General features: G+C 53.1%; 4 protein-coding genes across 5 annotated transcripts; 1 reads left to right on the forward strand and 3 right to left on the reverse strand.

The window, feature by feature from the left end:
* Window positions 1-6,014: 6,014 nt before the first annotated feature.
* Window positions 6,015-10,422, reverse strand: DAPK3 (death associated protein kinase 3; the record flags this gene model as incomplete). The annotated part of the gene is made up of 8 exons (XM_082010992.1): window positions 6,015-6,557; window positions 6,783-6,828; window positions 7,461-7,613; window positions 7,714-7,740; window positions 7,856-7,904; window positions 8,073-8,202; window positions 8,411-8,771; window positions 10,361-10,422. The coding sequence occupies 8 exons, from the start codon at window positions 10,420-10,422 to the stop codon at window positions 6,015-6,017; spliced, it is 1,371 nt and encodes a 456-aa protein (XP_081867118.1).
* A 1,472-nt stretch (window positions 10,423-11,894) lies between these two features.
* Window positions 11,895-21,728, reverse strand: EEF2 (eukaryotic translation elongation factor 2; the record flags this gene model as incomplete). The annotated part of the gene is made up of 15 exons (XM_082010897.1): window positions 11,895-12,107; window positions 12,981-13,113; window positions 13,200-13,382; window positions 14,279-14,632; window positions 14,740-14,847; window positions 15,170-15,428; window positions 15,628-15,823; window positions 16,233-16,371; window positions 16,594-16,707; window positions 17,019-17,124; window positions 17,511-17,689; window positions 18,474-18,685; window positions 18,772-18,953; window positions 19,638-19,852; window positions 21,561-21,728. 15 exons carry the CDS (start codon window positions 21,726-21,728, stop codon window positions 11,914-11,916), a joined length of 2,742 nt encoding a protein of 913 aa, XP_081867023.1. The 3' UTR covers window positions 11,895-11,913.
* A 2,122-nt stretch (window positions 21,729-23,850) lies between these two features.
* PIAS4 (protein inhibitor of activated STAT 4) lies at window positions 23,851-46,247 on the forward strand. 2 transcript variants are annotated; one of them, XM_082010816.1, is made up of 11 exons: window positions 23,851-23,883; window positions 27,108-27,543; window positions 34,479-34,563; window positions 36,345-36,386; window positions 36,804-36,894; window positions 37,246-37,374; window positions 37,458-37,563; window positions 40,942-41,015; window positions 41,177-41,337; window positions 44,845-44,979; window positions 45,845-46,247. In XM_082010816.1, the coding sequence occupies exons 1-11, from the start codon at window positions 23,857-23,859 to the stop codon at window positions 46,074-46,076; spliced, it is 1,518 nt and encodes a 505-aa protein (XP_081866942.1). In that variant the 5' UTR covers window positions 23,851-23,856; the 3' UTR covers window positions 46,077-46,247. The 2 variants fall into 2 exon arrangements, with proteins under 2 accessions (XP_081866942.1, XP_081866943.1); XM_082010817.1 differs by having other exon boundaries at window positions 44,845-44,975; window positions 45,871-46,247.
* Window positions 46,248-53,761: 7,514 nt separating this feature from the next.
* Window positions 53,762-62,290, reverse strand: ZBTB7A (zinc finger and BTB domain containing 7A). Its single transcript, XM_082010993.1, has 2 exons — window positions 61,089-62,290; window positions 53,762-56,579 (listed from the first exon to the last, which is right to left on the reverse strand). Exons 1-2 carry the CDS (start codon window positions 62,279-62,281, stop codon window positions 56,126-56,128), a joined length of 1,647 nt encoding a protein of 548 aa, XP_081867119.1. The 5' UTR covers window positions 62,282-62,290; the 3' UTR covers window positions 53,762-56,125.
* Between the last annotated feature and the right edge of the window lie 6,821 nt (window positions 62,291-69,111).

Here is a 69,111-nt window from a genome sequence, read left to right on the forward strand (position 1 = left end):
ACAACTCTGTGATGGACAGGATTTTTTTTTTATTATTTTATATTCCACTGGCTTAAATGGAACTTGAAAATGCATTTTTATAATGGAACAAGTAGAACTGTGTTGGGAAAACAACTGAGTCTTCTGCTTAGGTGCTTCTGCAGATATTAAGTCTTGTTTGTAATGTCATCTCTTAAATTCAGTAAAAATCAATTTAAAATATCTTTTGAGGTCCTGTTTTAATAAATCAGTCACCTTTTACTGTAGTAGAAATAGGTGCAAACCTCCCCCAAAGCACACCACCAGCCCCTGCTTTTTCATACAGCGTTTGGATTTCCACGCCTTGAACCTTCTTCTGTGTGTTGCTGCTGTGGTTTAAGGGATGACACGGACCTCAAAACCCAGCTCGGGCATCCCAACAAGAGATTGTCATGGGAGGTGAACAGCACTTCAGATATTTTTCAAGTGCTGCTATGAAACCAGTTTTATGTCACACTCAGCTTCTCGGCAAACACATTTGCACATAAAGATCCTATGGCCTGTTTCACACAGCAGTGGAGCACTCCTCAGGTCAGAAGGTTGGACAGAAGCCTCTATTTCTGCCTTTTGAAAGCCAAACAAGAACATTATCTGGTCCTAACTCCTCCAGGAGCTGGGAATGGCTATATTTCCAAATTTAAAATCCAGCAGGCCAGTCAGTGGGATTTCTCAGGGAAGGAGAGTAGCAGCCTTGGTTTAAAAAAAGAGAGCAATCCTTTATACCCCTGTGTAATCTGCCTTTGAATCATGGCTTGCAGAGGCAGGTTATGTATATACTTTTGGCAAAACCCTCCACTAAAGTGCCAGATAACATGTTACAACTCTAAAATTAGGCATGAGAGGTTCTGCTTTTTCAAATGCTTCTGGTAAGTTTGTAGAAAGTTCACAGATATCTTATTTGTCCATGTCATCCCTTTCTAGCAAAACTAAGTAAAATATCAGTGGCAATAGTTTTACTGGGTTTATCAGTTGATAGGCTTCTTTTTTTACAGTGTTTCAGTGCGATTGAAAAAAGCCTCCCATGCCAAGCAAGGCTGCACAAAAGTAATTTGGCAAATACAATTGGAATACTGAGATAAATCATAACAGGGAGCACAACAGCAGAAAGGAATGGGGATATTGTTCCTGAAGCAAAACTGAGTGGTAGACCTTTACGTTCTTGCTTATCACATACTTTCTTTGAGAACAACATTCTGCCTGAGTTTCCTCCTTTATGAATAGCACGACTCCTATTCTTCACCAGGCTTTCAGGCAGAACCTCTGCCCGTCAGCGAAAGGGTGACCTTCACCCGGGCAGCATAGCGGCGAGTGCTACGAAAAACGTCATCTCCTCTTTGCCCTGTGCGCTGGGCTGGGTCTGTCCTGCCACCAGCCACGCCTGGGGCAATGGCCACACGCACGCCGGGGACAGCAGCAGCGTGCCGGGGCTGTAGAACAGACTAGACTAGAACAGTTCAGTTGGAAGGGACCTACAACGATCAGCTAGTGCAACGGTCTGACCGCTTTAGGGCTGACCAGAAGTTACAGCTTGTTATTAAGGGTGTTGTCCGAGCACCTCTTATCATGGAATCACAGAAGGGTTTGGGTCGGAAGGGACCTTTCAAGGCCATCTAGTCCAACCCCCTGCCATGAGCAGGGACATCTTCAACCAGAGCAGGTTGCTCAGAGCCTCATCCAACCTGACCTGGGATGTGTCCAGGGATGGGGCATCTACCCCCTCTCTGGGCAACCTGGGCCAGGGTTTCACCACCCTGATTGTGAAAAATTTCTTCCTTCTATCTAGTTTAAATCTGCCCTCTTTTAGTTTAAAACTATTACCCCTTGTGCTATTGCAACAGGCCCTGCTAAAAATCTGTCCCCACCTTTCTTATCAGCCCCTCTCAGCCCTGGCAGCTGCAGGAAGGTCTCCCCGGAGCCTTCTCTGCTCCAGGCTGAGCTCTCCCAGCAGAGCTGTTCCAGCCCTCGGAGCATTGCTGGGGCCTCCTCTGGCCCTGCTCCAGCAGGTCCGTGTCTCTCCTGTGCCGAGGGCTCCAGAGCTCTTAAACACTGACAGGCGTGGGCATTGCCCACCTCTCGAGGAAGCCCGTCCCAGGCTTTGACCACCCTCTCGGTAAAGAAACGCTTCCTCGTGTCCAGTCTGATCTTCCCCTGGTGCAGCTTCGAGCCATTCCCCCCCGTCCCGTCCCTGGATCCCGGGGAGAAGAGCTCAGCACCTCCCTCCCCACGTCCCCTCCTCAGGAAGCTGCAGAGAGCCGGGAGGTCGCCCCTCAGCCTCCTTCTCTCCAAACGAGACGAACCCGGAGCGAAGACCTGGCTGCAGCGCGGTCCTTGGCCCATGGCTAGCTCCGAGCTAATAATAAACTCTCCGCACCGCTCTGTGCCTGGGAACTGATTGAGCTTAACTACTGTGGTGAGATGGGTGAGCGTGTCGAGATCTGTCAACCCGCTATCGAAATACAGCGGCTAAAGATAGGAAGTGCCATTAAACTGATGTACCAAAGCACATGCAGCGCGCCACGCAGAAAAGGTTCACCACGCTAAAGTACAAAACCTCTCACGTGGGATGAGCGTGGTGATCTTTTGGGCACTAAAATAACTTGGCCGTGGTGTCAGCACAGCTCACTTCAGAAGATTTTGGGGCATGCCTTAATTAGAAACGTTGCTTCAGAAAAGCAGCTGCCACAGATTAGCGAGAAGTCACCCAAAAACCCACCGAGCCTGTTTCAAGGGGTGTTTTAAACAGCCTGGAAGCAGCCAGCAGCGAGACCGGCAGCAGGTGGGATCCACCACCTCGTCCTCGTGTTACACCGATATTTTCCGATTGTTTGGCCGGAACGGGGACGCCGCAGCCAGAAACGAGACACGAATACTGACGGTATCACCCACGCTTCCACAAGCTATAAAAAGGCATATTTCCTTGTGTGTGACCCCCGTGCACGCCTGGAGAGGCCCACGAAACTATAATTACACCGTTACACGGCCGGGCGCTCGTCGATGGCAGAGCTGAGGAATGCCTGGGCCAGGGACAGTGTGCTGCGACTTGCCGCCGATACCTTGTGAGTCCGATTGACATCGGTACACGGAGCGTTTCCCGCAGATTAGCTGCAGCTCTGCTCGCCGGCAGAATAAAAAGCAGCCTCAGCTCCCCAGCGGGACCCGGCGTATAATTCCCATCGGGGCTTGCCCCGTGTTACCAGCTAAGTCTAACCCTCGCTTGATAAGCCGTGCAAAACCATTTTGCTTTCGCGAAGACATATAAGGGAAAAGACGTCGCTCTCGCTTCAAGCCGGCCTCTGGCAAGCAAAAATCGAAGCCTAAAAAAGGCACTTTGCTATTCTCTGCCCGCAGGGAATACAGAACGCCCCGGGGAGGCGTTGGCTGCGGTTGCAAAGAGGGGAACTGAGGCAGAACATCCCAGGACGTCACATCGCTGAAATCTCCTGGGGACCAGCACACCCCCTCGTTTCGGAGCACCACCCGAGCTCCTATGGAGTTTAGTGTCAGCTGAGTCCCTGCAGTCCTTACCCCCGGGACACTTTCCCCCCAGTAAATCCTCCGCCGCGGTGAGCGGTAGGTATTTTCCCCCCTCTTCGCAGCTGTACGTGGTACATCGTGCAGCCTGCTGAACTCCTGCCAGCGCTCTGCAATTTAAAACCCTCTAAAGCAGGTCACCCTGAGCGCAGCAGCAACAAAAAACATCCTAAATTCTGCTTTTTAAAAGACATTTCGGTCTTATCTTGTGCGTCTACCAGGATGAGAATCTCCCGCTACCACCCCCTCCGGAGCAGCGTACCTGCCGGGCGGCTGGGGAGGAGACGGCCGCGCCGGCCAGGCTGAATCACCAGCAACTTCCAAAAGCCTTTCAGGAGTGTGAAACAGAAACCCACGGCACGACGAGCATCCGGGAAGCCTTAGCACTATGTGAACTTTGCACGGCTCGGGAACAACTGCTGCTATAGGATTTCCATACATCCTTTCACACGCTGGCTCTGGTGACGAAGCAGCTCTGCGAGAGGGGATCAAATGCCCGGGACTCCAGCTGAACGTGCACCCCAAAGCCTCCCCCCGCACCCCAGCCCCGAGGACACAGCGCCCGGGGGGGGACGACAGCCCCAAGCCAGGCTCCGGCATCCCCCACTGTGGTCTGAGCCCCCTGAGCAGCCCGGGGCTGCGGCACGGATCCCGCACTGCCCTGCGACGCTGCCGCCAGCCGGGCAGTCACGCCGTCACCCCTGGATGCCAAGTCCCCTGGCCTGGAAAAATGGGGCAGAGTAAAATTATCCCTGGGCCCGCGTACTCCCCCCGGGTTGGGATGAAACCTACACCCCGTGGGACGTCAGCGGGCAGCGGCCGGCACGCGGGGCTGCCCGACGGCCAGCATGGACGGGGGCACGGGGCACCGCCACCCCAGACCCCCGGGAAGCTGGGAGGGGGCACAGGAGTGACAAATAAAGCCTAAATTGAGCAAATCCCCTCAGCCAGAGGAAAACCCGCTCCTGTCCCGCCCCGTGGGTGCTGGCGAGCCGGAGGGACGCCTGCCATCCACCGAGATTTGGCCGGCGATTCTCCCAGATCAAATTCAGCTGGATCTTGGCTCCATCGCCACGCGGCCGTGGGCAGCCGGAAAGCCCTCGGTGCTCCCGGCGGAAACCCAGCCCCGGGCTCTCGCACGTGCTCTGCGGAAAGCGGCGATTCGGGACCTCGTTCTCCCCCATCCCCAGGAGGCCAGGGGCGAGGGGACAGGGTCCAGCCCATGCTGGCCCCCTGGCCCTGGCCACCACCTGCTCTCCTGCGCTAGCCAGTGCATCTCCCAGTGATGCCAGAGCCCTTCCTGGCCCTGAAAATATTTGGGCTAATTCCTTATCCACTCTCTTCCCATGCAAAACGGCATCTGGCTGGTCCCCTGCAAAAGGGGGATCCCTGAGGAAAAGGGTAGGGACCCCACAGAAACCCTGGGACCCTCCCCGTACCCAAGGGCCTTCCCCAACCCCCAAGGACTTTCCCAAACCCCACAGACCTTCTCCAATTCCCAGGCCCAGCCCCCAGCCTTCCCTGAGTCCCCCAGACCTCGCCCGGGGTCGGAGGCAAGAGGGGCTGAGGTCTCCCCCAGCCCAGGAGCACCCTGCAACCCATCCCCATCCCCAGAGCCCCCTCCCAAGCCCACAGGGAGCTCACCCGCCAGTGTTGGGGCTGATAAGGCCAAAAACCAAGGCTTTCCCCTCCCAAATTAAGGCAATCCCTCTGGGATGAGAGCTCAAACAGTATTTGGGGGCACAGAAGAAGAGCTGTCACCCCACGGCGTGTCCTTGCCCCCTTCCCACCACCCGTCCTCCCACAGCAGGAGCCAAGGCGGCCGCCCCGGTGCACGGAAACCTTTATTTTGTTAAAAGGGGGGGCACCCGCTGGGAGCCAGGGCTGGGGTGGGTGCGGCGGGGTGCAATGCCCTGGGGGGAGCAGGGGACGGCCGGGGTCGCCCACGGGGCTGTGGCGCCTTGGGCCGCGCAGGAATTGGTCCTCGGTCACAGCTCGCGCGTGGCAGACGCTGAGCTGCTGCCGGGGTTTAGAGGAGGGGTCTCCCCACCAACACCCCCCAGGCAGGGCGCTGCGGCAGCTCCGAGGCCCAGGCCCCGGGTGGGACGGGGAGGGGAGAACTGGTCCCCGAGCCCTGCGAGGAGCGGCCGGGGGGAGCACGGGGAGCACGCGGACAGCAAGCCAAGCAAGAGCCGCATGCAGGCAGCCAAAACCCAGGTGAGCACAGCTCAAGCCCCCCAAGGCGGGGGTCTCCGGGGAGGCGCAAGCCCCCAGCACGCCACCGCGAGCCCAGCAGAGGCCGGGGACGTTTCCCGAAGGCTGTCGGTGGACCGGCTCCTGGGGCGAGCAAGGGGCAGAGCCACCGAGGTCCCTTCGGTGCTGCCTGCCGCAGCGGATCAGCGGGGGATCCGAGAAGGACGGATCCAGCCTCAGCCCGAGGACAGTCGACCCCGGCACTGGCCGAGCTAGCGGATGCTGCCATCTCCCTCACCGCTCTGCAGCTTCTCCCGCTCAATGGACCACACCAGCTCCTGGACAAACTTCATCTCCGAAGCCACCTGCTTGGCCAACGCCTCGTAGTGGTTCTCCAGCTTTCGGTAACGCCTCTTGAGGCCGTTGGCCACCTGCACCATGCTCTTGGTCTCCTCCTGCGCCTGCTTCTTCAGGGCCTCCGTCTTCTGCAGCTCCTGCCGGATCTGGCGGAGGTCCTGGCTGATGCTCTCATTCTCCTCCTTGTACCACGACTCCTTCTCCTCATAGATGGACAGTAGGGCCTCGATGTCCTCCTGGAAGGACTTCTTGTTCCTCTCCAACTCTCGGAGGCTCTCCTCAGCTGCAGCCACCTCCTCCATGACCTTGGAGAAGCGCTCGAAGTTGATGTACGTGTTGTTTGGCGGCATGCTGGAATGGGACTTGATGGTGTACTCCTTCAGGCGCGTGGTCTTCAGCCGGCGGCGCTCGGGCTTCTTGCAGTTGTCTTCATTGCGGACGTTCCGCCTCTTGATCACCTGCAGAGAGGGACAGCCGCAGGCGTGGGGCACAGCCGGGACAGTGGGAGCCAGACGGCCTCGGCACCCACCCATGGTCCCCCAGCAGCGCAGCCACCAGCAGGCACCACACCAGCCCCAACTGGGGGCTGGAAGAGCAGTGGAGAGCTGCGGGTGCATCAACGTCTACCCCCGACCTCTTGGGAGGTTTGACACACAGAAAGTACCAATTCTTTAACTTCTCACCTTAATCCAAGGGTGTTCCAGGCTTTGAGCGATGGTCATCCGCTTCCTGCAACGACAGCAAGGCTGCGACCGAAGGGCAGAGGCTTTGCTGCCTCTGTCCCAGTTAAACTCCTGGAGGAGCAGCCCGGATCCCATCGCCTTTGGGGCGCGGATGAGCCCAGACAAACTCACTGTACTTAGGGGCCACCCCAGACCGGGGCCACATCCAGCTCCCGTGCCCTCAGCCAGCCTCCCAAGAGCAAATAGACGCAGAAGAGCCCGCAGGAACCTCCCAACCGATGTCTGATCATGCAGCACCGCTGCTCCTGCCCTTGCCCAAGGTCCTGGGTGCTCAGGTCAGCCCTTGATCCCTTCCAAACCCTATTCCCTCCTTTTCAGCTGAGCTGCTGCACCCTCAGGGTGATCCCAGGATTCACCGTATGCCTGACACAGGGAAGAGACTTTGGCTTCCAGATGTTTCTCAACACTAAATCCTACAAGGAGCAGCAGGGGAATATGCCGATAAATAGGACTTATAAACAACCAGCACAACAGCGATGGGCAAAGGACAGGCTGGCAGCAGGCTCAGAGTTAAATCCTAGCACGGGCAGGAGAGGTGGGAGCTGCCTGTACGCAGAGGATCGGGCAGGACCATCCCCTCTCCCAGGGCAATCCCCAGCTCTGCTCCCTGTCTCTCACTTAGGGTCCTTGACGAGGAGGCGGCGGATGAAGTCCTTGGCCAGCTCGCTGGTGTTGCTGAAATACTCCTCGTCAAAGTCGTAGTTGACGGCGGATATGTTGGTCAGGGTCTCCTGCTTTGTCTCCCCCAGAAAGGGGGAGGCTCCGCTCAGCCTACAGTGAGAGCAGGTTGTGACACCCCAAAAAGGCAACGGCTCGAGGAGGGGGACTCACCCTGCAGGGTCCGCCTCCCCCCAGCTCCCCTTATACTCACAGGATGTAAGTGATGACCCCGATGCTCCTGGAAGAGAGAGGAAGACAAGGCTGAAGAGCACCGTCGGTCCCCTCTCCCTGCACTTGCAGCAGCAGGGGGGATACGCCGGCAGGAGCCCAGTCTTGGCAGGGGAATCACTCACCACATGTCGGCCTCCAGCCCCAGGGGTTCATAGTTCACAATTTCCGGGGCTTTAGAAGGAAAAAAGGGAGAAAACAGGCTTATTTGGGGGGAAAGAAGCCTGTCCCCATGGACACATCCTGGCAGCTGCCCAGTCTGATGCACCAGGGCTTTGGACATCTCCCCGGGATTAAGCCAAAGCTTCCAGAGCCCAGAGGAGTCCCACCAGCGGGTCTCACCTACAAACTCCGGGGTCCCAAATATATTCTTGAATTCACTCCCAGCTTCAATCTTGTGGGCAATCCCAAAGTCGATGAGTTTGATGCGAGGGTTTGGCACGTTCTTGTCCAGCAGCATGATGTTCTCTGGCTGTGGGGGGAGAGGAGCTGGCGTTTACCCCCACAAGTTCTCCCATGGGAGCCTTGTGCTGCCCTGGGCTCCTATCCCCGGAGGAGAGGACACACACCTCAAGTAGGTAGAGATCCCAGAGTCAGCCCCACTGCTCCGCAGGAGCCTGGATGCTTGTCCCTGCTCCCCAGCTGCTGAGCACGGGGCATTTGCACCTCCCAGACCTCACCTTCAGGTCGAAGTGGGCGATGCGCTTGGAGTGAAGGTAGTGCACACCGTCCAGGATCTGCTTGAGGAACTGGGTGGCCTCCTCCTCTGTCAGGGACTCCTTCTCAGCCAGGAAATCAAAGAGCTCGCCGCCCGAGACCAGCTCCAGGATCAGCACCACGTCTGTCTTGTTCTCGAAGATGTCGTGCAGCGTGATGATGTTGGGGTGCTGGATCTCCCGCAGGATGTCCACCTCCCTCTCGATCTCCTCCCGGCTCACGCCCCGACGGCTGGACGACAGCCGACGCTTCTTGATGAATTTGGCTGCATATTCCAGACCCGTTTTCCTCTCCCGGCATTTTCGTACAATGGCAAACTGGCCGCTGCGGGATGCAGGGAGGAGGTGAGGAGAGGATCTCCTGCATCACACGCGCCAGCGTGTGCTTGGCAGCAGGGTCAGAGCCAGCACGAGGATGGGAGACTCTGCACTGAGCAGGAGGAGGCACGGTTTCCTTGGGGGTCTGTCAGGAATCGGGGTCATCCCAGCACATTCCTGGGTTTACGCACCCTGGCAGCACTGGAGCAGATGTGCAAACCCCAGCGCTGCCTGGGAGGGAGGACGGGAATTCCTCCCAGGGACGCGGCAGCTGCCGATCCTCCCTGGGCTGTTCGGGTGCCACTGTGACCACCTGGGGTGGGAGATGTCCATCGGCCCCCAATTCCAGCCAGGAGCCTGCAGGCTGCTCCCGGAAGCAAACCCTGGAGCCTGGCGGTCCCAGGGGACCATGAAGCTTTGAGGGGAGTGGGGGGGCAGCAGTGAAAATGCCTGAAATAAGAGTAACCAACACTTCAAAGCATGCTTGGGTCAGGGGCTGGGGGAGGCTCTGGGCATCAAGAGGCGCTTCAAGGAGCCAGGTCCTGCTGACACCGGCACCACTGCTCCGGCAGGATCCCGACCAGTGTCCCTCCAAGCCCCCGCCAAGCCCGCCGCGGCCCCTCTGCCAGGATGCACAAGGGCCCCTCAACACCTTCCCCCGAGGAGGGGATCCATCCCACGTTCCCAGGCTGCTCCCTCCCCGCTGCCCCGGCCATTGGCCATCCCCGCCGGCATGCGGTGACGCACCGTCCCCATCACCAGCCTCCATCACTGGTCCCCACGTGCGCCTGGACCTGACACTCCTTTCTATGTCCCCGGATCATGGCCGGGGCCACTCACAGCCCCCCCAGGGCAGGGACCAGCCTGGCCCAGGTGGGATCCGGCCCCCCACCATCACATCTGTCCCCATGGCTGACACCAGACTGCAGCTACAATGCAGCCCCAAAGGGACCCGGAGCAAGTCCCTGGAAGCTCCCTCCCTTTAAAAAAAAACACTAAAGCCACCCAAAATATTTCTGCTGCACAATATTTCCCAGTGCCCAAGGAGCACCCCAAGGGAGACCAGGCAGCCATGGCTGCGGCAGATCCCAAGGCCCAGCGGTGCCGGCACAGGGCTGGCGTGGCCAAGGCAGCGCTGAAGGATCCAAACACAGCCCAGGCCCTCCCCCCTCCACCGCTGCCTTTGCATCCCAGATGATTAAATCCCATTTGCATGCAGTGATTCACCCCCAGATCTGTCCTGCAGGCGCGGAGCCGGGCGGCAGCGACAGCGAAGGGCCAGAAGCTGCCAGGACCAAGCCCGGCAGCCCTGGCCAAACCTGGACAGGACAGGAGCTCTGCAGGGAGCTGCTCGGCCTGCCCAGATAGAGGAGCGAGTTTAACGTTAATTAAGGACTTTTTTTTTTGTTAAATGTATAGCTGCCAGAGGTGCCGGGCTCTCAGCACAGCTCCCGGCCACCCGCTGCCCGCAGGTAGCGCAGCGGTGGCACAGGGGATGCCGCCGGCACAGGGACACCAGGAGGGTTGCAGCAGCCAGTGTTCAGGCAGGGGGGGCAGCCACAGAAGCCCCCCCGAGAGTGGCGGGATGTCACTCACCTGCCCAGCTCTTCCCCCATCTCGTAGAAGTCCTCCACACTCTCCTGCCGGAAGGTGGACATGGCTGCGGGGCCCTCGCGGAGCTGAAGCCGCCCCGACCCTGCGAGCGGAGGAGGACGCCGGGGAGCGGCCGGGGATCAGCACCTGCGGCACCAGAAAAGGGGGTTTATGCCCTGGGAGCCGCACGCCGACACCAGCAACAGACCCACCGCGGCAGCTCAGGGCCAGGACCTGGCACAGGGACACCCCCGTCCCCCCAGCGGGACAGGGAGCCCCGAAGCAGCGCAGCCCCACACCGTGGGGCGGCCGGGCCCCGGTCTCAGCACGCCTCAAGGCCCGGGGGAAGCCCCTGCCCGCCCCGGAGGGAGAGAGGAGGGAACAGGGGCGGTGGCTGCCTGGGGCCCACGGCCGCCCTGGCCCCATCCTCCACCCCAAAGGCCTCGTCACCGCAGCCAGCGACACCCGACTGTGCTGAGGGACCCCCACCCCGGCCAGCAGCACCCCACCGCCCTGCCCACAGCCCCCACTGCCGCCTCTGCCCCGCACCCACTGCCCCTCCCCGCCCCACAGCCCCCAAACCTACAGTCCCTCGCACCCCGATCCCCCACAGCTCCCTTCGTGCCCCACAGGCCTCAAACCTCGATCCTCCAAACCCAGAGCCCCCCCATCCCCCACAGCTCTCTTCCTGCCCCATAACCCCCAAACTCACAGCCTCCCCCCCCGATACCCCACACCCCCTCCCTGCCCCACAGGCCTCAAACCCACAGCCTCCCCCCACTCCCCCACAGCCCCACCCACCCGTTACCTCCCCCCTCAAATTCACGCCGTCGTCCCTCCCCCACAGCTCCCAAACCCCCAACCCCACAACTCCTTCCCTGCCCCACAGACGCCACATCCCCCCCCCCCGCCCAACCTGGGCCGCCGCCGCCGCCCGCGTCGCCGCCGCCGCATTCCAGCACTGCTGCTGGCTCCGCCCACTCTCGGCCCCGCCCTTCCTTCAGCGCGACGCCCGCCCACGGTTGGCGAGGGAGGTGCCAAGGGTGGAACAGCGTCTTGCTCCGCCCCCCTTACCCGCCAGGTCCTCCCGCCCGCAGGGGGGCGCCCCACAGGAAAGCACCTTCCCCAAAGCACATCAGGGCTGACCATTATCCAATTTTATTAATTCCAGTGGCACTAATACAGGCGGTCACGAAGGACAGTCACACTGCAAACGGGCATATTCCCCCCCCCCCCCATCCCCTTTCCTCATTTTGCATGGATTTACCCCATTTTGGGAGGAATGAAGGAACCCAACCTTGCTTTTGAGTCAAATAAATACAGAATTGGGCAAATCTAGTGGAAATGTTTTAGTTACAATGGCAAAGATGAGTCATGTGCAACACAGAAACCTATAAGGCCTTTTTTCCCCCCTCTTCATTTAAAGTCTCAAATCGCTATGAAACCGATTAATTAACAATGCAAAGAGATGGTGATCACAGGCATCTACCCCTTCGCATGGGCGTTAACGCTTAATTAATTAAATTCCCCATCCCCCAAAAGTCCAAGGAGTTTAATTAGAGTTTGTCAAGGAAGTTGTCGAGGGCAGGGATGCCTTCCTTCAGCCCTTTGCGTTTGCGGGTCTCTGCCACCACCTGGCACGGACGGCTGGCGCTGTCGAAGGGATCCCCGGGCAGGATCTGCCAGTGGTCGAAGACGCACTGGGGGAAAGCCTGACCCCCTGTGTTGGACCTCAAATCCGCTGTGAAACCTGTGAGGGAGAAGGGAGTGAGGTGGATGAGAAACAGGCATAGTCTGAAGTCACTTTCAGCAGAAGCCATGCTCTGGGTCACCACCAACATGGCCCAAGGAAGCCAAAGCAGCACCCAGAAGCCTACAGAGATGCTGTGAGGGATGGCTGGGAGTCAGGGCCAGAGAAGCAAAGACTGCAGAAGACCTCATTGTGGCCTCTCAATGCTTCACAGGGGCTTAGAAGAAAGCTGGGGACAGCATTTTAGCAGGGCCTGTTGTGACAGGACAAGGGGCAATGGTTTTAAACTAAAAGACAGAAGATTTAGACTGGATCTAGGGAAGAATTTTTCATGAGGGTGGTGAAACCCTGGCCCAGGTTGCCCAGAGAAGTGGCAGATGCCCCGACCCTGGAAACATCCCAGGTCAGGTTGGACGGGGCTCTGAGCAACCTGATCCAGTTGAAGATGTCCCTGCTCATGGCAGGGGTTAGACTACATGGCCTTGAAAGGTCCCTTCCCACCCAAACCCTTCTGTGATGTCAGTCTCTTCCCAAGAAGTGGTGGGAGGAGATGAAACAGCCTCAAGTTGTGCCAGGGAAGGTTTACTCTGGGTCTTAGGAAGAATTTCTTCACTGAAAGGGTTGTCAAGCATTGGAGCAGGCTGCCCGGGAAGTGGTGGAGTCACTATCCCTGGAGGGATTTAAAAGGCAGGTAGACCACAGTTTAGTGGTGGACTTGGCAGCACTAAGTTAACAGTCAGACTTGAGCTTAAAGGGTTCTCTCCAACCTAAACAATTCTATGCTTCCACGATCACTGCTGTCAGACAGCCAGAGACAGAGGACCTCCATCCTTCTCCTGGGAGCTACCACAGGCCCAGGACCAGCACACTCACCAAAGGACTCGTTGACAGGCAGGTAGGCCTTCACCACAAACATGGGGGTGCCAGCCACCTGGGTCTCCTCAAACACGTGGCCACGCTTCCTGTTCAGCACACCATAGATGCCACCGACCACCTGCTCCGGGCACTGCAAGAGAGGGGTGTCAGGACCACAAACTGCCCACTCATGTTTTCTTCACACAGGATCTTCTGGGCTGAGCAGAGGTTCCTCACCTGGATTTCCACAAGGTAGATGGGCTCCATGAGCCTGGGCTGAGCAGTGAGCACACAGGCATACAGGCATCTTCTGGCAGTGGGAATGATCTGCCCACCTCCGCGGTGGATGGCATCAGCATGCAGGGTGACATCATGCACATCAAAACGCACACCACGCATGTTCTCCTCACACAGGACCCCCTGGAAAAGCAAAGCAGGGTGTCAACCAACACCATGTCAGGGACAGCTGGCATTCCCTACCACAAGGCTCCAGGCATTCCTTGGAAGCAGGTCCTAGAGCCCACTTGGAACAGCACAGAGCTATTCAGCAAGTCACCTTCCCTGCCTAGGACCCAAAAACCAGCTACTCATGCCTCCGTGTCACCACTGCAGCTTCTGAGAAGGCTTCAGGCACTGAAACCATTTGCTATTATCTTCATGCAACAGCTCCAAAGTTCCCATCAGCAAAAGTAGTGCTGACACATTTATGAGGCTGCAACCCAAGTATCTGGCCAGGAAAAGTAGTTTTTTCACATTACTGGGGAAAAAAAAAAGTTGTTGGCATGGTATCATCTTCTTCCAACTAAGACTAACTTTAAAAAAAGTACACAGAAAAAAAACCACTCTTCTCTTGCTGTTTCCAGTCTACCTGTCAGTTTGTTATTTGAGTCATCTCCTGTCTAGTCCTGAACAAAATTACTAAACAAGGCCAGATCTTTGCTGAGGCTCTCAGAGTACCTCTCATTTTCTTTTGATGCCAGTTGTGTTATTCATCTTAATAGTTTCTGTCCCTGCTGCTGTATTTTGCTCTCTGAAAAGCTTTTTAAAATTTTAAGTACATGCTGCTGTGATGAATCGCTCTGCAGTCCTGGGAGAAAGCTTTTTGTCTTGAGGTTGTGTGTTTTGTGTGTGTCTAAACTGGTATGATACCTTCATTCCAATTGTCATCGAGTTTCATTTACCCTAAAAGATACTTCTGAATTATAAACATGTCACACTGTGACAGTTCTTCTGAAATTGAAAAGCAGCTGTTTCTGACACCACCCTCCCGAGCCATGCCAGCCTCGCCATGACCAGAGCCAGGTGCTGCCCCTTACCTCCTTCGTCGCCCACTGGAAGCCAGCCACCACGCTGTCCTTGATCTCGTTCAGGTACTGCACTCCCTTGGTGATGTCGGTCAGGATGTTGGGGCCGGTGCCATCGGGACCAAAGCACCAGATTTTCCTGGCTTCGGTGACATCCCACTCGTACTTCTCAGCCAGGTAACGAGCTCGTTGCTTCAACTCCTGACGAGCAGAGACCTCACCCTTGTCAATGTCTTCAGCCAAGCCATCAGGAAAGGGCCGGGCCTTCATGTACAGCCTGTTGTGTTTGTTGGGGGACTTGGAAAGGCACATCACGTTGGATTCCTCACTGACCGTCTCACGGTAGGACACAACAGGATCTGATTTCTGTGGTGACAAAGAGCAGAGAAGAGCAGTGAGCCACCAGCCAAACCACAGCTCACCAGATACCCACTCAGAGCTCACCGACAGCTCTACCACTGCAGCCCCTCTACCTTAATAGGAATGCAGGCATGGTCCTCTTCCAGATCCTTCAGGCAGATCTCCAAGTGCAGCTCCCCTGCACCAGCGATGATGTGTTCCCCAGACTCCTCAATGATGCACTGAAAAACCATTTATGCAGCAGGTGAGGCTTTTGACTGCAACGCAGCAAAAAGCTCTTGCACATACAATACTAGTGACTGTCTCTGATTTTTGTCTTTGACTCATAGAGCTACTTTTAGATGCTCCTTCCATTGATCTGGGGATGACTCAACACCAATCCCAAGGCGAAATGCTGTATTCCTTCCCACTCTGGTAGGGCTGGGACCAATACTCAAGACTTTTCTGCCAGCACCCCCAGTACAACCACGATGAAAGGAGGAAGCCTCCTGTGCCAGCAGGACCAGGATTTCTCCTGTCCCCAAAACCATTTTGGACATTCACCTGCACCATAGGGTCAGACTTGGCAAGACGCTTCAGTCCCTCCACCAGCTTGGGCAGGTCAGCTGGGTTCTTGGCTTCCACAGCCACACGCACAACAGGGCTGACACTGAACTTCATGACTCTCATGTTGTGAGCGTGCTCAAAGGTGGTGATGGTTCCAGTCTTCACAAGGAACTGGTCGACACCAACCAGACCAACAATGTTTCCACAAGGCACGTCCTCAATGGGTTCTACGTAGCGGCCCATCATGAGAATGGTCCTGATGGAAGAGAAGTTAATTTACTCAAGTTTGAAAGAGGAGGTCCCACCAGGCAGTATCCTGGAACACAGCAGCAGGCTTGAAGTCAATGGCCAAGCACCTTGCCTGGCCTCAGAGATGAAAAGGAGACCCAAGACAGTACTAGAACCACAAATTTGAACCGCGGCTCCGAGCACACTCCACCCAAGCCAGGACTGACCTTTGAATTGGCTTCAGGTACAGATCCTCCTTTTTGCCAGGTGTGTAGTTTGGTCCCATGATTCTGACTTTCAAGCCAGTTGAGACGAGACCAGAGAAGACACGTCCAAAAGCATAGAAGCGTCCCTTGTCAGAAGTTGGCACCATTTTAGAGATGTACATCATCAGGGGGCCTTTGGGGTCACAGTTCTTAATACCTGGAAGGAAGGGGAGAGGTCTACTTAGTTCAGTACCACTTCTCACATTTGGTGTATGTGCCCTGTCCCCACCACTCACCCCTAAATCCCAACATAAGACCTGTACCCACAATCATCCCAGCCCATTGACTTCTGTCTAGACAGCTGGCCAGCCCAAGATCACATTGCCAAGAGACCTTTTAAACACAGGTTCAGCCTGAGCCTTTGGCACATATCCTGGCTACTCTCCAGTTACTTAGCTAGCTCACTCCTCCAGAATAAAGCTGTGAAGCCAGCTTCATCCATGCTAGAAAAGCTACAGACTCAAGAATTACAGCAGCTACCGAGCTGTGTACTTGGAGAACAAGATGCCTACAGGTATTTTGCAGCATTTATGTGAAGAGATGCCTGGCAGCAAAGCTCATCATACCTATGGCAGCCTCATCATCAGGGGGTCCCTCGTAGAGCAGCTCACAGCGGTACTTCTGGGCTGTGACAGGAGAAGGCAGGTGAATGGTGATCATCTGCAGCAGGGCATCTCCAGCAGGCAGCCACCGCCTCATCACAGCCTGAGCAGAGATCAGAGGAATTAAGACCCAGTCAGATAGTTCACAACCTGGCAGTTAACCTTCCCTTACTTCCCCAACCTCTAAGCTGCCAACAGCACCTTCCCACCCAAGCAAGGTTTGTAGCTGCTTAATAGTAGCTGTTGCTACAGCTCCAACAGCTGACATAGTTGGAGCAAGACAATTACTTGTCTCCTCCCCAGAGATGACTCAGACCCATCTCACCTTCAGCAGGGGTTTGCCCTCCTTGTCCTTATCTTCACTGTCAAGCTTGATGTCCAGTTTCTCAATCAGTTTAGCTGCTTCTTCCTTCTTGAAGTTCATGATTGCATCAAAAACCTAGAACAACAGCAGCAGTCATGAATGTTGCCCGTGACCCAGTTTGAAGCAGCAGCACAAACATCTCTAAAGAGAATCTCTGTTCTTGCTCATCACCCAGCTGAACCCACTTGGAGCCTCTGCCACATACTTGCCTGCACAATAGCTACTACCAGCTTCCCTGCCCACACAGAGTAACAAGATGTGTCAGATATTTAAGTTTCTTCAATCAGACAAGTCAGGTCAAAGTGAAGAAATCTTCCATCATCACACACTGTAACTGAACCAGAGAGCATAAGGCATCAGCAAGGGCTGAACACTAAGGAACTCACCTTGAAGATGGGGTCAAGGATGAGCTGGCAGAAAGTCCTGGGCAGTTTCTTTCCATCAGGGCTGGTAGCAGATTTGCTGAACTTGCCAGTAGCAGGATCAAAATATCTAGAGGAAGAATCAAGTCAGACAAGTATCAACGCTCAGATCAGCTGCGGAAGCGTGGCTTTTCTGCCTGCTCAGGCCAGAGGAAAGAGCTGCTGAGTAAGAACCACCTTCATACCTTCCCCCATCACTTTCAGGCTTTCACAGGTCACCAAAATGCATTTACCTCATGTTGCTAACTCACCATACCCTCCCCATTTATCTGTGTATTTCCTATTCTACAAAGGTTTCATGGGAAACTGTTCTTTTGCTACCACAGGCACCAAGTCACCAAAACAGGGCCATAAGCAGGCACAGTCACATTCTCCCTCCTCACCCATCTTCTACTGCCTCAGGCTGCAGCCACACAGAGCTGACTGGAATTAAAATCAACAGCCACAATTCCTCACCTGTCTCCCCACAGCTTCTTCATCATGTCTTCTACTTTCTTGGCACGCTCTGATGGGTTCAGCTGGGCATCACCCTTGGCAGCAAACTTTGCAACATACATTTCGGCAAACTGTTTCAGAGTGAAAGCCCAGCCATGTAGGCCAGAACCAAAGCCGACAGTACCAAGCACCGGATCAATCTGAAAGAACAGGAGAGCTGGGTCACAGAGGAACAGCCATGGAGTGTTACAGCAGTCAGCTTACTCTGTCCCAAACAACACTCGAGGGTGAAAAAGAGTTTGAAGATGAAGGTTCAGAACTATGGGAGCCTCGACCAGTTCTGTGACAGCGGCCATCTCTGAGGTCTGGGGACAGCCTAGCCACACACCCACCATTTTAGCTTTGTACCGCAGAACTAGAACAGCTTTTCATCACTTTGACCAACTACTAACTCAGACAGCTCAGCAGCTGTGCAGATTTGCGTGCAGGTAAGATTCCTGTCTTTCATGGGGAGGATCAGCAATACATGGAAACCTGCAGCATGCAGGAGAGTGCTCAACGGGAATGAAGCGCAAGCTTTTCTCAGAGCTGACAGCCCTGCTCGCTACCCAGTAACCCAGCGGGGAGCCGTGCTCGGAGCGCAGGGACTGGCAAACACCTACTGGCCTTCCATTTCAGAAGACAGCCGGGGGAGTGATGCTGCGTAGGAGCCTAGGATCTCGCATCACCTGACATCACAGATGTGATGTGGGCAAGAAGGTGTCCTACAAAACAAGGGCACCCTTGGTAAAGAGAGAAAAATACTTGCTGGTATTTAACAAAAGATTTTGAAGGAAAAGACCTCCAAACCAGCGCAAGCCTAGGTGGTATTGACACCTTTGTTATTCTATTCTCGCTTCTCCACTTGAATAGTAAAGAGCCAAAACTGCTCCCTCTCGTGAAAGGGGATTATTCTGAATGCAGTGTTCACAGCCTTCCACTTACCATGATATTTCCCATGGGGCCACTTTCTCCTTCTCCATATGTGGAGATAATGACATTCACATTTTCCACAATGCGCTGGAAGGTCTGGTACAGCTCTTCTGGCTCCAACTGCAGCTCCAGCAGCGCTCGGTCCATCTTGTTCATCATCAGGACAGGCTTGATCCTCTCGGCAATGGCCTGACGCAGCACAGTCTCTGTCTGCACGCACACGCCTGCCAAACACAGGGGAATTAGTTATCCTCATCTTCAAATTCGCCCAAAATAAGCTCCAGTTGCATATGGCTGCAGAAAACCTTACCAGAGACACAGTCTACAACAACCAGGGCACCATCAGTGACGCGAAGAGCAGCTGTGACTTCTGAAGAGAAGTCTACATGCCCAGGAGAGTCAATGAGGTTGATCAAGAAACCAGAACCATCCTTGCTCTGCTTGATGAAGGCCAAATCATTTTCAGAGAGTTCATAAAATAGAGAAATAGCTCTGAAACAAAAGAAAAACTATTAAAATTATTATCTACACATTACTCCAAAGCTTAGAAACAGCTTTTTATCTCACACAGACAGCTGCACCTGGGCTTAGGATTTCCTGAAGTGTATTCCTGGGAAGCCAGTGTGGGAAATAACCAGGAGCGCAGGCTCAAATCTGCCCTTCCTATGCTCTTCTGAAATCATAACCCCTTCTGAAATCATACCACTTAGAAGTGTGCCCTTAAAAGAGGGTTCAATTTCTTTCAATCAAGGATTTACACTTCTTCAACTAGGCCCAGCCTCCTTTTTGATCCCTCTTCTTGCCCCTCAGGGGTCTTGAACCACAGCCACCAGAAATGCTTCCAAGACAGTCTCTGTGCCGCATCCACAGGGCTCCAACAGACATCAGCCACATCCAAGAGTCCCAGTGCTAAAACGGAAGGCTGAAGCTCCTGCTGCACACCTATTTCCCAGGGGCCACCAAGGCAGCACTCTAGGATTCACCACAAGCCCGTCAATATTTGGTCTTTCATTTAAGTGATCCCCACAAGCAAAAGATGAGCTTCTGAACTAGACTAGAGAAAGCCTGATGCCGTCTTCTTTCACGTTACAATCAAATCAATGTAGGACTTAAAAGTCCCCCTGAGCTCAGACCTCGCAGCAGGAGCACTGAGATGCCTGAAGGGATGGAACTCACGTTGATTTGATGGTAATGCACCGTTCCTGCTCATCCTTCCTTGTGTCGGTGAAACGGGTCTCCCCCGCGCGGGCAGAAGCAATGATACCAGCTTTGCATACCAGAGAATCAGTCAAGGTTGATTTGCCGTGATCAACATGGGCAATCACAGACATGTTTCTGATGTTGGCCTTTTTGTCCATGATGGCCCGTATCTGGTCTACTGTGAAGTTCACCTTGAAGAATGAGAGAAGCAGAGGGGGAAGGGAAAAATATAAGGTATATAGAAACAGCTTCAGCAATTCTAGGAAGCCCAACCAATACCACAAATACCTGACATCGCCACTTTTAGTCGCAGCAACATCAGTTCTTCCAGTGCAGTCTGCATTACAAGACAACCCACAGCAAGGGCACCGCAGACACCAGCACTACAAGCAGAGAGACCTGGGCCTGTACCCAGTGCGCTCCCTCTCTGCCTCAGCGTCCTACAAACTGCTGCAACGTCAACGTTTCCTTGAGGCAAACACCTTCTAAAACCAAACCCTCATTCGGTCGCTGCTCCGCGGCGGGCGACAGCCCAGTGCGCCGGTAGTTTTTTCCCCGCCTCGGGCCGCAGCGTTACATAATGCAGCCGCTGCCCACCGCAAAGGCCAGTCCCCGGCGTCAACACCGCGCCGGTGCCACATCACCGCCGCCGCTGCTCCCCCTCCCCACAGGGCAGGCGTAACACCTCCGGGCCCCACCAGCACGGCCACAGCAGCCTCTACACTGAGAGAGCAGCGCCCCACAGGTTCTGGCGCTGACCCCCAGGGCCGCCAAGCCCCGCCACCCGGGCAAGGGCCCCAAGTCTCCCCGGAGACAGTCCCCTCCCCCCCAGCACGCTTTCCAGCCCCACCCCTCTCCCCTTAGCGGCGGCCTAGCCCATCACGGCAGGCCGCTGCCGCCGCCACAGGCCCATGGGCCCTCCCGGGGCAGCCATCCCCACCGACGCGGCAAGCACGGTGCCCGCTCAGCCCCCCAGGGCAGCGGCAGGACGCGGAACCTCACCATGGTGGTGGATGGCGGTGGATACTCTGGGGCGGGGGGGTTACAGCAATGGCGGCGGCAACAGCCCTGTCTCGCTAGCGAGCGCAGAGCGGGCGGAAGAGAACGCTGACGTCAACCGCCCCCTTCTTATACGACGGCGCCGGCCGGGGGGCGGGACCTGCGCAGCCGGCACCCAAACCGCATGCGCTGCCGCGCTTCTCTGGCCCGCAGCGGTCAGCACTCTCTATGGTTGGGAGGTCTGTTCCGCCGGGGCGGGAGCACGTGGCTGCTTTACCGGGGTCTGCGGGGGAGCTGGGACTGGCAGCTTCTGCCCCGCTCTGCCCGGGCCGCGGCAGGGGGGAAGGCCTCTCCAACCCGCTGCCGGTAACTCGGGTGGTAAACCAGCCCGGGGGACCGGGGCCGATACGGCTACCGTGGGCAGTGACTCCCCGGGGCGGAGCCGGGGCGGGCGGCGGCACCGCCGCCGCTGCCGGAGCGGTGAGAGCCGTCGGCTCCACGAGAGCGGCAGGCGAGCCCGGGGAATCGGCTCCCAGGAGGAGGCGGTAGGGCAGAGCCCGGTGCCAGCCCCGGCCCGGGCACCAGCACCTGCCACCGCGGGAGACACCGGGCTCTGGCGGGGGTTGGGCCCAGCCTCGCCCCTCCCGCCAACGCCGGTCGGGCCCTACAGTGGCCCGGCTCCCCCCGCCCGCCCAGGCCCCGCAGTGTCCCGCCGCTGCGCATGCGCAGGCCGGCACTGGGTGGGGGGGCAGCGGCGCTGCAGCGCCCCTTACGGGCGGGGAGGAGCCGGGGAACCGCCGGGGCCCCGCACCGCGCTGGGCCGCCGGCCCCGCCCCGCCGGCGCTGTCACGGCGCCGCAGCGTCCCGGCACCGAGGTGTGCCCGGGTGCACTGGCCATACCCTCATCACCCCTTGTGTCAAGTCCCGGGAATCCCGGGGGGGGCGGTGGGCGCACGGCGCTGCACCAGGAAAGGGGCCTCGCCCCGGGCCGTGCTCCTGGGCACGGCGCCCCAGCTGTGGCCAGGGCTGCGCAGGCCCGATGGGCTCCGGCTGGCACTCCGGGGCCATCGAGGTCCCTCTGGGGAGCCCAGCGGCCCTGCTCCTCCTTGGATTCCTTCAGCTCCTGTGGAGCCGAGTCCGGGATGATCCGACTGATGACTGTGGAATGACTGCGCAGTTCCTGGGAAGACCCCACGTGGGATTTGGGGAGGATTCCTGCGAACCCAGCGCAGGAAGGAAAGGCCAAACTCCCCTCGGCGTGTCCCAGCGTGTTGGGAAGCTGAAGCTCTATGCAGTGAAGAGCATTATCCGAGTTAGGAACACGTTAAAGGGAGGTTACATGCACAGGCGAGGAAAGAGGGAATTCCAGATAGGGGGAATGTAACTCCATCCCCACAGCATAAATATTTTGCTGCTTTTTATCTTGTCTTCAGCACCGCGGAAGGCCGTCAGTCCACCCCCTCAGCTGCAGCATAAGAAAGCTCACACAGATCCAAGCCGCTCCGGCCCCACACCACCTTACCTGGCAGCCAACAGCTGCTGCCAAATTCCTGACACACCCCCAGCCCGTTTGTCCCCTCCACTGGTCACAGGCAGGGACCAGCAGGACAGCGGTGGAGCTACACCCAGGATGGATTTGGCCCCCAGCTCTCCTGGTGTGACAGGATGAATTATCAGCTGTTGGGGTTTCCATAGCAATCGTTTGAATTTTTAGCCCCAATACTGGCTTTTGCTAGACTGGAAGGGAACACTGAGGAGCCTGATTAATACATTGGCCTACCTAGGAAACTGGCTAATTGCCTTTTTGTTTAATTAGCTTGTGGGGTTGATGAAAAAGAGGGGAAAATGCTGGAAAACCTCTCCCATTGCAGCATTTCACCCTTACTTCTGGGGTTATCTCCTAGTACCTCAGCCTGGAGCTGGAGAGGATGCTGCTGTGCACCTGCTTCTTAGAAATGGAGCAACCAGATCCTAGGGGGGACAGTATCGAGCTTAGGAGAAATAATTTCCACCTACATAGAAGGCATTTTTAATAAGCAATGGGTTATTGGAGAGAACATCTCCTCCCCAAGCACCCACAGAGGGTACAAATGCTGACCTGTGCAGGAGGGCTGGGGGATCTCCAGGACGCCATCGCCAACGGAACAGGTTGGTTTTGGCCACGAGATGCCACATGTGCCTTGGCGGGGAGCGTATTTGAGGGGAAGCCATGGCAGGAGGCTGTCAAGGCTCCTGAAGCAGATGTGCCGGGATAAGCAGCATCCCTCACTAGCAGAGGACATCAGAGGGTCTGGCAGCTCCGAGAGCTGAGATCCAACAGGAAAAATCTGAGATTTGAAAATTCAAGTGGAGGGTGCTGTGCAGTGAGGAGGAAGAAGATGGTTAGGCCAGTGTCCTTCAGGTTTCTCTGATGAACACACAGATCTAAAAGTGCTGTTTTGTTAAGTGTTTTCTCTTCAGAAAAGCCTGCAATGGCCACCTGCTCTTCAAAAGTTTTTCCCACTGAAACCATGAGTGATCGGATCTGGTGCTCCCTGGTTTTGGGACAAAACTGCCCCCAGGCATCAATGCCCAAGAGAGCCCAGGCCAAAACGAAGCACCTCAGCGTTCAGCCGGGACCCGGGGTATGGAGAGAGACCCTTCCCCAGTCCTCCCCTTCCAGGGCCCACAGCCTCAGCTGGGTTCCTCCATGATAGCCCCAGCGCTGCTCCCCTCAGCAGGGAGGGTGAGCAGGGCCTGGCCATGCTCCAGGGCAGCAGAGGGGCCAGCACAAGAGAGCAGAGCCTCGGGACGAGCCCACCGAGCCCCGGGGTAGGCCTGGGCCGACACCGTGTGCAGTGAGGCCTGGCCTGGCCTGGGGCATCTACCTGCCGCCATTTTGGGGGCACCACACATCACTCCCGGGGGGCCGTGCCGCCACCCGCCCTCTTAGTTCGCAATCCCTTGCTGGCTACGGGGGCATCTCCAGCCCCACTTCTGCGGGCTGCGGCCGCCCTAATTTGGCGGGGCGCTGTACCTTTAAGTCACCCGGGAGGGCGGTGTCGGGGCCACTGCGCCTGCGCGGCAAGGCCGCGGCCCGCGGGGAGAAGAGCGCGCGCGCGGATTGGGCGGCGCGCGCCTTTCGCGGTCCCTCCCCTGTCGCGGGTGTCACGTGACTCGGCGGCGGCTCCCGGCGCGGTGGACGCTGGAGGCCAAGATGGCGGCGGAGCTGGTGGAGGCGAAAGTGAGTGAGCCGTGCCCCCGCCCCGCCGACGGGGTCTGTGCCGGGCCGGGCGGCACCTGGCGGGGGGACCGTGGGCGGGCGGGCGTGCACGGCCCCGGCCCCGGCGGTGAGAGCCGGGGGGGCGGTGCCCTGGGACCGCCCCCTCCCCCCTTTTACCTCAGGGGCTGCCCCGCCCCGGCCTCCGAGCCCTGTCGCAGCCTCTGCTGGACCGCGGAGCCTGGTTCGGCCCGGCTCGCAGCTACGGGGAGCCGCCCGCCCCTGGGCCTGCCCCTGGTGCCGCTGGACCGGGCGCTGGCCTCCCCCGCAGTTAATTCCCAGTGATTAATTAGCGCAGGTGGTTCCCCCCGCCCAGCGGAGCTCCTTCCCCTGCTCCTCGTGCCCCTCGCCCCTTCCCCGTGGAGCCTCGGGACAGTCGTGCCCCGTGCCCGGCTGCCCCTCCGCGGGCGGCCCCGGGTCCCCGACCGCTCTGGGGGCCGGAGCGGAACTGTCTCAGGCGGCCGGGGGCTCGGGGGCCACGGCAGCGCCCTGGCCTGCCTTGCCCGTCTCGCCGTGGCTGTGGGGTTGGCGGCGGGACGAGCAGTGCCCGGCGCCGGGGGTGTTGGGCAGAGCCCCCCAGGTCTCCGTGGTCGGGGGGCCCCTGAGGCCCCTCCGCGGTGGGGTGAGGTGAAATGTCTTTGCAGCAACCGTGCCTGAAGTTGCCTTCTGCTTCCAGGGTGTCTCACGCACCCCATTGGGCCTCCTCGGGGAAAGGGAGCCCGCTCTGCTGCGGGTTTCTCCTTTTCCCTCTGGGTACCTGTCCACTGGCACTTCTCTGGGAGCCGGGGCTCCGCCATGGCAGCGCAGAGGACCGGCTGGCAGCATCCAAGTGGGTTTTACCCAACAGCGTCCTGGGGCAGCTGGTGCTGAGGGCTTTTGTTGAGCAGTGCCGAGGGATGGAAGGTGTTTAGCGCGTGCGGGATCGGCTCAGCAGTGAGATGGTTGGAAAAATAAGATTTGGAAGAGGCTTGTTTTAGGAGGTGCTGCCCTCTCCCTGCTCAGTGTTGTGAGTGGAGCCCAGGGCTCTGGAGGAGGAGATGCGCTTCCGAGGCATCGTGATTGCCCCCATAGCGGGTGTTTGATGGGCTCTGTACCACTCGCATGCAAGGCTTCCTTGGCAGGGAGGAATAGACTTAGTGTTTACCATCTCAGTAGTTAATGTGATCTCTTTACTGCTCATACTGTTGTGCAGGTCCAAGCCTCAGTGACAGTTTTTTTTTTTTCTCTGAAGTTTGTTTGGTTTTTTTTCCTCAAATCTGGTCAGCCTTCTGGATCGTAAATCCTTTGAAATCTAAACTGCAGAAGACTGTCAGCTCAAACTCTGCTTTATGCACCGACAATCCCAAGTGACCGGTGGTGTAGGAGCAGTGAGTGCAGGAATACCCGTCTGCTGTGCTCCTGTGACTTCCCTGCTACTACACTGCTGAAGTGTTTATACTGCCTTGATGTATTTCTTTGCAAAAATGCTATTTATCCTCAAAGCGCCTCAGAGAGGACAATACACTCTCCATTTTGGAGAAAACTGAGATGCAGAAACTAGATTTCTCCAAGATCGCATAGCAGGTATCTGGCAAAGCAGTGACATGAATCCAGATCTCTTGAATCCTGACTTTCTGGCAATTAAACATCCTTTTGCTCGTCTTTCAAGTTATCTGCTTTTTCTTCCTCTCATCAAAGGTATTTTGGGACACATCATGACTGCCAAAAACTTTAACTACAACCAGTGATGTTTGTGTAACATCTTTTGGGCTTCCAGATCAAATGGCAGATTTTATGGAAAAAAAAAAAAAAAAATTACATTTTCCCTATAGTCCAATTCCCACACGCACAAAAGTGGTTGTTAAATGTTTCTGGAGTCAGTAGTAGCTTTCTTAACTTAAAAAAAAAAAAATCCCTATCTGTTTTATTCCAGGAGATTACAAGGCTACTATCTTACAAAGACTATCTGTCTTTTCTGCTTTTTTTTTCTTTAATTTAATCCACTAACAAGAGTGGAGTATAAGTTGGGGAAAAGAGACCTGCTAGGCTGCTGCTTCTGTTTGGGTTTTTTTTTTCACTGTGGGACAGCTGGGGTTTCTTCTTGAATTCCCGTGTTTTCCACAAACCAGGAAGGATATGGGGTGAATACGTGTGGGTACCTCTCAAGTATATTTTCAGGGCAGCGTGAATTTTCAAAAACACTTAATAAGCTCATTTTGCGTATTCATAATGCTGCTTTGTCATAAGAGAGAACTGAAACATCAGTCTCACCAGACTCTGGCAGTAGTTTTAACAGAAAACAGTTCTAGTTCTTAGTCTGATGGAAAGTTGCTGTACAGTTGAATCTGCTGAGGGTTACGGGCCTTCTGAGTTTCTACAGCAGCAAGAGAGTAAATTGTTGAAGATTGAGATAGTTTTTTGCTGCTTATCAAAACACTGAAATTGATAATACCGGTGCAACAAAAGGCAGCTGCTGGCTGTGATCATGGGGGAGGGCTCGACAAAGCACCCAAACAGAGTTCGGAGGCATTGTTCTCATGGGAACATATTGCTGTCTTTAATAGTCTTTTAATATCTTTCTGTGGTCTAAAATGTGTGATTTTTTTTTTTTTTTAAAGATCCTGTGTATGTAGGCAGGATTCTGAAGGGTTTTTTGCCTGTAGAGGTAGTATACAGGTACACAGTATGAAAGGATTGGCACCCCCGGTTCATGTTTGTTTTCTTCCTTTGCTTTACGCTAATAACATTTTAGATGAAGTTTTTAATGTAGCTCTCTTACCCAAAGGTGCCTGGGAAGTTTGGATGCCCTGAGCCTCTGTGCTAAAGGAGTTAATGTGCTCTTTCACATGTGGGAACTGCTGTTTGAGATGTTTTCCTTTGTGGTCACTCTTGCTTCCAGTCAACTTGTCTTGAGGGTGCTTAGCATTTATCACAAATTATTTTTTTGAGTGATTTGATGACTATCGAGGTGTTTTTCTCATGTTGGTGATATCTCAATTGATGGTTTCCTCTGTATTTGCTTTGCTCAAACAAGTACCTAAGAAATGGGATGCCAATCAGGTGAATAACAGCTGATTTGAACAGAAGGTTTCGTGTCTGTCTTAGAAGGGATTTTTTAGTATTTTCAATTCCAGTTATAGAGTGTAGTGAGAACTGACACTTTTGCCTTTTTATAACTGTAAGAACATTTTTAATTTTTTATCCCCTAGAACATGGTGATGAGTTTCCGAGTCTCAGATCTTCAGATGTTGCTGGGTTTTGTTGGCAGGAGTAAAAGCGGACTTAAACATGAACTAGTCACCAGAGCATTGCAATTGGTCCAATTTGACTGCAGCCCTGAAGTGTTCAAGAAAATTAAGGAGCTCTATGAGACTCGCTATGCCAAGAAGAGCTCTGAAGTCGGACAGCCTCAGCCACCGCAGCACCGGTCTCCTGAGGCACTCTCCATACATTCATCGTACGACCGTGGGAGCACCGTTGCTCGGACTTCTATCTCCACTACTAATATTGACTATCCTGCGCTCTATGGGAAATACCTTAACGGACTGGGAAGGTTGCCACCCAAAGTTGCGAAGCCTGAAGTTAGGCTGGTGAAACTTCCCTTTTATACGACCCTGGACGAACTGTTGAAGCCAACAGAATTAGGTGAGTTTTCAATATGCTGGTGCATGTATGATGGACTCGGTCTGGGAGAGAAAAGTGAAACAAGTTTGTCAAAAAGGTGACTGTTTCCAAGGATCTGTAAAGTCGTGTGACAGAGAGCCTGATTAAAATGGTGGATGCTCCCCCCGCTTAGCGTTTGGAGAAAAATATTTCTATCTGTTTTCTTTTTTTTCCCTTTGCCTTAGAACTGGAATGTGGTTGCTTTGAGATGTAATTTGAAAGCCCGTCTTGTTTGGCTGTAGCTTTCATATCCTTCGTTGGAAATGCTGCTGTGTTGCAAGTTACAGTCTTTTGCTGTGAATCATAATCTGCCTTCCATCGCTGTAATTTGGCAGTATATTGATGAAAATCTTTCTGTGTTGGTGTCGCACCTGTGCTAAGCAAGTATGTTGACATATTCTACACTAATGCTATTTTTCAGTGCTTAAAATATCTGACCTAAAGCCTCCTATGGATGAAAAGAGGGTGGTACACACATAGAAAAGTATTTCTGGCGCTTTTTTTTTTGTGCTTGTCACAGTTATTTGTGCGTGATGCTGTGTATTTTGAGGGGCAACTGGGAAAACTGGAAAAAGTGATATTTCCCCCCCCCCCCCCCCCATCCTGGGGCTAGGAGTCTGGTTCTTCATTATTTTAATTCTGAGAAATGGAGATTATGGTCACGGATGTTAAATATAATGTTCTTGTAGTGAAGACAGTGTATACAGAGGACAAGTATCATTGTAGTCTGCTGAGGCACAGTGTCTCATAAAGTCAGTGTGGTAAAGTCAGCCAGGTGATACCAGGCTTCACTACTAAGTGAACTTAGAACTTGGAAAGCTGGTCGGTCTGTGCTGAAAAAAATGTTTGATGTGCCTGTGGATTGGAGGGGGGGGGAAGATAGATGTGATTGTGCAGGTACAAAAAAAAAAGGACTAATTCATCAGACTTTATGTAATTTTCATCTTCATTTGGAGGCATTGATGATCTTAAAGATCTTTTCCAACCTTAAGGATTCGCTGTGTGTGTGATTAAATATGTTAATGCTGCGACCATTAAAACAGTTGAGGTGTGACTGCCAGTATAAAGTTAAAATATTTTAAATGCTCTTTGGGGAATGGGTTAGTTCAGTCTTACATGTGGGGTGGCATTTGTTAATGAGGAGTGTACATGCAGTAGTCTGAAGGAAAACAAATTTTTAAGAGGTGGAAACATCCAGAGATAGGAAGAGAGCCTGGATGTGCTTTGTTTAACAGATTTTGTTAAAAGTTGACATTAAATCTTCTACATCAGATCAGAACTGAGGTCTCATTAAATTTAGTACCTCACCTCTGTTAGCTGACACCTCCCTCAGGTCAGCTTGTTCCCTAACGCGTATTTGAGTAATTTTCCCTTTTGATGCGAGTGTTTTCAGCTTAACCGTGGGGGATTGGTGGCGAGTAGCTGGGTATGAACAGATGTTCAGTCTTCATTGTCCCAGCCAGCCGTTCAGAACCTGAGAACATCTTCTAGACACTTGTTTATTTTTCCCAACCTGATGACCTGCAACTATAATTCCTTCTGCCTATGCTGATGTGAATATAGGAGCATCTCTCTCTCTGTAAAACCAGGGTTATTTCAACACTGCATAGATATCAGCTGCTCCCCATTGCTACCTGGAACAGCTGGGTGCTGGAATAACTTCTGATGTTAGAAGCTTGTATGGGGCTCTGCTTAGTGTGGAAGGATGATAAAACAAAGCACTCTGAGGAAAACGAAGTGTTTTTTCCATATGGAAGCTGCACCAGTTCATGCTTTGTTGCCCAGATTTCCCATTCTATGTTTGGACCAAGCATAAGCTCCATGTCAACCTCAGGAACTCGTAACGTGGAAGTACCTGAAAGAGATTTAAGATCTTGGTTCCATTTGGAAACACCCAGGTACTGTTGTAGTACCCCATTTCCTTAGGCTACCCTTAGGCTTCCCTTAGAGGTATTTCAAGCATATAGCCATGGTGGGAGTAGGGGAAGCTTAATTTATGTATTCCGGGCTCAATTTGAAAGAATCTTTATTAATGAAAAGGCTCTTTTGCCTCTTTGAGGTGATTGCCTTGAGATCAAAGGTGGAGTGGGCGATGCCTAATTTGGTCTGTAGGCAAGCAGATTCCCTGAAGAAGTATCAAATTACTATTAGACTTGTAGACAAAGGTGGTTTCAGCTAAAAGCAGATAGATTGGGTCCATTGTGAACCAGCTAATACCTCATATTTGGTAACTGCACACACAATTTCAGTCAATTTAAGTATTGAGTTTAGCATCTGAGTTGTCTATGTGAAAACAGCTTCTGCCACAGCTTTCTGGTTTGGTCTAAAGATGTCAACATGAAAGAATTCTTCTAATTTACTGAAATCGCTGCAATTCTCTTGGGCAGATAAGGCTTAAAATTAAGATTGATCAGATACTTTTTTAGAGGGAATGAATACTAATATCTTTCCTGCATTGTGTTTTAAGTAGCTAACAAGCGGAGTATTTATGTAAGCTCTGTGGTATCTGAGCACCTTGCTGATAAGTGTACTTATCCTCTAGCACATTTTTGGGTAAAAGCAGTGTGAATATAGTTTTTTGACAGTAATAGTGTGCTGTAAGGAATTCTGAATGATTGTTTTGTTCCGAATGTTAGCTGTGACAGCCTGTACTTGCTGTAGATACTGAGGCTTCTGGTCTTCTGGAGACATGCCAAAGGAGATCTTGTGGTGCAGCTGTGGGAGCAGAGGGCCGTGTAGGCTGGGAGGTCCTGTTGCTGTCAATGGAAACAGGATTCATTTTGGGTTTGTCCTTTTGATAATACCTGCCTTGCAGTGGTGGCATTGCTCTTCTGTCGTGTGGAAATGGTAAAACTGCTGCTCTAGCCACCTCCTCTGAAGCCGGACTTCAGTCGCTGTGAACGGGGCCACTGATTTTGTGGCAAAGGCAACTGCGTTCCCCCGACTGCAGAGCAAACACCGCTGTGTTGGGTGATCTCCAAGGCATCCCACAAAAACACGTGCTCACACTGGTATATCCAGCTAAACAAACTCCAGCCACCGTGCTGACAATATGACTCTCTTTCCTGCAGGTATATAACACCTTTAGCGAGTGTAATAGTGAGGAATGTTACCTATTTAAAAAAAACAAAACCAAACCAAACAAAAATCCCCTTGGTGCAGGGAAACCCTAAACCCCTGAAATCAATGTAGTCCTTATTTTGCTTGGCATGGTCTAGCCTGCCAGGTTGAGAACTGCAGAACTTCTCAGGATGGGAATCCATTGCAATTACGTTGGGCTTAAGTCTTGAATATAGTTTGCCGAGTCCTTTTGGGTTTTGGAAGTTTTATATCTTGACTCATTCTGAGGATTGCTGATCGAGCTCAATCTTAAAAATTGATTTCCTGCTATTGTCAACTGTTAAAATAAATTGATCCCAGCAGATGCTTTACAAGTCAAGGAACTGAGTTGTGTGCTGAGGCATCTGTCCTGGAGAAAGGATGAAACTCAGTTATCCTAAAACATTTAGCTTTAAAAAACTAATTAGTTTTTATGGCTGCTCAGCAAAGCAATGAATAACTGATTAGGTAGTCTAAAAGTATACCTCCTGGAGCTTGGGCTTATTTTCCAGCATTAAGATTTTGCAGGAGAATTGGGTCTTTACACAGGTCTGTCTCAGAGTGTTTTTTCTTCCAGTCTTTTGGGGAAAGTTCTCTTGCACTTTTCTCCGGAGTATCCAGTTCTGATTGCTGTTGGCAACAAGGTATGGACACATCCTGACTCTGTTTAGGAGTCTACTATCTTCTTGATTTTTTTTTTTTTTTCCCTTTCAGCTCTTTTTTGTTCGGGTAACATTGGAGTGCTTTGTGTGCCTTTCCAGCAACTTTCTGTGAGCGCCGTTGAGAAGTACCCCTCAGTTCTTGCCTGGAGAAGAGTCTTTAACAGTGAGAAATTGTGGTGGGTTGACCCTGGCTATAGGCCAGGTGCCTGCCAAAGCTGCTCTATCACTTCCCTTCTCAGCTGGACAGGGGAGAGAAAGTATAACAAAAAACTTCTGGGTCAGGGAGAGATCACTCAGCAATTACCGTCACGGGCAAAACAGACTTGACTTGGGGAAATTAGTTTAATTTATTACCAGTCAGAATCAGAGTAGGGTAATGAGAACTAAACCCAAATCCTAAAACCCCTTCCCCCCACCCCTCCCTTCCCCCTGGGCTCAGCTTCACTCCCAATTTCTCTCCCTCCTCCCCTCAAGCGGCGCAGGGGGACGGGGAATGGAGGCTGTGGTCAGTTCATCACATACTGTCTCTGCCGCTCCTTCCTCCTCAGGGGAGGACTCCTCACCCTCTGCCCTGCTCCAGCGTGGGGTCCCTCCCACGGGAGACTGTCCTCCATGGACCTCTCCAACCTGAGTCCTTCCCACGGGCTGCAGTTCTTCACGAGCTGCTCCAGCCTGGGTCCCCCCACGGGTGCCGTCCTTCAGGAACAGGCTGCTCCAGCCTGGCCTCCGCAGGGTCCCAGGTCCTGCCAGCAAACCTGCTCCAGCCGGGGCTCCTCTCTCTCCCCATGGGGCCACAGGCCCTACCAAGAGCCGGCCCCACTGCAGGCTGCCCACGGGGTCACGGCCTCCTTTGGACATCCCCCTGCTCCGGCGTGGGACCCTCCGCGTGTGCGGGTGCAGATCTGCTCCCTCGTGGAGCTCCATGGCCGCAGGGGCACAGCCGGCCTCCCCGGGGGCTTCCCCAGGGGCTGCTGGGGACCCTCTGCTCCGGCACCTGGAGCCCCTCCTGCCCGTCCTTCTGCTCTGACCTTGGTGTCTCCAGGGCTGTTTTCACATGTTCTCACTCCTCTCTCTGTCTGCAAATGCCGCATGCCATTTTTTTCCCCCTTCTCTGTTCCCTCAGAGGCGTTGCCACCGTTGCTGATGGGCTCGGCCTTGGCCGGTGGCAGGTCCGTGTTGGAGCCGCTGGCACTGGCTCTGTCAGATACGGGGGGAGCTTCTAGCAGCTTCTCGCAGAAACCACCCCTGCAGCCCCTGCCGCTACCAAAACCGTGCCACGCAAACCCAATACAGAAATAAAGAAAATGAGGAGTACGTGCTGCTGCTGCTACTCGTTTCTCTTACTTCACGCACAGAGAGGAGAGTTGTCAACTAAGTAGCTGTAGAGAGACGTCTGACTATTTTCTGTTTTCCTGTACTGGTGGTTGCACGGTCAAACTGCGTAACCCATCGGTAGCTGGTGCTTCGCAGCCAGGGCTGCTGTGCGAGCTCACCATTGTATCCCGTACGTGGTAGCGGTGGTCTTTCAGCCCCAGCCCGGGAGCAGCGCTCGCTTCTGTTGTTGTCAGCAGCTGTTTGGTGTGTCACAAAAGTGAGCAAAGTACCTGTTTTGAAATTCAGTAGTGTGCTGGTTTTAATGCTAGGCTATTTTGCTGGAGAGGTGGTAGCAAATTAGTTGGATACTTCACAGGAATTGACTTCTGTCTCTGATGGCATCCTCTACCGGTGCCGGGCAGTGCTGCGGGCAGCGTGCTTTCAGCAGCCAGGCCCTTTTTTTGTAAAAGAAGGGTGAGCCGATAGAAATGCAAAATAAAACACGAACAACTTCTCAGTTTTCCTAATCAGGTTTGCTTTGTCTTCATGTAGGTCAACAATCAGGAGGACAGTGTGTCTATGGACGGTTATTTAAGCAGTAATAGTAAAATGATTTTTTTTTTGTCATTATAATTATTCCTTTTCTAAAAATAACAGTTCTTATGAAATGCTTTACTTCTTGCTTCTTGTTTTGGTCAAGAGACATTTGGATGAAGGGTGGAATTCAATTAGAAGTCCATAAAAATACCTTTTTTTTTTTAATTTCTGATAGCCCTTTTTGCATTTTTAAAGCTGAATTACCAAAGGGAAGTATCTGTAGTCAGTGAATCAGACTGTCACCGTCTCTTCCAAGATCTTAGAGCTGCTGAGGTTTTATCCTTCCTTCATCTCATCTTATTCATAGACAGTAAAACACACTTTCCTACTTCTCAAATTCTAGTATATTGGTTTTGAACAAACTAGCAATTTAAGTGATGCAAAGAAAAACACCCAATTCTTGCTAAAAAGACAAAAAAAGCTGTTTTACCATTTCCTGTTCCTTGTGTTTATCCTGTGACTTTCACCAGCTCAGGGCCCCGACCTCAGTTGGAAAGGTGTACTGACAATAGAACTGAAGGTGATTGCATTTAATAAAGGTGCTAAGAGGAAGTCATGACACAAGTTTTTCACAGCTCGACCTTCATTTTAACCATGTTAAATGCATTTGTTCTTAACATTGTCAATGGGTAAAAGGCCAATTAATGCTGGGTTCTCACTTAAGTGTTTCTGAAAGCAGAGTGCTGTAACACCTTACCTATAAATGCACCCTCAATGTGTTTAAGTCATGTTTTTGTCTCTTACAGCTTTTTTTGGTGATGCTTTTTTATTATCTAAGCTGATCTTTTTTTGTTGATGTTGTTTCCTTTCTTTTCCAGAATCAGTCTGATCAGTCTGGTGGTTTCATGCTTTCATGTCATGCAAAGATCTCTTCTTATGCTTCTTTGAGTTCTAGTCTCCATGCTGTGATGCCACTTATGGTTTGTTCTTATATGAACACATGATTGTTGGCTCATTGATTATTTGAGGAGAGGAAAAAGAAAAAAAAAAAGTCCAAATCCACTGTGTACTAAAAGTGTGCTAACTAGCAAAACAGGCAAGCAATAAATGAGCTAAGCTGCAATCAGTGGTAGATTTACCGAAATATATGGTGATTGGAGTTCTTGTGCAGCTGTATGGGAGAAGACAAGACTTAGAAGTAAACATAGCTCGGAACAAAAAAATAATCACCTTGTGCTTAACAATGGAAGAAGAGCTGGGTATCATCAGTTTGATGTACAGTCTTTTTTTTTTTTTCCTTTTCAGTTCCACAGAATAATGAGAAGCTTCAGGAAAGTCCGTGCATTTTTGCATTAACACCAAGACAAGTGGAGCTGATCAGAAATTCCAGGTACTTCTCGTTGGGTATTAACAGTTGAAGACAATTCTATACAGAATACAATTATGCAAGCTGTATAATTCATCTGTGTTCCCTCTCTGTGGAAGCTTTTGTTCTCTGCAAGGAAACACAGTTTATTTGAGGACATTAGCAGACCGGCCACTTCTCATGTAAAGCAAATAGCTTTGGGGGAGGTGGGAGGTACAATTTTTACCAGTCTAAGTCCTTAAGTTTCACTTCTGCTCCTCTAATCTTACTTTTGAATAGTACATTTGGGCAGGAAAAAGGGTATGAAATTGTTCATGACCTAAATGCTCTGTTGAGCTTGTGTTGTGAATATTTGCAGTTTTTCTTTGCATCAAAAGTTCAAAAGCTATATGTGTAATGCCGTTTGCATCTGAAAGAAAGCTTCCTTGTTGTAAAGGATACTATAGTAACTGCATAAGAAAACATCTTGCACCGATTAGGATTTACCCTGACCTCTGTTGTGACGCAACTTTTGATTCAAACAATGAAACGCCTAAGAGATGTCAGTGTAGGCAGTAAGGCTTCCTCTTTTGCTGGCCTGCTCCCTTGGTCCCTGCTGCCATGAAAAGCCAATGATGCAGAAGAGGTCCTCCAAAACTAAGCGTAAAACCTTTAAATATTTCTCTTTATGGTAAAATCATACTGTTATCATAGAGCCGGAGAAAGATGACATTTCTTGACTATCCAGTGCTTGATTACTGTTGTGATCCCAGTAGGTCAACAGAAACAGTACAGGGGAAGCTGTTTGAATACTTAACAGAAAGGAAATTATATACCACAGAAGTCTTTAAGGGTGATAAAAGGCTACACGTGTTGTAGCTGATTCTTCATGCTCTTTTCTCCATATATTCATTTTGAGAAAACTTTCACTGTCAGTAACACAACTTAAAATACTTCATAGCAGGGGTTTCAATGAGAGTCTAAAATGATCCCTCAGCGCAGGTCCGTCATCTTCCACTTCTTGTGGGTGGTATCCAGATGTGTTTCCCCAAGATGTAAAACTGCCACAACAGTTCCTGTCTGTCAGTTGAACTGAGGTTCCATCCCTTCCACCCTCAGAATCAAAATGTTTATACTAAACCACTGAATTGGAACATGAAACACTTTCAAAGGCAAATCAAGACTAATTTTGGGATCTTCTCTAATGTGTCCTGTGCAGAAATTGCAGTATGTGTTACACCTGTGTATAAAGACTCCTAATAAAATACCCTTGTTCTGTGATACGTTGCTTTCCTGACACCAGCTGAAATCCTGTTATGAGTAGTATTACTGCAATTAGCAATGTTAACAGTTGTTCTGCTGGTGCCATAATACCTGGTTCCTTGGTTTGCATGAACAGCTTTAACTAAATAATTGAACAAAGAGAGTCTTCAAAGAACACTGTCAGGTAGGCCTGGCCTTAAAACCTCGTTTTTGTAAATGGTTACAAATCAGCCAAAGGGTGCCAGGCAAACAGATATCTTTCACCCAAGACTTCTACAGTTTTGAAAACCCAGAGAAAGGCTGTAGAGTGGTGCATTAGGAAAAAAAAAAAAATTACAGGACCGCTGATGTTTGCAGAGGGAGTTGTACAATTTAAATAAAATTCTACCAAGTAATTCTTTAAAGATTTATTAAAAAAAAAAAAACCTAAAACTCTTGAGTCTGGCAAAAGTGACAGCTGATTTTGGTTGTTGGAGGAGGCGAGTTGTGTGGGTTGGTTTGTTGTTTGGTTTTTTTTTTCACATAATTAATCTGAAGTTTCTGTTTCTTCTTTAATTTTCTAGGGAGTTGCAGCCCGGTGTGAAATCAGTTCAGGTTGTGCTAAGGTATGTCTGAGCATGGGGTTGATGTAACACCAGGTGCAGAACAGGGGAGGAGGGAATGCACTACCAAAAGATACAAACTTTCAGTATGGTTTTCGTAGCTACAAAGATAACTTACAGTAAGTTGTTTGTTCACATGCCTAACACAAGCATCTTAAACTCTACTTTCTAACCTCTTCCTACATGTACTGCTTGAGTTAGTGCTGCAGTAGAAAACAGCAGTGTGTCAGATTTTTTGCTGCCCAGGTATCAAGCCTGCGTCCGATCTGGGAGAGCGGAGTGGAATTGGTTTTGCTTTGGCCAGACGAGGGAGCATGGGTTGGTGTGGTGATGGTTGGCTGCTGGTAGCTGTTGATGTGCAGAGAGCTTTGAACATGCAAACAGCATGGGGATATTGAGAGACGTGTCGTTTCTTTACAGAATCTGTTACACAGACACTAGTTCTCCTCAGGAGGATCAGTACCCTCCGAACATTGCAGTGAAAGTGAATCATAGTTACTGCTCAGTGCCGGTAAGTCAGCTCAGCCAGGAGGTATGACATTGCAATTTTGGAAGGACTTGTGTAAATTGGAAGGAAATTGTTTTCCTGATGAATGCAGACAAGAAGCTAGAGTACAAAAGTGCACTGCTTAGTTTAAAGCTAATTTTCTAATGGATTAGCTATGTTGATAATAAACTGTTCTTGCAAAAAGACTTGATCCTTTTTACTTTGCGCTTGGTCTGACCGTTCAGCTCCCTTCTACCCCCCCTCCTTGAAAACTGTGGGTGAGTAGAATTTAGTGAAGCCGATGAATAGATGTACCCACATAGAAGCATCTTGAGTTAAAAAAAAAAATATATATATTTAATCTTTCTGCCTTAGGGCTACTATCCATCAAACAAACCTGGAGTGGAACCTAAAAGGCCCTGTCGACCCATCAACCTCACCCATCTCATGTACTTGTCTGCAGCGACCAACCGCATCACCGTTACCTGGGGGAATTACGGGAAGGTATGTGCCAAAGCAAGTGGTGCAGAACTCCGCAAACGAGTGCAGAAGAGCAGGCTCGCTCATTCTTTCCCTTCTCTCACTAGAGCTATTCCGTGGGGCTGTACTTAGTGCGGCAGATGACCTCAGCAGAGCTGCTGCAGAGGTTGAAAACCATTGGGATCAAACATCCAGAACTCTGCAAAGCACTTGGTGAGTATGTCTGCTTATGAGGTGGCTCGGGGAGGTCTGCTGTATGCCTGTCAGACTGCAGCAATCCTAATAGCCAGGCTGCTAGAAATATGCTTGGGAGCAGCTGCCAAGTTTTATACCATTTCTTTCCTCCAGTTATATAAACCCACTTTTTATTTGAACAGACTTGCTAAGCCGTATGTCAGTCGTGTGAAATTGCCCCAAATCTGTGGTGCAAGTGCAGCACTTCTGCAGCGCGTGTTTCTCGTGGCTCTGCAGAACCTCTGAATCACTTTAGTTGGATTTAGAATTTGTCCCCAGGTCGTATCGTGGTGAGTGCCGCTGAGGGCCAGTGTCATTCTGACGCGAATGGCTTCATGCCTTCACCTGAGTAATTATGAGCTGATGAACATTACCACAGCACCTCGGCCTTGACCCGCACTATTTCCAAAGGAGATTTCTGGAGCAAGGGATCCTGGTGAAAATGTCCTGCTGCCCCAACCCCCCCGTGAATCCTAGGGGCTGGCAGTGGGATTTCACCACCAGCACTTTCATATGCGTTGAGAGCTTCAGAGAAGAGATGATCCCGAGAGATGCTTATCCTAGACCACTCAGGTAAATCATCATGGGATGAGGCAAATGCAAAACATTATTGAAAATGAGGGGAAATTACCTTTCCAAGGCGGAGTCTGACCAGCAGCTCATGAGAGTCTGGAGGATTTCCAGTTATTTAATGTTACTGCATTCTTACTTATTTAGTTCTGCATGGGAGAACTAACACCATGGATCGTGATGCTCTTTTAAAACATACTCAGTTGTCCATGATCTGAATAGTATGAGAAACGTAATCCTGAAGACAGATTGTGGCTTATAGGGGAGAGGTGATGGTTTCAGGCACGTCCGGTCTTCAGATTCCTAATGCACATTGTGGGGCACACTGCTGCTTTAGCCAAACTTCTGATCTTCGTGTTAAGTGCAGCATTTCTTCAGCAGATGCTGAACACTTCCGTATCTGTGTGCCACATCAAATAGTGTCCATGACAGTCTTGATTTTATTAGACCACTCTTGACAGCCAGCACTCATCTATTGACATAAGAAATGAAAATTTCCATTTGTTAAATATCCACCATTCTCAGAAGCCTGAGGCACTGGCTGGGCTCCCTTTTTTGCTGTTCATCAGAACCTCGAACGAATTGAGCAGAGGCTGGCTCATGAGTTGTCCTAAACTGCAGAGGATCCTGTCATTCTTCTCTGACACTTCTTGAAACCAGGCTCAGCAGTATGTGCTGTTCCCTTTAAAGCGAGCACTTTCAGGGCAGCCTCTCAATCTGAGAGTGTCAGGCAGAGGTTCTGGAAGCAGCTCTCTTGCCTTTTCCACTCAGTAACAAGTGTGTGCCTCTGGTTCTACTGAGTTAGATAACTAAGAGCTTTGGCTGGACTTTGGGGCAGAGATGAGTTGCATTTGGTGACCTTAAATTTAACGAAATAGCAACATTGTCTTGTTTCACTTCCTTTGGCCTGTTACTGCTTGGAAGTTGTTTGGCCATCTGAAGCTGGCAAGCACAAGTAGCTTTTAACTTTGCTTTTACAGCTCTGGTCTGTTCTGCAAATGATTCTGTTTTGTGTTCGTTGCAATATCCCTCAGTACTCACTAAACCTTTGACTTCAGTTGCATCTCGGGGCTGACTCGTCTTCCTTTGCATACGCTTCTGTTGACTTAAGTATAGGAACATTGTCTGCAAACAGAGATGGTTGCATACATGGCTGTGGATCCAAAAGCAGTCTTGCGACAGCTTGATTCTAATCAGGAGGTCCTAGAAAATGCTCATTTCTCCTTCCCATGAATCATAGTAATTGATGCACAGAGAATGCTCTTACAAAGAACTTTACGAAAAATTAAGCTTGGATGAAAAGTCTCCTAATGTGAAGAAAACAACACCAAATTTTGTAATCTTGTGGGAATTTCACATCTGAGAAGTCACTCTCTAATTAGAGCTGTGTGTTGCAAAACGGCATGTAGCCTCATTGTCTGGAGACATCTTGTTATGATCTGAAAAGGTCAATATAAATGGTTGACTTGCTCCAAAGAAAAATGGTGATGGAAGTGTCAAAGGCCTTTTCAGACAGCAGTGTTAGCAGCAGCTACTCTTTAGGAGTTGGGTAGTAGTTCAAAGCTGACTTTCTGTGTTGATTCCGTGCCTTGACGCGGGACCTGCACATGTGGGACCTGCACATCTGCTGCCCTTTTTGATTTGCCTGCAGCTCCTCTGAGTTTTCCTTTCAGGATGCAGCAACAGGGGCAGGATTCTCTACCTCCTTTCCTAACATCTGATTCCCTCCAAATACATGCTGGATTGCTGCTTGTGACTGTTTTTGCATGGCTGCCTTGCTTCTTGAGCTGTCTGCCCTGGTACCTCTGGGTCTGTTTGCGGTTCCTGTGAAACAGTCTGCTGGAATAAATGAGCTGGCCAGCATATAAACTGAGGAGTTACAGCCCAGTAGCGCTAAGAGGAGGCTTGTTTATTTGGTGGAGAAATGATGGGATGTGGTTTCCTGTCAGTTTGACTGTATCCCCATCTTTGCTCACTTCTGAGGGGACTTCCTATGAACTGCAAGGGGCAAGAGGAGGCAGTTAACCCTGTCCTGTTGCCACAGATCTAATTCTGATTATGCTAATGACCAGATAAGCCTAAACTGACTTGGTTCCAAAAGTCTTGCCATGTGCTAGAGCTCTACCCGTCCACTCTTTCCCTTCCTGTGGGAAGTGGGTGTCTTCGTCCCCTCTGAAAGGGGATGAAGTTAACTCCCAGTTCGCTGCCTTGGTATAATATGAACATGAAAAAGCTGGTCAGCGGTGTTATTTCCTTTGTGTACCCCAGCCGCCCAGCCTGTAGCTTGTAAGAAAGAGGTTGAAGGGTTGCTAAGAAAGCATTAGCAGTGTAGCTAGCAGATAGCAGGCAGACGGTTGCCCTCATCCCAACACCTGCGTCTGTCCCAGCTCCTTCATTTGCTCTGCCTGGATGAGAGGCAGCATGGGCTGTTTGGCTGGGAGAGCTGGGTCGTTGGGACGGGAGGTCTGTAGGAAAACGTGAGCTTCCTGGCTGACCAAAAAGTACTCCAACTGGCCTGTAGACAATGAACTGCCTCATTATGCACGAGGGTTTTTGCTAGCCAAGCAGTGTCTCTACTGAGCTCTGCAGGTTGCATGAGCCTGGTCCGATACAACAGTTTTCTGTCCCCTGTGTCCTCTGTCCCTGGCCGGCAGAGGTTGTCATCTGTGGGGAAATGACTTGTACGCAGCCAAGGGCTGTCGGTGAGCTGCTTGACCTGTGCTACACGTTGTTTCCAAGGTTTAAGTTTGCATCTGTTCAATTTTGTGCCCTCTACTCTTACTGCAGTAAAAGAGAAGCTACGCTTGGATCCAGACAGTGAAATTGCCACTACAGGTGTTCGCGTCTCTCTTATCTGCCCGGTAAGTCTCTGCAATGTATTTTAGTCTGTTTTTGTCAAGAAACCCTATTCTTCTGTCAGACCAGCTTTGCAAGCTAACGAACCTCTTTGCTTAGGAGGAGCACTGTCTGGTGATAGCTTGGGTGGGTTTTATTGCTGATCTTCTGCTCTTTGGCTCAACAGCTAGTGAAGATGCGGCTGTCTGTCCCGTGCCGGGCGGAGACCTGCGCACATCTGCAGTGCTTTGATGCAGTCTTCTACCTACAGATGAATGAGAAAAAGCCCACATGGATGTGCCCTGTGTGTGACAAACCAGCACCCTATGACCAGCTAATAATTGATGGGTGAGTACATACATTTCTCTGTCCTCAACCCCTTTCTTTTCCTCCGCTGGGTGCGGCATCTTGTCTCTTGGTCTGTGCATCTGATTGAAGTTCACCTCGAAACAAAGTTGGAAGCTTATTCTGCTCGTGCATAATGATCTGACTTAATTGTCTTGGTGTGTTTGAGCGAGACTTGACTGTTGTCTGCCGTTCTTAATATTTGGATTACGCTGAAGTGTTCTGAGAATCGAACATTTACTGCCTCACTCTTTTCATCAGGCTGAATAACCCACACAGCTAGCCGCCTTGGTTGACAGATATCATGCTGCATGGAATAAACCACTTTATAAGCACGCAATAAGATGATTTTTTCATAGGAAATATCTGCCTGTTTTCTTGTTGGTGTGAGGTGCTCATCAGCTCACAATCAATTCTTGGCATGTTGTAACTTTGATTGAGGGATCTTCTCTGCCAGCTATTAAACAGAACATCCTGCCCTCAAGATAGAGGTACAAATGCAGTATTTGGAAAGATTTTTGTACAGTCTGTGTGACTGTTACAGTACAATTTCTGTGGCTGTTGTGCATATCTCAGTGGCAGGGATGGAAGGATGCCTCGATAGGAGCTATTTCTGTGTTTTGCATGCCTGTAGGGTGAAAAAAGCAGGAAGCTTAGATGCACTGGAGGGACAGAATTAAAATGCTTTGGATATCTTGCCCGGGCTGGAGTTTTGTGGATCTGCCTGGGCCTCCCGCCATGGTTCCTCTGGGGACACCCCAGTGGTGGTTGATCCCTGCCAGCAGGCTGAGCCTTGGGACCTTGGAGTGCTCAGGGGGCCCCAGGGGCGCCCTGCTGGGGATCAGCATCCCCCTTGGTGTGGGAGGGGACACTGGTGCACTTGTCAAGCGAATGGGGTATGCTGGGAGGGAACTGGCTCTTGGTACAGCGCTTTTAGACTGGGTTTGTGCAGGGCAGACCACAAAGTTTTGCCCCAGCCATGCATTTGGGTCTGGCTGCCGTCCTGGGGCTGCTGCCTGCCCTGTAGTGGGCCAGAAGGACAGAGCCATGCCGATGTTCCCAGCGAGGCAGCCCCTGTCTCTTCTGCACGAGGGGTGTTCTCTTTCTGTTTCATTTTAAATGTGGCATAGTTGGAGTAGTGCTGTAAAAGCACAGGGGGGAATTAAAGCAAAGTAAATTCCAAACAACATTTGGAAAAAGGGTGAGGCAAGAAATGCATGCCCCGAGCCCTGCCAAGAGGTCTCCAGCCGTGAATTGGGGAAAGGTTGCTTTAGACTTGGCACTCAACGTGTCATCTGGTTTTCAGCCCTTATGGGAATGGTGTTTCCCATATCTCTGGACTAGAGTTAGTTTACTCTGTCTTTTTATCAAAGAGAGGAGCAGAGGGCTCACCGTGAGCGAGGAGAGCCAGAGTGCTACAGTTGAGCAGTACAAGAACACTTTGGAGGTGATGCTCGCATGCCTGAGCGAGGTTTGATACTGGAAAGCTTAAAAATGCAGCTGTGTGCCAAGGGGATTACTCTAAAAACCAGGAGATCTCCCTTTCCTTGTTGCAGACCTGGCAGACGGAGTCCTATATGCAAACTGCAGAACGAGCTAGGTTGACAGCAGGGGCCACCTGAGGCAAGCCAGAAAGCTGGCGATGATACTTGGCAGCTCCAGAAATATGGGTTCCAGAGGCTATCTCTAGAGAAGAGCACAATAAATTGCCTGGCTTTTTTCCAGGAGCAAAGGAAGGAACAAGGAGTGAATTAATGTGAACAGTAATCTCCACCCACCCCCCAGATGAAGCTTTGTTGCCTCAAAATGCAGGGAGCCTGTTTTATGGGCTGGGACCACTGACATCTGCAGTGGTGCTAGCCAAGCTGAGAGCAACCCTGAGGACTGGTGGGGCAAGATGCATGGTTCTTGGCTTTGAGAAAGTGATCTCCACCCTCATGGCTTGTCTAATTGGCCTCTAACGCAAATTCCCTCAAAAGTAGGAAGAGTTAGAGAGAAATTGTTCAGGTGCATCCAGCTCCCTTGGCACTTCACAAGGCAGTGAAGTGAGCAGACGAGTCTCAGCCTGGGTGGTATATTCCCAAGGCCAGGCTGATAATATTCTGAGCATTGCTGTGTTTGTAGGCACTGATCTGATCCAGGAGTTGTGGCTTTTTAGACAGTCTGAAGCAGCCTAGGCATAGATAACCTGTTTGCTTTGTCCTCTGGCCAACACCAACAGGAAAATCCAGTTCCTTTAAGATCTCGAACAAGGCTGCTGAGACTGAAGGGGAAGGTATGAGGGGTTGGATTGTGGAACCTCCACAGGTCAGTAATGCATGTGTCCCTCCTGGATGAGGAGGAGGAGGTCGACACTGGTGAAGGCTCAGAAGATTTCTTTGTCCCTGCTCTGCAGTGCTCAAGGCTGGGTGTCAGTGCCGGTTCTGTTGGATGAAGGTAGTCTTCAGACCTCCCTGAAAGTAAGCTGGAGGGAACCTGGCAGTCACCGCCGGGTGTTGTTAGTCAAAAAAGGGGCGTAGGCTCCTGAGGAGGTAGTCGGTTGGTCCAGTCTGAGATCCTCTGGGCCTTGTCAGCTTTTTTGGAATTGCAGCCTTGGTGGTTGCTCTGTTGGATGACAGACCATGTGTGGAAACACATTTCCTCCTTGAGCTGGGAGAAAGCAGAAACTTTCTCCCACTAGTGTGCCATGAATAGTTTTCTTGAGCTTGTAAAACTTTTTTCCTATTAGTTCTCCTTTATACTGAAAGGAAATGCCCTAATCCAGAAGTCAGTAAAGCCTTGCCTTACTGGAACCAGTGGTTCCAACAGTGCGTCCAAACAAGCATCCCAGGCAAATGGTTGGTTGTATCGGAATAAAGCACGTACCCAGTCTCTGAGGCACAATGAGCCAGGGTACAGGCCTTGTTCCGGTTAGTGTCTGCAAGGGAAGATGGCTGACACAGAGGTATCTACACTGGGTCTGTTTTCAGTGGTGAACGTGGGGGTTTTTTTCTGCTGAAGGAGGCTGAACGTATTGTTTTGGTGGCTGCTGTGGAGGCTTTAGGAAATAAAAATAGGAAGGAAATGAAGTGCTGCTTGTTGGATTGCTTATTTCCTAATGTCATAGGATATTTTGTCCTTTGCTAATGCCTTGGTGTGGAGGTACCTGCACCAGCACTGACATAGCTCTAGATGGGGCATCAGACGTCTGTCTGTACCACAGACTTGGGAAACTGGGTGAAGAGGCAAGACTGTCTTCTAATTGCACATAATTAAAATGTTAGTTCATGGTTTAGGTACGTTGTCAGAAAGAACTGGGATGGTTTGCACTGTCAGAACGAGTACTTGTTTTCTGGGAAATAAAACAAGCCCTTGACTGCAAGGGCTATCTGTTTGGCAGCTTTCTGCTAACGTCAAATTTCTTTTAAATTTAGGGCTACTTAAGATGAAGATCCGGGTTGATGGCTCATCACTAAATGCATTCTGCTGATTGCCCCAAGCTTAATAGATGGCATCTTTTCTCCTGTCCAGGCTCCTGTCAAAGATCCTGACAGAATGCGAAGATGCGGATGAAATAGAGTACCTGGTGGATGGCTCCTGGTGTCCCATCAGAGCTGAGAAAGAGCGGAGCTGCAGCCCTCAGTGTCCAATATTAGTTCTAGGTGAGTAACTCTGGGGCTAAAGACTTTAAATGACTGTAGGAAATGTGCACAAAATGCAAAACTAGAGTTCCCCAGCTGCCTTGGGAAAAGCTGTGTGATATCTTAGCACGAGTTTGGCTCTCAGGGAGCTTCCTCTGGATAGCCCCTTCGTTTTCAGCCTCTCCAGAAAGGAACAGCATTGCCAGGGTGCATCTGCGTTGTTGCCAGAATGGCATCAAACAAGATGGTCAGTAGCTGCCCCTCTGCAACGACCCCTGAAATGTCATCAGCAAGACCAGCCCAGAACAGCACTGTACTACTTTTGTGGTGGGGAAAAAAGGATTTTGACTAGAAGAGCTGTCTCTTGGGCAGCCCACACGAGGCCGGGTCCTCTAGCAGCGGTGCCATCCAGCGACGGTGTTGGCAGTGTAGTTGTGTAGCTTCTTCCTTTGGCTGAGCCACTTGCTGGTTCTCAGGCCAGTGCTGTTGGGCGCCGTAGCAAGTCCTGACCCCAGAGAGGGCATCGGGTTTGTGGCATCGACTCTTCTTTTTTTAGGCAGTTGCTTGAATGGAGTTTTTCATGGACCCCTTTGCCTTTTAGACTTGACATCAGGAAGTGTCTCTTTACTGAGAGGGTGGTCAAAGACTGGAACGGGCTTCCTCGAGAGGTGGTCGATGTGCCACGCCTCTCAGTGTTCAGGAGGCTGTTGAAAAATGCCCTTAATAACAAGCTTTAACTTTTGGTCAGCCCTGAAGTGGTCAGGATGTTGGACTAGATGATTGTTGTAGCTCACTTCCAGCTGAACTGTTTTAGTCTAAGTACCACACAGCCGTGAGAGACCAAGGGTATCAGAGCGTCCCCGAAACCGGGCATGAAGCGTCTTAATTAGTCCTCTCTTCCCCCCACCTCTTCCAGGTTCTTCAGATGTGAACGGGCTGTTGCCCACTCCTAACGGTAACAGTGAGAATGGCAAGGCCACTGCTGATGTTGTGGATTTAACACTGGACAGCTCATCATCGGAGGAAGAGGAGGAGGAAGATGAGGAAGAAGATGACGATGATGAGGGACCCCAACCAAAACGACGCTGCTCTTATGAGAAAGGTTTAGTTTCTGCCTGCTGACTGCGGAAGCAGCTCTAAATCTCAGAATGGACAGACTTGAATACTCTGGTGCTTACTAAACTGGAGGAGGGGGAGCGTGTCCTCTCCCACCTCATGCCCCTTCCTCCCTGATCTCCTTTGACTTTCCTATTCCAAATTAATCATTAAAACAAGAGAAAAAGAAAAAAAAAACCAACACCAACAAAACAACAAAAAAACCCAACCACAAACGAAAAACAAACCATTGAGCTGCTTCTTGGTTGGAAAACTACCCCACTCAAAGCCTGACCCTGAACTGGAGCCTGAAGTGAGGAAAGTGTCTTAAGCCAGGCAGTCAGAATCCACAGCTCGCTGGTCTCTGCTGCCCTTCGCCGGGACGGTTTGAATCCGGGGAGTTCACCTGCAGATCTACAGGACGTCTAACTCCCGTGCATCTCCAAAGCTGTGTGCATTTTTGTCTTGTTAAATAACCATTCCTTAATTAATCTCAAGTTTTTTGCTGGACGTGTGAGTCCGGGGTGGGGAGGGAAGGGGCGGGGGGAGCGGGACAGGAGAGGGGTGGGTGGGTGAGGGAGGTTTGTATAACCCAGCAAGCATAGAGGGGATTTTTAGGGGTGGGGCTGGGGGGCACGGGGTGAAAGGGAAGAGATGTACGATTGGAATCGCACTGTTCTAGATAGGAGCTCCAGCAGCTCTGCACCTCATGTAAAGAGACACGTTTTGAATCTTTTAACCTAATCTGAAGGTAATGTAGAAATTGTGCGTAGTGGATCGTTTTAGTTGAGCAGAAGCCATGGGGAGGGTGGGGAGGGCTCGAACCACAAATCTGTTGTATTTTTGAAGTGCAATAACTTGGTGTTTTTGAAGACTTAAAAGGGCTGCGCATTCCCTTTTCTTTGCGAAGGCTTTGTTTCTGGAGGCGGTGGCAGTGACCTGCGGGACAGCGGGACACCTGGCGCGCGAGGAGGAGCGGGGTGGGGGCGAGGGATGCTTGGGCCTTCGAGAAAATGCCAGGTGGGGGAATCTCAGTTTCTAGCCAACTACCTCGGTAAACTCCAATTCAGGTTTCTTTCAGTCACCAACCAGTGTGCGGCCCGGCACCGGCGCTGCTGGCGGCACTGTTGGCAGGGTGTTGAGGACAGAGCCGAGGGACGATGCGTGGAGCCCTGCGACCACGTGTTAACAGCCTCTGGACTTTCCACTTCTCTGTTCAAGACTTTGGTCCCAGACCCAAAGCTACTGCTATGCTCTTGATGGCAAAATGTTGTTGCTTTTGAGTTTCCAAACGGTAACCTTTTTGACTTTTGTCTTAGAGAATTTTTGTAATTAACTTTGCGTAAGCAGCTCTGCTGTTCCCACTAACGCCTTTGAACTCTGTTTTGCTTTGGACCTCGCTGACTTTTCTCATCCGTAGATGAGAATAAACGTTGGAAAGAAGCTGGCCTGTGCCTCTGCCCCTCGCCATGCCCACGGGGATGGGTGGCAGGCAGGAGCAATGCCCCTGTGCCCAGCGCGGGGGGCATTGCTGTAGCCGGGGCCGCCGAGCAGTATCCAGCTGCGCTGCACCAAGACCCCCGAGCTCTGGGCAAGGGGCGCTTGGTGTCCCTGGGCGCTGCCGGAGCCCAGCGCAGGGCTGGCGCTGCACCCCCAAGCCGCCTGCCTGCCTGCCTTCGGCGCTCGCCCCCCGGCAGCCGGGGTGTTGGCGGAGAGGCAGCGGCAGCGAAATGGCAGAATGAAAGTGACGGCGCTTTCCAAAGCGCTCGTCCTGTGTTTGAGAAAGCGAAGCACAGCCCATCTCATGTCAACAGAAAAGCCAACAAGGTCCACCCAGACCTATTTTAAATCCTAGTTAGTGACTTGCCCAAAAGCAAAGAATTATCCTGTAAATGCTGTGGAGCAGGAAGCTTCGACCTGGCATGTTTGGAGGTTTCCTCTCCAAATTCTCCTTGGTCTCTCCTGTGTGTGGTGTCGGATCCCCGAACCCCCTGCCCAGCACGGGAGGGCACTGGGCTCCGCATCGGGCTGCAGACGCAGGCAGAGGGGAGCGTCTGTCGCTCCCAGCCCTACCTGCCCATCTGTATTTTGTCTTAGCAAATGAAAACTTGAAGGCAAAAACGCGGGGGATGTTTTTTTTTTTAAAAAAAAAAAACAACAAAAAACAAGCCCCACAACCAAACCTCACGCTTTCTCCCCAGGCGTCTTGCGAGGGTGTCCCGGCCGGCAGCTGCGGGCAGGGGGAGCGGGCAGCAGGCAGGGAGGCAGCCGCATCTCGCTTGCTCTTCTGCTGTTTCCAGCCTTGTTCCCACAGAGAAATCCTTACTTGTACGACGTAGGCTTTCCTTTTTCTTCTCTTTTCTTCTCTTTGCGTGTAAGCAATATGTTTTCAGGTTTAAATGGGGGCAGGGGTGGGAAGGGGGATTAAAACAACAACAAAAAAACCAACCTGGGTAGAGCTCAAAAATTAAGTTTTACTGTATAAAGTTCTGTGGCTCGCATCCCTTGCTGCACAGTAGCTTTAGAGTCCAGTTTTTTTTCTAATATTTGTATTCTAATTTAATTGCTTTTAAATTTTCCAGGCCAAGCCACTGTTTGGAAACATCATGCTTCTGTTACTGCTTTCTGTTTGAGTTGGCCAGCTCTTCCTGTACATATGTTTTTTCTTATATCCTGTTTTTTTCTTTTTTTGTAAAGAGAAGAGAAAAAACGAAAAGAAAATTATTTTTCTTTCCCTCAGTACACATTCTTCAAAGTTCAAATTATAGTGTTTGTTAAATAAAAAGAAAGATTTACATTTAATTCAGTGTCATCATGTTGGGATTTCTCCTCGGGGTCTCCAGGAGCAACCTCAGCTCCCCTCAGAATGAGCTGGGGAGCGGGTGTGTCTGTGCGTGGGGCAGGAGGGGTCCCAGGGCCCCCAGCTCCCCCCAAAATGAGCCGGGGGAGGGGGTGTCTGTGCGTGGGGCAGGAGGCATCCCCCAGGGACTTGGGGGGCAGTGAGACCCAAGAGCGAGGTGGGGGCCAGGGCCACTGCCGGGTGTCCCCGTGGGCACCTCGGTGCCACTTCGAATTCCTCCACCTCCAGCGGATTAATCATTTTATTTATGAGGCTTAAAGGTCCAAATCCCGCTAAACCCGGGGCTTTGCCAGATAAACAGCCTGCTTTGCGAAGGCAGCCCGTTTGTGAAAACACAATTAGCAAACCCTGTAATCTGCACTAATTACCAGGCCGGGTCGGGAGGTCTCCCCTCCGGCTGGCAGCGGCGCGGGGACCATGGGGGACACGGTGCCTGGGGGACGGCGCCCGCCCGGAGCCTCCTTCACCATCGAATCCCTGCTGTCGGAGCGGGGGGACAGGGGACCCCGCTCCCCCTCTCCCCGGGGCCGGACGCCCCAGCCAGCCCCCCGGCCCCCGCCGGAGCCCGGGGAGAAGCCGGCGCAGTCCTACATCGCCCTCATCTCCACCGCCATCCTCTCCTCCCCGGAGAAGAAGCTGCTGCTCTCTGACATCTACCAGTGGATCATGGACAACTACCCCTACTTCAAGAACAAGGTGAGGGGCTGGACCCATTTGGAGGATTTTCTTCCCCCAGTTTTGGTAGTTTAGGATGGGCAAACGGACCTGAGCCCGGGGTGCTGGTGTCAAGTCAGGGATGGGGCTGGGCTCGACTCACCACGTCTCTGCTGACCCCCACCCACCGTGAAAATGCGTGTGCCGGCGTTCGGATCTCGGGACAGTTTCAAGTGGCGTTGAGGGGCTGGTTTCTCCAGGTGGGTCAGGTGCCATTCACTCTGGTGCCTACTGATGACCCGGTGGTGCGTGGGGCAGGCACGGCGGGGCCATGGGGGGCGCGGGCTGGCTGACGATGCCTCTCGGCCCAGGAGAAGAGCTGGCGCAACAGTGTCCGCCACAACCTCTCCCTTAACGAGTGCTTCGTCAAAGCCGGCCGCAGCGACAACGGCAAAGGGCACTTCTGGGCCATCCACCCCGCCAACCTGGAGGATTTCACCAAAGGCGACTACCATCGCCGGCGGGCCCGGCGCCGCATCCGCAGGTGAGCGGGATTGGGGGGGTCCCGGGGCGGGTCACAGTGGGGTCTGGGGCTCGGGGCTGACCCGGGTGCTCTGTTTCTCCTCGCAGGGTGAACGTCGGCTACTACCACCCCTACGCCCTGTACAGCCTCGGCTGCTGCTGCCCCTGCTGCCCCCCGGCGCGCCCCGGCCCCCCCCTCACCCTGCCCATGCTGCCCCCCCTCGTCCTGCCCGCAGCCCCCCACCGCTGCCTGCCTGAGCGGGCGCCCTGGGGCTGGGGACGGGTCCCTGTGCCCCATGGCCCCGGCCCCCTCCTTCCCCAGCCCCCCTTCTTGTAGCCCCCCAGGTCGGGATGGGGGGCTGGGGGTGCCCAGATGGTGCCCCCCCCTCCCCCCCCAAATGGGGGCAGCTCCAGACAGGACCTGCTCAGGGACACTCGGTGGATGTCACCAGCCCCATGTCGTCCCGTCCCCCGCACCAAGCCAAGGGGTCGTGTGCGTGTGTGTCCCCCCTATCACCAGTGAACCCCCATGTGCCGTGATGAGGCTGGTGCCTGGGGTACGCGTCCCCCCGAGGGACTGCCCTCGACGGGGCAACCCCCTGCTCGGGGACCCCTCAACCCCCCCACGCCCCAGTGGGGACCCCCCCACCTCCCCCTTCGCAGGGAGGACCTACGGCCCCGTGTCCCCCCATCAGGGCTGGCCCCATCCCAGGGGTGTCACCCACGGGGACGGGGTCCCCCCCCAGGCACATATAGGGCTTAAACCCCCCAGCGGTCGGCCCCTGCCCTAATTATTTTCTTGCTAATTGCCCCTGACGGCCCTAATGAAAATCGCGGCTCCCAGGTGTTAAGTGGCATTAGGGCGTCTCGCTAAGAACGACGACTCGGCCGCTAAATCCCGGGAGATAAAACCCCCAAAGCTCTTCGCGCTCCCAAAAACTAGGAAGCTTATGACACAAATTAATCCGGTAACATCGGCCGTGCCCTTCGCGGGGGGCCGGGGGCGGCAGCCGCGGCGGGGGCCGGGGTCTCGCTCGGGGTGACAGCAGGACGTGGGGGTCGGGAGCGGGGACCCCCCGGCGACTCCCGCCGCCTGCCTCGGTTTCCCCGTTTGCAGCCGGTCCCCACCCGCCTCCCGGCCTGGGGAGTTGGGGGTGGCACACCCCAAACCCCGTCCCCGGGGGCTCCTTAAACCGCAGCCATCTGGGGGCCGGCGTTTGCCCCGGCCCTAATCTGGGCCCAAACGGGATTAGGGCCCCGCGCCTCGGCCCCCCGCGAGCGGCTTAACGGGGCCGAGCTGCCCCAGCGGGGCCGGCCCCGGCCGGGGGGCACTGGGCAGACTGGGAGGGGGCAGCCGGCTCTGCGCGGGGCGGTGGGACCCCCACCCTTGGCCGTTATTTTGCAAGGGGGAGGGTTTGCGCCATTTGGGGACACTGAGGCACGGCAACAGGCTGGGGCTGCCCCCCAGCACCCCCCCTGCAGCCCTGGACACCCCAAAATCAGGGTTAACCCGCCCCCGCGCTGCTCCAGGCTGCCATGGGTCACCCCTTCCAGCGTGGCCCCCCTGCCCGGGGGGCTCCCGCCACATCGCCAAACCACCAAGAAAAGAAACACACACACACACCCCCCCCCCCCCAAATCTAGAAAAACATCATAAACCAGCCCCAAAACAGAGGCCCCCCCGCAGGGCCCTCGCCCTCGATAAGCTCTTCCGCCTCCCAAGAAGACCAAACGGCTGCGCGGGTATTTTTAATATATAGTTTATTTTCTTTTTTTTTTTTTAAAGCCCCCCCCCAAAGTGCAATTTTTATTATTTTAATTTTTTTTTTTCCTCGTCTCCCACACTTTATAAAGAACTATCAAAGTTACAATCTATGGAATGTCTTTTCTGTGCTTTTTTTTTTTAATTTTTTGAAATTTTCGTTTTTTCCTCGCCTCTCTCCTTTACCCAGATATACCACAAAAGTAGTTTACACATAAAAACCGCTGAAACCTTGCGAGTGCTTTAGATAGAGAATCTCTTTAATAGATTATATATAAAGACGCAGAAAAAAAAAAAAGAAAAAGAAAAGGAAAAAAAAAAAAAAAGTGGCCCCATCTCGAGCATCCTCGCTGGGTTCCCGGGCAGAGCTCGGCCTCACGCGACCCCCTGCCCCGAAGTTTAAGCTCTCGGGGGGTGTGTGTATATATATATATATAGATATAATTTTTAGACAACACAACTGGAACCGCAGCGTTTTGCTACTGGGTACGGCCCCCGCCCCGCTCCCCCCGCCCCGCAAAGCTCCGTCCTGGGACGCCGGGGGGGGTTCGCTCTTTTCTTTTTAAATTGTTCCTCGTTATTTAAATACACCTGGTCGTAACGCACCGAAAACGCGGAGCGAGCCAGTCCTGGGGCGTCTCTCCCGGTTTTTAAATAGTCCGGGGGGGGGGGGGGCACTAACCGGGGGGGAAAAGCCCTTTTCCTGCGGAAGGAGCCCCCGCCGCTGCCCGGGCTGGGGGCGCGACGCCCCCCGCCCCCACAGCCCCACTTTTTGGGGGGGCTGGATGCAGCATCTTTACAAGCAGCGTGGGTGGAGGGAGGAGGTGCCCCCCCCCCGACCCCACACCAGCGGGGGGGGGGACCCCAACCGCCCCCCACGGTCACCAGTCGCTCGGGGGGACACGGGGGACACCCCCAACCCCAGGCTGAGCCCCACAGCAGCTCCCCCCGCTGCCCTCACCCTGGGGGAGGGGGGGGTCAGTTGTTTTTTCCTCTTTTGTCCCGAAAACCTTAAATTTTTCCTCTTTTGCCGTTTGCCCTTCCCCTGGGGTTTTATCCCATTATTTATTATTATTTGACCTTTTTTTCCTTTCTTTTCCCGACCCGGCGTAACTCAGCAGTATCTTTGGCAACACTTTATCACAACCTGAATTTAAAAAAAAAAAAAAGACAAAACCCATACAAATTAAAAAATTAAAATTAAAATAAAACCCGAAAATAAAATAAAATAAAGACAATAACGACAACGAAAAGACATCTCGAGGCTGAGCTACGGTCGGGGGGCGGCTGCGTGGGCCGGTCGCTGCCGCGGGGCCGGGGGTTACGGCCGGCGACGGCTGCGGGATGGGGGTTTGGGGGTCTTGGGTGGTTGGGGGGTTTGGTTGTTTTGGGAGGGGTTTTTTTTTGCTTTTTTTTCTTTCTTTTTTTCTTTTTTTTTAGTGCAAACTCAAACCTGTGCTAAAGTGTTGCCAGCAAAGGGCCGGGGCGGGGGGCTCGGGCCGGGGGGCCGCTCTCGCCGCAGGGAATCCTGAGACTAATTCTCTCTCCTCTTACTTCTTGTGCCGTTTTCTCCTTTTTCCCCCCCTCTTTTTTTCTGTCCCCCCCCCCCTTCCTCCTCCTTTTCCCCCTTCTCACTTCTCCCCCCTTTTCCCCCCCTTCCCGCTGGCCGGCCGAGGGAAGCCGCAGGGTTTATTCCCCAAACGCCGGAGTTTGCCCCGAGCCCCACGAACTTCCCAAAGCTCCTTCGGGGCGGGGGGACACGGGGGGACACGCACGACAAAAGCAGCAGTGAGGAGCTGGGGGGGGAGTGGAAAAACCGGGAAGAAAAATTAACACAAACTAGAAAAGAGATACCACAACTCCGATTACAATAGAGAACCTCAAGTAAGTGTCTATTTACAAATCCACGCTTGATTATTATTTTTTTTTTCTTTTTTGCATATGCCAGAATTAGCCAGCGCTAAAGCAGAGGCTGAGCCCGGTGTCGGCCGGGGGGGGGGTTTCTCTGCTGCAGCCCCCGCTGCCGGCCCGGATCCGGGTCCCCCCGGAACCTTCCCAGAGGATTTGACGCCCAGATCCAAATTTGCAGGGAGAAGGGGGCGGGGGGGGACCGGGAGGGATGCAAAACCCACCGGGAGCATCGCGGCCCCCCCCAAAATCCTGGGGCGGGGAAGGGGGAGATGGGAGAGACGGCCGGGCTAGCGCTGGCTAGAAAACATTGAAAAAAAACCCCCAAATTCAAAAAAATAAAAATAATAATAATAAAGGGCTGCGGGGAGAAATGAACAATACACAAAAACCCAAAAGAAAACCCCGTGATTCCTGCCTAAAATTCAAGCTTCCGTGGTTTTTTTTTTTTTCGTTTCTTTTTATTCGCGAAGTGCGAGGACTCGGAGGGTCTGGTGTCGGGGCATGTCACAGAACCTACTTAGCATCGTTCCTCCCATCGGACACCTGGCGGCTTTTATTACTCCGTGAAATAGAACTTGGATTCTGCCTATGGTTTGTTGTTTTTTTTTTTTTCTTTAAATATATATATATATATACACATTTTTCTTACAAAAATAAATTTAGGATTTTTTTTTAATAATATTTTTTTTTTCCGTAGAAGTTGGTTTTGAGTTGTAAACATGTTTTGCTTTTGCTTTTTAAATTAAGATAAAGTGATCTCAAAGTACCCGTTCCATCGCAAAGTGCTAAGACTTCTTTGTTTAGTTTTTTTTTATTTTTTTATAATGGTTTTTTTTTTGTTTTTTATTATTTTTTATTGCTTTTTCTGCATTAAATAAACATCCATCTCTCCCCCGCCCCCACCACTCAGCCCTCCCCCCCAGCACACACTCCCCTCTCACTCCCTCTCCAAAATACATTCGGCCAAACCTGCTCTTGCTTTGAAAGTAAAAACAAAACACCGAAAGGAAAAAAAAAAAACAAAAAAACAAAAAACCAAAAAAAAAAAAAAGGAAGAGAATCTAAAAAGTGCTTTCAAAATAAAAGGGCTTAAAATCTCTTTTTCATTTAAAAATGTGCATTTAGAAAACAGGTGACCAGCTGAAAGGTGCCTTTTCTTATCGTCCTCTGCTAACCCCGAGGGTTATATACCCGCCTCTAGAGCCATATAGCATTTCTATATATATATATATATATATATTTTGGGAATGGGGAGCTGGGGCTGCCGCAGCTCGCCTCCCCGCCTCGCCCAAAGGCCTCCTGCCCCTTTAAGGGAGACCTCAAATAACCTTTTTTAAAAGGAATTTGCCATTTTTAGGCGTTTTCGGGGCGTGTGGGAACCCAGTGCCTAAAATATACTGGGGGGGAGGTTTGGCCCCCGCCCCAGCCCCAGCTTCCGCCGGGGCAGCGGGCGCTGGGAAGGGGCCGGTGGGGTCCGTGCTGTGCCGGCTCCGTCTCGGCCCCTTCCCGGGATCAGCCGGGCACCCCGGGACGGGGACGGACGCTGGGACGGACGGACGGGACCCTCGCCCGACGTTCCCCGCCGGCAGCTGCAGCCCTGGGTGGCCCCAGCCCCGGGTGTCCGGCACCCGCTGCCGACAGCAACCCTGCAAAATCCTGGTTGTCCACTCACAAGATGAGGCAATTTTAGGGAATTTTAGGCAATTTTCTACACCGAGCCACTGCCGGCGGCTCCCCTCTCTGGCAAATCCAGCTTCGTATCGGGGCTAGTGGGCAGGACCCCACCCCTTACCCCAAAAACCCGACCCTGATCTCCCTGGAAGGAGCCGTCTCAGCCCCGGGACGCAGCAACAACCGAGCATCTCGCGCCGCTGGAGCCTGAACTTCCCAAAAAGCGGAGGGGGGAAGGCTGGCCCCGCTCCCCCCAGCCCTCCGAGGCACCGTGTACCGCCCGCCCTGAAAGAGCCCTTCCACTCCTACCACTTTTTTTTTTCTATTTTTGCTTTTTTTTTTCCTTAAATAGATCTCTCTCTGAAATAAGTTTGTTTTTTGTTTTTTTTTTTTTGTTTTTAACGTGTGTTTGGACACAAAATAAAGCTTTGGATTTACATGGAAGCTCTTTTCCATGTGACAGAGCCACTTTCCATCCCCACCCCGCGCTTCCTAGCATCTGCCTTTCCCAGAAAAGGTCCTTGGCTACTGAGGGATCCTCGGGGGAGCCCTGCTTACGATGGGAAGATTGGAAACATAATATATATATATATTTTTTTCTGTTTTTTTTTTTAAAAAAAGGGAGAGAAACATCTTTAAAGAGAAAAATCGGAGGAAAAGTACTAACTAGATTTTGTGACACTTTGTTTTTTTGGTTTAGGAGAGTCCTTGCGTGTTACCCTCAGACGACCCTCCTGCTACATTCAATCCTGATGCTTCATTATTTGAATTATCCTCAAAGTGCTGCTGCTCCTGGCCGTTCCTCTGCAGGGTGTCCTCTGATTCTTGACTCTCCCCACCGGCTTGAAAACTTCCATCTTCGGGGTTCCCCGTAGGGGTGGTAGGCAGACCCCCGGCACCTCTCACCCGGGGTTTACGGCCCCTCCGGGATGGAATACCGTTGCATCCATCTTTTTTAAGGTGCCTGTGCAAGTGGTCGGAGCGGACGAAAGTCTTGAAGCAGCTGTCGCACTGGTAGGGCCGCAGGCCGGTGTGGACGCGCATGTGGTTCTTCAAGTCGTAGTTGTGAGCGAACGCGGCGCCGCATTGCTGGCACAAGTACGGCTTCTCCCCCGTGTGCTTCCTCATGTGAACCTTCAGCTTGTCCTGCCTGCGGGGGAGAGAAAGGACAGGGAGGGGGGCAGGTCAGCCTGGGGGCTCTGCCTTCGGTCCTGGCGCCCGCGCCGGGGTGAGCGTCGCTCCGGGACTGAGCGTGGCCCAGCGCGGGGTCGAGTATCACCCAGTACGGGTTGAGCGCCAGCAGGGAGCTGAGCATCCCCTGGTACGGGCCTGAGCGTCGGGACGGGGCTGAGCACCGCCCGGCGCAGGGTCCCGCATCGGTACCATGTTGAGCACGGCCCAGTACGGAGTTGAGCACCAGCCGGTACGGGTCAAGCATCGGTACGGAGCTGAGCACCACCCGGTACGGGTCAAGCATCGGTACGGAGGTGAGCACCAGCCGGTACGGGGCTACGCACCACCCAGTACAGGTCAAGCACTGGTATGGGGCTGAGCATCGCCCAGTACAGGGTCGAGCACCCGTTTGGGGCTGAGCATCCACCCAGTATGGATCAAGCACTGGTACGGGGCTGAGCATCGCCCAGTATGGAGCTGAGCATCAGTGAGGTCAAGCATCGCCCAGTACAGGGTCGAGTGCTGATGCAAGGCTGAGCATCGCCCAGTACGGGGCTGAGCATGGGTATGGGGCTGAGCATCACCCGACACAGGTCAAGTATTGCCCGGTACCAGTCGAGCATCGGTAAGGGGTCGAGCACCGCCCAGTATGGGTCAAGCTTCGGTACAGGGTCGGGCATCGGAAAGGGGTCGAGCGTCGCCTGGTATGGGGTCAGGCACTGGTGCGGGGTCAGGCACTGGTACGGGGGTCAGGCACTGGTGCGGGGTCAGGCACTGGTAGGGGGTCAGGCACTGGTACGGGGGTCAGGCACTGGTGCGGGGTCAGGCACTGGTACGGGGGTCAGGCACTGGTGTGGGGGTCAGGCACTGGTACGGGGGTCAGGCACTGGTGCGGGGTCAGGCACTGGTGCGGGGGTCAGGCACTGGTAGGGGGTCAGGCACTGGTACGGGGGTCAGGCACTGGTGCGGGGTCAGGCACTGGTGCGGGGTCAGGCACTGGTAGGGGGTCAGGCACTGGTACGGGGGTCAGGCACTGGTGCGGGGTCAGGCACTGGTAGGGGGTCAGGCACTGGTACGGGGGTCAGGCACTGGTAGGGGGTCAGGCACTGGTGCGGGGTCAGGCACTGGTGCGGGGGTCAGGCACTGGTAGGGGGTCAGGCACTGGTACGGGGGTCAGGCACTGGTGCGGGGTCAGGCACTGGTACGGACGTCAGGCACTGGTAGGGGGTCAGGCACTGGTGCGGGGTCAGGCACTGGTGCGGGGGTCAGGCACTGGTGCGGGGTCAGGCACTGGTACGGGGGTCAGGCACTGGTAGGGGGTCAGGCACTGGTGCGGGGTCAGGCACTGGTGCGGGGGTCAGGCACTGGTAGGGGGTCAGGCACTGGTACGGGGGTCAGGCACTGGTGCGGGGTCAGGCACTGGTACGGACGTCAGGCACTGGTAGGGGGTCAGGCACTGGTGCGGGGTCAGGCACTGGTACGGGGGTCAGGCACTGGTGCGGGGGTCAGGCACTGGTATGGGGGTCAGGCACTGGTGCGGGGCTGGCCGGCTCCCGGCAGGGCCTGCGCGGCCGCAGGGCAGGCGAGGGCCAGGGGAGGGCAGTTGCAGCAGCCGGGCCCAGGGCCAACATGGCCACGTGAGCCTCAGCGTCTTGCTTCTTCCTGGAGGAAAAAAAAAAGCGGGCACGAAGCGCGTGGCAGGGCAGCGGGGAGCAGGGTCCCTGCCCGGGCGGGGGGCAGGGGAACCGCTTGCCTCTTGCCAGGCGGATCCGGCCCCTTCCCGACACCGAGGGGAAGCCTCTCCGCTCTCCCGCGTGGAACAGGCAGCCCCCGGCCCCGCACGCCCCGTCGCAGCGCAGCGACCGCCGGCTTCACCCGGCAAGGGGAGCGCTGCCAGCACGAGGGCCCAAAACGTCCCAGACCTTAATTAAGGGTCCAAAACCCCAAGGACGCACCCACCTCTCATTTTAACCCAGCTGCCCCAGGGGCCGGGAGCGTGGGCCTTGCTTAACACCGCATGGTACACAGCAGCATATCAAAACGGTTGGGGTTTTTTTACTTTTTTTTTTATATACTTTATAAAATTCTATAAATATGTGTCATTTAAAAAAAAAAAAATCACTCGGCCTTTCACTCAGAAGGTTATCGGAGCGCCGTCGCCGCTCCTCCCCCCGTGAACGCGGAGGAACCAGGAAGCACAAGTGAGCAAAAATCGGCGTTAAGCGACGGGCTCTGCTCCCGCCCGGCGAGGGGGACGCAGGGAAACACCCCGTGCAGAACAGCCCCGGCTCCTCCTCAAACCTTCGCCCCAAAAGCTCCTTCGAGAGCGGGACCGCTTCTCCCGAAGCAGGCTTCCCGCGCCCAGCCCACGGCCATATGTGATATTTTTAATGACAGCGGGAGATTTGTTTTCAAGAAATGCCCTGTCACTCGACGGGATGAGGATGGGGAGGGAGAGCGCGGTGAAGGAATGCAAATGCATAATAGAATTGGGGGGAAAATAAGGGTGACGGAGTGCTTGGTCAGGTTTGCACCTATTTTTACAGGGGGAGGTGCCTACATACGGCTTCGAGCGCAGCCCAGGTGCTTGGGGGAGAAGCAGCAAAAAGCGACTCATCCACAAGGCCGCCGAGAACAGCCCAGAGCAGTCGAGAGCTGGGCCGGCAGCTTGAGCTCGTTACGCCCTGGCGGACCCCACGGCAGGCCGGGCCGGGGGACGAGGCTGGCGCAGCCCCGAGGAGGCAGCCATGGGCAGAGGGAGCTGGAAACCAGCTGCCATTTTGGGCAGCAGCCTCAAGGAAGATTTTCTACCGCCGGTGTGAATGGCCGAGCCGGGCTCAGCAGTCGCTGTGGGGCACAGCACGCCACGGGGCACGGCCCACCATGGGGCATGGCGAGGCTGAGTGCAGCTCCCTGTCCCCATCCGGGCTTCTCAGTGCCAAAACACTGGCTGCGGGAAGAAGCAGGGGGATGTATTTTGGCTGGAAAATAGCACAGCCCTGGTATATTATGAAAGGGCCTTGTTTAGAGGGGCTGGGAGACAGTTTCCACCCCATTCTCTGCAGTGCCAGGCCCTCCTGGGAGCCCACAGGGAGCCAGTCCCCATCCGAAACTCGCAGGAAGAGGGCGAGATCAAAAAGTGATGCGGTGGCCTGCCCTCCTCCGCCCCGAAAATGCCCCATGCCTTCCCCCGTCTCTCCCCCTCACCACCACCCCAGTGCCAACGGCTGCCAGGGACCCCACAGCGTTTCTGCGCTAACGCATGCTCCAGCTCCCGGCCACACAAGGACCTTGGACTGCTCCGGTGCGGCCGCCGGATTCTGCTCGGGGCTGCGCGTGCGCAGCACCCAGGGCCCCCCCGGCACACGGGGGGCAGATCCGGCACGGGGCAGGGAGGTGCCGCATCGCGGGGCCCAGCCGCGCAGGGCCGGGTGCTGGGGGAGCGGCGGAGGGCTGGCATCCTGCCCCCGCCATTATCTGCATTCCTCAGCTATCCAACGTGGGGCTGGGTGCGGCCCCAGCCACATGGAGGTGGCTGGCAGCGCCATGGGGCAGGACACGGCCTCCTGCCCACGTCCCCAGGCTGCCTGCCGTGGGGCCCAGCCCCATGGCCCCCCAGCCTTCCCACCAAGGGAAAGGCTCGCGCGAAGCGAAGCAGTCGGCACGCGTGAGGCCGGGATATTTCATCGGGCAGAGAGCAGGCAGGGCAGGCAGTCGGGCTCCTCTGCCAGGCAGCCCACGGAGTCCCTCGTCAGGGCCGGGGGGGACTGGGGTGAGACCCCCGCCCCGGCTCAGCCATCACAGCCACAGAGACCAGAGAGAGGAGGCGGCGCTGCGACGCGTGGACTCAAGTGAACCAGAGGAATCCAAACAATATCCCCTTTCTTCAGCGTTCCCGCAGCGGAGGAAAGGAGCGGAGGAACCCTGATTAGAAACAGCGCCGAGGCGAACGCCCCCGGGGAGCTGAACCAAGGCACCGGTGTTTCTGTGTTGTTCGGGGTGGCCATTGCTCAGCTCGTCATGGTTCACCGAGAGAGGACACGAGCAACGTGGGGTTCAGCCTCTTCCCACACCAACTACCAGCCACCGGCGCTTCTGTCACCCCATGGAGCCATTTCTAAATGATTCTTCAACTCTCGCCTCAACCCCAGGCTCATCAGCCACGATGGCAACACCAAGGGCTGCAGCTCCGTTTCATCAACCACGTTACATGGCCTCCGTAGAAGCCTAGATCTGGCCAGGTTTCCAGCAGAGCTCAGCAATTTGGCACACCAGGACAGTATGGCACTGGACATCAAGACAGTGCCCTTGAGATACCTCTCTGGGAAAACTCTGGCCTTCATATGCAACTCGCCTGTTAAGACGGAAATTAAGTGAGCAGGCAAAATAAAATTGCACGAGACCAGCCCTGCTCCGACCCCCAGGGAAAGCCAAGAGCTGGTTTTGCGTGACAGCCCCCTCTCCCCGACGTCCGCCCGCTCCTTACCTGGTGAATCGGACTTTGCAGATGTTGCACTCGTAGGGCTTCTCCCCGGTGTGGGTGCGGATGTGGCGCGGCAGCTTGCCAGCCCCCTGGATCACCTTATCGCAGATGGGGCACTTTTGGAATGCTTTTGCCCTGATCTTCTTCTCCACCTTCTGGGACCAGGACGGATAGACGTCGCCCTCGTTTGAACTGCCGAAATATTTCAAGTAATAATCCATGACCCCATCGTCATCCTTTCGGTCGTCCTCCCCGAGCTGCTGTCTCCCCACGGAATTCATCATTTGCTGCAGCAGGGCGCTAGCAGCCAAGCCATCCACCTCCCTTGCATCATCCTCCGTCTCCGCTCCAGCAGGAACGAAGCTGGGGGAGTCACCGGCTTCCTGCTGGTCCAGAGGCCCCCCCGGGGTCCCCTCCTCTTCTCCCGGTGTGGGCAGGCCACGGCCGCTGTAATGTCCGTTCTGAGAAGGTGAAAACAAGGAGCCAGGAGCCGCCGCCTCCTCCTCCTCTCTGTCCAGCCACATGGCCGGGTTGCTGTCAGGATCACAGTCATTCACCTTTGGTCTTTCGTTTAGGGGGGCTTGCGAGTAGAAGTCTATGCCATTGCAGTCCGGCTCCTCCTCCTCCTCTTGGCCTCGGAAGTTCAGTCTCTGAAGGTCTCTCAACTCTGGGTTGGTCCACGGAAAGCTGCCTTGGTGGCCATTGACGGGGTTGCTCTGGAAGAACTCCAGGTACTCTTTTGCTCTGAGATGGTTCCTTTGATCAATTTGATCTACTGTATCCATCTGGTCATTTTTGGCCAGAATCTTCCTGTCCAGGAGATCCGTGCAAACATCCCTTACCGCCGGGATCTCCAGCAGTGTGGCGGCATTGAGGATGTCGTTGACATTTGAAGTGCTGACAGTAAGGGTCGCGGTGTAAGCGAACTCCAGCAGAGCCGACAAGGCATCCGCACTCACAAAGTCTATCTCATACACGTTTTGCTGGTCCACCACTAACCCTGAGGTGAAGAGCTTCTTGAAGTACTGGCTGCATGCCGCCAGGACGGAGCGGTGGGTGGGGAACTCCTGGCCTTCCACCAAGATGACCACGTCGCACAACAGCCCGTTGTTTCTCTGCTCATTCAGACTGCTGAGGATGTCGCTGCTGTGATCAGGGAACGGGATCCCTATGGGGCCGTCCACTCCACCCGCCATCTTCGATGCAAAAGGCTACGAGAGAAGAAAAGCGCAATGAGTCACAGAGGCCTTGGCTGCTTGGAGGCATCACATCGCACGGGCAAACTCCCAGCACAGAGCAGGTACCGGCCCGCCGACGCCAGCGTGCTCTGCAGCGAGCACTAGCTATCGGCTTGCATGTCCTCTGCACCTCTCCACATCACCATCAACTCCGCTGTCCTGCCCAGCGTTTAAGACATGCCTCCATCGGCAGGCAAGGATGGACCCGTGCTTACCTTCGCTGTAGGAAGGAGGAGGAGAAACACAGCCCAGGTGCTCTCAGAGCCTGGAAGAACAGCTGAATTAGCACGGATCCAGCCAGAGCTAGCAAGCCTTGGCAAGGACCAGGGTTAATACAGCCAGACAGCATCTGGATCGAGCTGGCAGGCGTGCCTGGAGTTGGGCTACAGTGGCTTGAGCCTCACCAGTGGATCCCAGTCCACTTCTGGGAGTATTTCCCAGCCCCACCACTTCTCCTGGAGAACTCCCCTGCTCACTCAGCCTTGCCCTGCCCCATCAAACTTCGATACGATCACATAATCACTGGGAAAACTGTGCCCATCGCTCGTCCCTGGGCTCCCAGGGCCTGCAGACACTCTCAGAGAGGTGCAGGCAGGGTGCTGGCAGCAAGTGTCCTCTGGAAAGGACGCAGCAAACGCAGCGCTCGAGGCCACCGGTGTGCAGGGACAGGGGGGCACCAACCACCCCAGCCTGCTGCTAAGGGCGTTTTACAAAGAGCCGAGCTTAAACACTTAAGCCCAAGGTACCTGCTGCACCTTCCCCAGGAACAAGAACCTCTGTGGTGGCCGGAGAGGAAAGGAGACTGGTCCAGCCCCCCACATCGCAGAAAGGCTTCAGCAGAAGCAGCAGGTCTTTCCAACACCAAAGGGAAAAGATAACTAAGTCACTCACTCCTGACGCGCCAGCACGGCAGGAACGGATCCACTTGACTTTAAATACATCCTTTCTTCAAAGGCTGAAAAAGCCTGAGCGAACTGAGCAGCCCGAGCGCAACCTGCCCAGCTTCACCATGCTGCCTGCCCTGAACCAGCCCCTTAACTCTCCCACATCCAGCCTTCTGATCCTCAAAATTGGGAATAATGTTTCCCTCCTCTCTGTCTCAAGCAGCAAACCCCTCTACTCTTTGCAGCAAGGCTGCTGTCTGCCTATAATCAATATACTTGCCCCCGCCTCCCAAGCCCCGAGCATCGGGATCCTCAGGGGCCAACACAACCAGCACTACATCCACGCACAAATAATTTGGTTCACAAAACACCTTGGCACAAAGCGCAAGTATCCAAGTGCCCAGTTTACAGACGGGGAAACCGAGGCACGGCGGGAAGTGGCCTGCCCCACACAATGGTGGCGGGGGGACGACAGATGAGTCAGGAGCACATCCAGAAGAGAAGTAATTATACAGGAAGCAACTCCCCGCACCGCGTTAGAGCGTGGGGAGCTAGCAACCAGGTTGCAAAACAACGCTCGCTTCCCGACACACACCCCCCCACACCCCCGTGCTGGGCTTGCTAGCAGATTTCTCAGTAGTTCTTCTTTTCTTGTTTTTAAAAAACTTCATTAATCCAAGGGAAAACAAACAAAAAAAAAACCATAAAAAAAGGAATTTCTGCACCTTATTAGAGGTCTTTTCCAACCTTCATGATTCTATGATTAAAGAAAACCCAAGAGAAGGCAGTTCTGGGTCTGTGAAACACCAATCTGAAGCAAACCCCTTGACATTAAACAACACTAATGCATAGACCAGCCTTAACCTCATCACACGGATGTGATGGAGCTGGGGAAGTACCAGAGGAGCCAGGCTGGATGCACAGGGCTGCCAGTGCAAGTTCTGCCACAAAGACCAGGCACCGAAGCAAGGCTGCTCCCTGAGATGTCCGGACCAAGGGCACCAACTCCAGAGCTGCCTCCTGGGCTCCTGCAGCGGCAGGATTTGAACTCGAAGCCGTATTTCACAGGGTCTCGTGGTTTTTTTAAAAAATAAAGAGGTCCTCGCTAAGAAGGAAAAGGCTGTTTGATGGCCGAGCACAGCTTGGGGATCAGGAAGCCAGCACCACCCTGAATTCAGGCATTGGCTTCAGATGTGACCTTGGGCAAGGTCACCGCAGCTCTGCATCCGCAGGGGGTCCCAGGGACCCCTCCCGAGCAGCTGGGCTACAACAGAGGGGCCTCCGCTGCCTCAGCATCGCTTGCCCCATTCCCAGCAGGGCAGCCCCACCGTGCCCCGAAACCCCCAAGACCTGAGACGCTGCAGCACCCTGCTCCCCAGAAAAGTGGGTCCGATACCTCTGCCCACCCCTCAACGCCTCCCAGCCCCACTAAGTGACATTCGAGCCTTTCCCCTCTAGATTAGATGCTTTACCCCCCCAAGAGAATCTGAGCTGTGTGAAGCATTTTGAAGCTTCAGGCAATAGTCTTCTGGGCAGCCGAGCTTCTTCACCCACACAACCGGGCTTTGTCGGCTGCGGTGCCCGGCTCCGGGGACCGAGGGGGCCTGGGGGAGCCAGTCAGGCCGTGCAGGCAAGGTCACCCCCCCTCCCCGGTCAGGGGGCCGGGACAATCAGCCGGACAGTGTGGGAACGGCTGCAGGGTCATGAGACTGCCGAGGGCTGGCATGGAAAGTTGTACAACTTTGCAACTCATTCTCCTCGCACAACACGCCCTTTGTGTCCCTCATCTGCAGTGGCCGAGAACATCGAGGGGCAAACGGGCTGCCCCGAGCCCCCCAGGAATGGCCACAACCAGAGACCGCCGGCCCAGCGGTCCCCAAGAGCTGCGGCCCAGCGCTTAAAAAAAAAAAAAAAAAAAAAAAAAAAAAAAAAAAAAAATCACACCCTGTTCCCTTTTCAGAGGGGCTGAACAGCCAGAGTATTGAAGCCTGCACCGAACTGGGTGGCTCAGGGGATTAGTAACAAGAGATGGAGCCTTCCACCTTTACAGGTTCAAAAACCAAACCCCACCAGGCGCAGGCACGGGGCACAACGCCATGTCGGTGTGTTGGGTGAAATCTGCTTGGAAAGGAGCTCCTGATGGCCAGGTGACAAGTGACAAAAGCCGCTGGCACCACCGCCAGCTGGTCTCCTCCTTGGCAAGAGTAAGGTCTGAATGGGCCACCAAGGGGGAGATTCAACTACTGACCTAAATTTCCCAGGCAGCTCTTTTCTCTCTCTACACCCCCCGACCGCCGAAAAGGCATTATACACTTCTTGTCCCAGACTGTGCGTCTCTGCAGGGTTGCAAAGATGCCACATTTCACCCCAAAGTGGCCGCGTTTGAGAAGTTAGGAAATCGCCCTCACATATAACTTGTAGCAGCTGAGAGGGCACCATCAACTTAAAAAACGGTCCATTTGAACAAGAGAGTTTACAACAATACCAGAGCTCTCCGATTTATTTACAAACCTGGTGTAACACGACGCATGTCCCTAACTACTCAGCTAACTCTGCTTTCATCGGTGCTGAGCCCACTCTGAATTTCCAAAACATCAACACAACCGAGCTTCAGCTATCCCCTGCTCCCCAGGTCAGCCCGACACAACCCGATTCCAGGGGGGAAAAAAATGTCATTTTTTAGTGCAAGAAACGCTGCTGAACACGCATGTGAGCGAGGGAAGGCCTCCGCCTCCCCAAGACGCTGCTCACTGCAATCTTGCCTGTCCTGCATCCGACTAGTTTCACACCGAGGCCGACTGTAGTTTGATGCTGCTCCTCAACGCTAAAAGGTTATTTTCTTAAGCTCAAGTTATCAACTTGCTCCTTTCAGACCTACCAGACGAACTGCAAAAGAGCAGAACAGAGCGTTAACCGAAACCCCTGAGCTTGCACTTCGCTCACCTCGAGTCCAGCGGGATGTCACCCAATCGCTTTCCTACAGGAGTTCTGGAATTTGACATTTACATTCAAATGAGACGACCACATTAAGATGGGATCACAACCAAAAGTGCTGACAAAACACTGCTTAATTACTAGTTTTCCACATAACCTCAGCGGGTTGGGTTTTTTTTTTTTTTTCTTTTGCTTCTTTGCATGGCTTTAAAATTTAGCTGGGCAATCAGAGGAACCTGAGCGGCCTAGAAGGGCTCTGAAATACACCGGTATCGGGTGGAAGAGCTAAGTCACATCTGGTTAGCTGGTAACAGTGAGTGTTTTTCAACGCGCTGTTCATCCGGAAAAGATCCCAAATCGCTTTACAAAGGCAGGGCTCTCCTCTCCCGCAGCGGTGCCACCCACTCCAGCGGCACAGATGAGAAGCTTGAGCAATGCTACGCACCCGCTCGGGGCAGAAAGGGAAAATTATCATCGCCTTTTCCACCGAGCATGAGGCGAAATGGCTTTAGGGCATTGCTACAATCCACAATGCAAGGTTTCCCGGGAATAACTGCGTTTTGGGCTATGGCATGTGGTTATTTGGCCTCTTGCAGCTCAAGGTAGCCAAGGAATGGAGATCACAAGTCGCTAGGTCCAATTTCTTAGAGGAAATGCACATATGACAGTGTCAGGGCAGACTTTGCAGCAGCCCTGATGTGTGCTAGAAAAGAATTATTAAAATAATGTTGCTATATAAAAAAAAAGAAAGAAAAAAAGTCAGTGGTTTGCTGCCCAAGGCCCAAACATTATCCTAGCCCTCACTCACCACTGACTGGAGAAATGGGCATTTTTTCCCTATGAATAGCTCACCCCAATTATAGGTCACACAATGCCAGTCCTTGTCTCTTCACTTTATATTTCAGGAGCGATCATCCCAGTTCTCCTCTTCCTTCTTCCAGCTGCATGGACACATCTGCAAGCCTGGATCCCTTGAGATAAAACGCAGCTCTCCGGCCATTTGGAGCATGAACCATCATCTCTGCTGACACCAAGTTCTGCAACATCCCAAGAACAAGCCCAAGCAGGTCTCCCTCTGCCCAGGATCCACCCTAAACTATGCAGAGGCCTCGGGAAACACACCTAGCACGTAGCAGCATAAAGCCAAAAAGGTGGGAAGATGGTAGGCAGGAGGAAATGAAGGACGGTGTTTTGCCTGCTTGGGAGAAGTCACTATTTCAACCACTCTACAGTGCTATTAAAATTCAACTGCTCTCTAAAAGGAATGCGCTGTCGGCAGTTTAGCGCCAAACTATCCGAATTATGTGGACCTGCAAAACAGATGCATGTTCCTGAGAGGAAGACCCTGCACATCAACAGAAGCAAACTGCATTGTATGCAAAAAATTAAGACCAAATTAAAGCACGCTGACTTTTTTTTTTTAATAAATCTACAGTTTCAATAACACAACAGGAAGAAATCTTTTGTGTTTAGCAGGTAATGGAGTCATCGACGGCAAAAAGAGTGGATTCAAGCTTTCTTCTATCTTGACTGGACATCACATCGGGAGTAAAACACTGGAGGACACATACGGCATGACCAAGATCACGCAGCTATTGAAGTGAAGAGATCAGAGCAGAACGAGCATCCTGCAACTATCTGTGGCCTCTTTGTGGACAGTATTGCTCTGTTGTCTGCAAAGGGGCATACCCTCCAGCCTCCTACAAACCCCTGTCTGAAGGCACCGACTCTGGGAAGCATCTTACTCCCCAGCCCTCAACGCAGGGTCTCTTTTACCGCAGCTCTAATTGCTGGATTCACGACATGAAGACTCATCTATGGAACGAGACTGACCACATCACGAGAATTCAGTCAGCTCCCAAACAGGCACTGGGCTCCTGATCACACAACCAGACCAAACCGCCACTCCACTGGTTCCTCAAAGCAGGGTGGTTGTTTTGTCTGATCCTTCCAAAGAGCAGAGCTTTCCGAGCATCCCGCTTCAATGTCGCAAACGTAACGTGAAGTGGAAAAACAACCGAGATGCTATGACAATATCCAACAAGGTAGCCCGAGCTGCTCAGTTACAGCAACCACCCTTTGTGTCAGTCCAACTCGATGAACTCGCACCACTATCAGGTAAGCAAAACAGCTGGGGCTTTCCTTGCCGCTGCCAGGTCTGACCTGCCAGGGAAGTTTGCCTCTCCCTACTGTCTAGAAATATATGCCTGGGCAGCGTAGGAAGCTCCAGCACAGAGTCAAGCCTTGTTCTAGTACTGTTTCATACCAAGCAGCTGCCCAAGGTAAAAGAAAAATCCACCCAAAAACCTGCAGATACATCAACTGCCGATTCTTCAGCGCAGATCAACACCACATCCCTCATCGTAGAGGAGCCAAAGCATTTCACAAGACATATATCAACAGGGAAGAAACACCTAATACACCACAGAAACAACAATCTCTGGGGCAGGACGTACAACGATTTAGCAGCAGAGAAGTTCAGGCAGGAAAGGAGAATCCCACATCCTGCTACTGCTGCCAAGGGAACGCTGGTAGGAAGAGCATATGGTAATTGCTTCCATTGAAGTTTGGACGAAGCGCTGGAATTGAACGGCCCTCGGACCCTCAACGAGCATCATGGGAACTTTAATGACCGCAAGTCATAAAGAATCTTGATTCTCCTTTGTATTAAAAAAAAAAAAAAAGTAATAGTAACAATCTCCTCCCACAGCAGAGCACCTTGGAGGTAGGAGCAGTGCCAAGAGTTGGCTTTGCCATGGCGTTCTCCTCTCCTCGGGCTGGCCAAAAGGGGCAGATCCGCGGAGTCGGTGGAGCAAGGACAACCCTCCCCCAGACGCCAGCCAGCCATTTCCTCGCTCAGGAACGGCTGCATCCTGTGCTCATTCAGAGGAGCCTGCGTAGGTCTGATATATTTGGCAGAGCATCTAAATTGGGCTGGAAGAGCTGCATTGAAGAATTCGGATGAAGAAG

The sequence above is a fragment of the Phaethon aethereus genome, assembly GCF_964289735.1.
Source record: "Phaethon aethereus genome assembly, chromosome: 26".
NCBI classification, from domain to species: domain Eukaryota; kingdom Metazoa; phylum Chordata; class Aves; order Phaethontiformes; family Phaethontidae; genus Phaethon; species Phaethon aethereus.

Excerpts from the sequence above, each read along its gene's own strand:
- PIAS4 (XM_082010816.1), top strand. The coding sequence starts at position 23,857 with ATGGCGGCGGAGCTGGTGGAGGCGAAA. Across the intron at positions 27,544-34,478 it reads GTTGAAGCCAACAGAATTAG|TTCCACAGAATAATGAGAAG; the intron begins GTGAGTTTTCAA and ends TTTCCTTTTCAG. Across the intron at positions 41,016-41,176 it reads GCGTCTCTCTTATCTGCCCG|CTAGTGAAGATGCGGCTGTC; the intron begins GTAAGTCTCTGC and ends TTGGCTCAACAG.
- ZBTB7A (XM_082010993.1), bottom strand. The coding sequence starts at position 62,281 with ATGGCGGGTGGAGTGGACGGCCCCATAGGGATCCCGTTCCCTGATCAC. Across the intron at positions 56,580-61,088 it reads TGCAAAGTCCGATTCACCAG|GCAGGACAAGCTGAAGGTTC; the intron begins GTAAGGAGCGGG and ends TCTCCCCCGCAG.